General features: G+C 40.3%; 1 pseudogene across 1 annotated transcript; it reads right to left on the bottom strand.

Annotated features, from left to right (window-relative positions):
* Positions 1-36,816: 36,816 nt before the first annotated feature.
* Positions 36,817-37,858, bottom strand: LOC128592232 (Y-box-binding protein 2-like; annotated as a pseudogene). Its single transcript, XR_008381808.1, has one exon. The product of XR_008381808.1 is annotated as a Y-box-binding protein 2-like (transcript).
* Between the last annotated feature and the right edge of the window lie 34,231 nt (positions 37,859-72,089).

Below are 72,089 nucleotides of genomic sequence, written 5' to 3'. Positions count from 1 at the left end.
CAGATTTCTCCCAGCCCAAGATAAGCTGTCGTTAGTGTGTTGATGTCTTCTGTTCTTCCTGTTCTAGATTATCATGCACATTTGTGCCATCATATTATAGCTTCCTCAGGAGAGAACGGGATGCATGCGGGATATGTTGCTTGATAATTATTTTTTTTACTTGTGTGACAATATGCTGGGGCCTTCTCTCCAACTGTAGGGTGTTATTGATTGAGGCTAAGTGGAATGTTGATACTAGAAATGTTACTGCCAGGCTTTTTCTATTTTATTTTATATTTTTTACATTTTTTTTTTTTTTGGCCAGGGCTGGGTTTGAACCCACCACCTCCAGCATATGGGTCCAGCGCCCTACTCCTTTGAATCACAGGTGCCACCTTTTAATTACTGGTCAGATAAATTTCCCTCCTCCCTCTTTCCCACTCGATTATCCATCCATACACAGTTGCTAGCTTAAGCAGCAGCTTTGGCTGCTGTAACAAAATACTGTAAACTGGGTGGTTTAAGCCACAGACATTTATTTCTCTCAGTTCTGAAGACTGGGAAGTCCAAGATCAAGGCGTTGGCAGAGTTGATTCCTGGTGAGGGGAGAAGGCCACCTTCTCAGTAAGTCCTCATGTGGCAAGAGAGTGCACGGCTGGTCTGTCCTCCTCTTGTAAGGACACTAATCCCACCATGGGGTCCATACATTGGTGATCTCATCTAAATCTAATTACCTCCCAAAGTTTCCACTTCCAAAAATCATGACATTGGAAGTTAAGGCTTTAACATGTGAATGGGGTGGGGGTGGGGGGGTCCATGACAGTTGCTAAATGTTCTTGGTGTGGGCCCTGGATGAGGTTCTGAGGATATGGATCAGACCTACTTCTCTTCATGGGGACGACAAAGGCATTCATCAAATAGCAGCACAGAAATGGTGTTAAAATAACTATTGCAATAAGCACTACGCCAAAGAAATAACATGGTTCCACGGGGACAAGAGCAGGGGATTAAGTTTATTCAGGGAAGTCATGAAAGCTGTCAATGAGGGAGGAAGTGACACATGAGCTGGAAGTGAAAGGTGAGCATGAAATAACCAAGTAAAGAGAGAGGAAAGGGGATGACAGGGAGAAGGAATAGTAGGTACAGAGGCTTGAGGGCAAAAAGGAATGTGCCAGAGCTGAGAACTAAATAAAGTCCAGTATTATGGGAGAAGTCAGAGCCAGGAGGTCTCAAGGAATTACTAGCTCAAAAGATATAGTATTTCTAGCCCTTATTTTCAGTAAAATTGTCCTAAAGAAATATGTTGTACATTTAATGATATCACATTTCAAACACTCATGGAGTGTTAAACCATTCTAATCAGCATATTTAAACATTGGATAATGGATATGATTTTGAGAAGGTTAATTAAATGTGAACGAGGCTGTGAAAAACATGTAAGCGTGTAAGAAATATCACTTTGTACTTGTAACTTCTTTGGATGGCCCATTCCCAAGATCTCATCTGGGCAGGGCTTAAAGGAGACACCTACATCACCAGCTCAGTAACTGGAGCTGTTGACTGTCACAGGACATTTTTGGCAGTGACTAATCCTGGGCCCAGTCTTCTCTCAGTTAGCAAAAATGTGATATGTACAGAACGAAAAAATACAGACTAAAGGCAACAATGCTATTGCATGCCCAGATATTCTTGGACAACGTTCAGAATTAGAGCCTATTTTCATGAAAACTTTTGTTATATTTTGACATGGCTATTTGTTTACACTACTAGTGAGGCTTCTAAGGAAAATGCCTTTCACCATTTATATGTAATATTTGGCAATCACTTTGCTTTGCCACAGGGCTGCTATTAGCCTGTATAGCAGTGATTTTCAACCAGTGTGTGCTCTGGCACCCTGGTGTGCTGTGAAAGGATCTTACATGTGCCACAAAAAATTTTAAAGGTCATTAATGAAATTATTTTTGAAAGAAGTTCGAAGCACAGTTAAGTATATTCTTTTTACTCTCTTTTTTTTTTTTAATGAACATAAATGTGCTGTGGAAGTTTAACTATAGGTTCAAGTGTGCCATGAAATAAAAAAGGTTGAGAAATATTGCTATACAGTCTGGTCCCTTTGTGTACATTAAAAAATGACATCCCCTGTGGCAGGTGCTTGACTTGGTGACCTTTTATGTTGTCTGAGTGAATTAGGAAGAAGTGAGCTTCCCCATGCCCTGTTGGAGGAGCGGCACACCAAGGGATATGGCTCGGCCAGGGGTCTGCAGGCTGTACTTGAGCTTCACTTTGGGTACCTTTTATCCCCGGGGCTTTGTGCCAGGCACATCATTGACAAGGAGACCTTGCCTTGTGCTCATTCGGGTGCAAGGTGTGACGATTAGGTTGCTTACCACATCTTTATTTTGATGATCCTTCACAGGAAAAGTGAACATTTTTAAAAAGTAAGGTTTGAAAACCACCTCTACTTTTCCAAGCTTTCCCAATATTGGATTCAGTTGTGCAACCTGGTCTTCTCTTTCATACTGATGACAATTAGACCAGGTGGCACAACTGTTGTCTTATTTCCATAAGAAAGCATAGCAAATGTAGTTATGATTGGGGCAGAGTTCCCTTTAGAGTCTGTGCTCTTGCCTCACTTCTGACAGCGCTCATCTGCACTGTGCTAGAAGTTTTACTCTTCTTGACAGATGCTCTGCTGCCTTTTTTTTTTTTTTGTCTTTATCTCAAGTCTAGAAGGAGATCTTTATGTATGCTTTTGGAAAGACAAAAATGGTAGCAATCAAAAGTGAAAAGGATTAGTTTTTAAAATTTTAATTGCTGAAGAACTTGGGGGGAAACAAACAACATGGTTAACTAGCAAGGCCCTCCCCTCAAATAACCAAGCCAGGGACAGTTGTCAACAGCAATAGAAGAAAACACTGTCCTCCATTGAAGCACTTTTCTTTTCTCTTTAAATTGTCCTTCTCAAGTTATATAGTCAGTGCACCAAATATTGGTCCAATTTAAGCCAACCATTACATAGAGCCAAATTTATAAGAAATGTCCAAGAAAATACAGTTAGCTGGTTCTTCCCAATTAAAATATATGGAGATGTCTCAAAAAATTTCAGATATATACACAATTCAGTGGAGACATTCCACCCATGGGTTCCTCTTGAGCTGATGCTACTTGAAGCTTTCTTTAGTTTTTCACATTTATATCGTTCCTTTCTTTACAACATTGTCTTTCCCACTTAGAGGAAACATGATCTTTTTCTCTCAAATCCATTTTCAATATAAATAAAATGAGAATTCCTTCTCACAATGTGTCAAATTTTGTTGGGAATAAAAATAAAGAGAGAAAGAAAGAAAAATAAATATAGCAATAATTATTCAAGGCAGGATGAGGGACAATGTAGGAAGAAAATGGAAGAGAAGCAGAAGGCCGGTGCGGGCTGGCACCCCAGGGCAACTCAGCAGTCTCCCCTAAGAATTAGGGGTCATCAGCAATTTCTCTTCATGAACACCAAATTGTCTATCTTGTTCTGGAAATTGTGAGTATGCTGCAAAACAAGCCACCTGAAATCACAATAGCACACAGCAGCAAGCACTTATTTTCTGCTTACCAGATTGTGCAGTGGCAGGCACAGCTTGGCTTCTGGTGGTGGGCCTGCAGGTCAGCTGAGTGGCCCTGTGTCAGGTTGTTGGTCAAAGGCAGATCTGCTCCAAGGGCCAGGGTGAAGGGGCAGCAGTTACCTGAGGCATATTCTTCTCACAGAGGAGGTCAGAAGCTCCTGAAGGGGCAAGTAGAAACACGTGATTCTTCTTAAGGCCAGTGCTCAGGCCGGCTCCATGTCTCCCTACCCCAATTGGCCTCTCTGCCTTAATTGGCCAAATTGAACCTCTTGGACAGACCTGGGATCACAGGGTGAGGGGAAAATGCTTTTCCTTTGGAGTGGGTAGAGGATCATAGAATTTGGTACGACTTGATTTCAAGTAATAACTGTATGTCTGTTTTTTTAAATTTATAAAAGAAAGCTTTGGACCACATAGGTGCAGAGAAATTTATCCCGCCAAAAGATCAAGTCAGGAAACAATGTTTATTAACTATTCATTTATTTATTTGTATTCATTCATTCTTTTTAATTGATAAATAAAAATGGCATGTATTTATGATGTATGGCATGATGTTTCGATGTTTTTATACATTGTGGAATTACTAAATCAAGCTAATTAACATAATCCATTACCTCACGTAATTATTTTTGGTGGTGATATTTGAACTCTACTCTCTAAGCAATTTTTTTTTTTTTTAAACAGAGTCTCACTCTACTGCCCTGGGTAGAGTGCCATGGCATCATAGTTCACAGTAACCTCAAATCCCTTGGGCTCAAGCAATCCTCTTGCCTTAGCCTCCCAAGTATCTGGGACCACAAGAGCCCACCAAAATGTCTGGCTAGATTTTTATTTTTAGTAGAGATGAGGTCTTGCTCTTACTCAGGCTGGTGTGGAACTTCTGAACCCAGGCAATCCACTCGCCTCAACCTCCCAGAGAGCTAGGATTACAGGTGTGAGTCACTGCACCTGGCCTAGCCTTCTCTTCACAATTTCCAAGTATATAATACATTGTTATTAACCATGGTCACCATGTTATACAATAAATCTCCTGAATGTATTAATCCTGTCTACCTGAAATTTTGTATCTCTTGACCAACATCTCCCCAATCACCTCCACACTCCGACCCCCTGGTAACCACCACTCTCTTTATGCTTCTAGGAGTTCAATTTTTTCAGATTCTGCTTATGAGTGAGGTCATGCAGTATTTGTCTTTCTGCACCTGGATTGTTTTATTTAACATAACGTCTTCCAGGTTCATCTATGTTGTCACAAATGACAGGATTTCCTTTTTATGGCTGAATAATATTCCATTATGTCTACGCAGTATATTGCACTTTCTTTATTCATCTACTGCTGGACACTTATCTCAGCTACTGTGAGTAACATGGGAGTGAAGGCGTCTGGCACAGTGATTTCATTTCCTTTGGATATATACCCAGAGGTTGGATTGCTGGGCCACATGGTATTAGAGTTCTATTAACTACCCTTTTGAAAAGCCAAAATTAGGTAAACTTAATGACTTCCATAAAAATGATGATATAGGTTGAGTATATTATTAAATATCATAATGTCAATGAGAAAATTGTCATTGCTTTATAGCGTTTTGAATGTTTCTAGTCAAGCCTCTTTGACACGTGCTCCTGCTGAGACAAATGAGTGGAGCTCTCCAGGCTGCATGGAGCAGCCTCCTGCTTTCACCCCGGGGGTTTGTTATTGGGCTAAACAAGGGGTCAACAAGGCTATGGCCTGTGGGCCAAATCTGCCCCACTGTCTGTTTTTGTACCACCTGCTAGCTAAGGATGTTTTAAACATTGTTGAGTGGTTGTAAAAAAACAAAAGAATCTATTCTGTGACACATGAAAATGCTATGAAATTCAAATTTCAGTGACATAGAAAAAGCTCAGCTGGAACATAGCCACACTCATCCAGTTTTGTATTGTCTCTGAGTGCCTTTGTGCTACAGCTGCAGCCTGGAGTGGTTGCGACAGAGACTGTATGGCTTGCAAAGCTGAAAAGATTTACTCTGCCTTCACTGGCCCATGCCAGGAAGCCTTTGCCAACTCTTGGGCTAAATGATTCACCTAGATACAAAATGCCATAGTTCTCTAGGGTTCTTAAAAGGTTTGATGCTGACCACCTTTGTACCACAAGACAGAGATGTGAACACAGTATTTGATACATCTATTCACCTTCTTGAGTCTGAGAAAAACAGGGGACCTGGATGAAGTGGTCAGTCCCTGATTTTCCCTTAACATTCCCCAAAGTCTACAACTTGAATCTACCATTTTCTGTAATGAAAACAGAAATACCTCTTTTCTGTTGCCTAGGTAAAACTTCACACCTAGATGAAATTTGAATACTTGATTTCCAACTATTGAAACCAGCCATTCCTGGTTTCCATGACTCCATATCATCTCCATACTCTATTTCATATTGAATTTTGAGTAAAGCCAAAAATAGCTCTCTGAGCCTCTTCACTGACATTGATTTACTTTTCATGGGTGGTTTATGCCAACAATTTATTTTCCACCTATTGTTTTTCACACTTTTTTTTTAAACCTTTGTAAACTTAGAATTTGGTTTAATTTTTTGTTTTATAGAAACACAATGTCATCCCACAAGGGTAGATAACACTTGCTACAAACACACGTGTGGAGAACTGTAAAACTTAATGAAATTCACAACCAAACGTTATAATAAAATGGCCTCAGGACAGAAACAATCTAATCAGCCTCCAGTGAGTCACAGATGATCGGCTGGAATCGTACACAGGTGGCTGAGGGCACAAGGCCATTGGCGTCTTGCCTCACAACACACAGGGGACGTGCATTTTATGACCCAACTCTGCTTGCCCTGTCCTGCTTTATTGTTCGCATATTTCTGTCCAAACCTGCCCTGGCAACATAGCTGCATAGAAATTACAGTCTGAAAATCACACTCATTAGGAAAAGTTAGAAAATATTTTACTGCCAGAAAAAGGACCAATTTTTTGCAACGCAGCGACCAGATGAAGTAGGACTCCAGGTTTGGGGTCCCTGGCTGAGTTTTGAGGTTTTAAAAAGGAACACAAAGGAATAAGGACCCTCTCCCCGCTCCTTGCTTGTCTTGAATTCTTTTTGTAATTCTGTGGAAGAATAGAAAGCATTTTCTGTAACTTGTACTATATGCTTTATTGAGTTGAACAGAGTCATTGAGAATTTGGCAGGACTTTAAGTTAATGAAATAAGCATATCTGAGAAGCTTTGAGAACTAGTAATAGAGAACTTTCCAATCTTTCATACTCAAATTAAATTGTGGTAAGCTCACTAAAATTAACCAGGGGACCACGCACGGTACTGGATTATGAACTGATGAAGAGCTGGAGTACATTCCAAGAAAGATAATGCAGACCTTCTTATGGCATTGACTGACACTACAAGAGGGGAATGTATGGGCTCCTCAGGTATGTGAAAATATGGAAGACAGAAAAATCCACCTAATTTGAAATAAATGCATATGTTTTATTTCATTACATTGAGAACAGATAAAGTACTTAGGTGTTTTGAATTACACCAACTGTTTCAACATGACTACCAACAACTGCTTCCAAAGGTATCTACAGTCCTTTTAATGATGAGCTTTAGACGGGAGAGTGGCCAGGACAGATTCTGGAACCAGCACACCAGGGATTGACTCCTGGTCTTCAGTGTATAAACTCTGTCACCTGGGAGCAACTTAGTTAATATCTCTGATCCTCTATGTCCTTTGTAGAAAGAAGGAGATAATAACAATACTTACCCATAGGGTTACTGTGCAGGTGCAATGCATGGGTCAATCCATGTGGAGAGCTTGCACGGTGCCTAGCACATAGTAAGTATTTAATTAATGTGGGCTGTTATGAATATAATTATTTGGTTAAATGTTTATAGGTTTACCCAGAACTCTGCAATCATAAAGTTATCCTAGAAGAAGAAAGAGGTATGAAAACTAACATTTATTAAGTACCATGGAATAGGTCATGGCTGGTTGGTATTTGTTATCTTATTTAATTCTTATAGTCTTATGATGGTACATACTATCTCCGCAGATAACAGAACAAATTCCAAAACAAATTCCACAACTTAGAAAGTGTCCATCATCTATAAGTTGGTATTGCTAGTGTCAGCCACCTACAAATCTATGCTTGGGTTAAAGAGCTGGGGGGATGTGGGCTTAGTTCCACTAATATCTCTTATTAACTCTGCAGTCTGAGGCAATGTGACTTCTTTAAACTTCATTTTCTTTCTGTAAAAAGTGCACAATGATAGAAAGTAGATCACAGATATGGAAGAAATAGTAGATGAAGTGTTAATGGACATGAATGTTAGTGATCAGTAACTTTAGCCATAAGATCTGCATGTTCCTGTAGCCCTGTGTGGCTCCCATCACTGCACTTGCTGACCCGCCCATCACCACTATGAGAGTGCGAGCTGTGTGGTGTCTGGTTACTCCAGCTCTGTTGCTCCAGAGGACTGTGTGTCCCCTGCTCTAATACAAAGATTTAACTACACATCAGGTACTCAAGCAATACAATAAAAGTTTGTTGAGTGGCTAAATAAATCCATTTTTATATCTAGGTCATCGAATCTTGTGTTTTCATTGAAAGAAGGCATGAGAACTAAAATTTGTGGAATATTAATAATCCCCTCCTTAATCTTAAGGTAACTTAGCTCCCCCGCCCCCAATTATTCTGTTTCTTTCCTTAATTTGCCTTGAAGAACTGATACATATCTTATGGACAACTCGAATAGGCCTGTTCACCCTCTTTTGCTTGGTAAAAAAACAAAAAAGAGAGTGAGCTGTGGAAGCAGGAGTTGACCATGGTCAGCCTGGTGCTTTACAGACTCTGCCTGGGGTCACAGCCCCATCACCATCCCTTTGCTACCACCTTTAGCTCTTCCTCTGCGGAGCAAACTGTGTCAAGACCTTATAACCAACATCTTAGTTAATCTTTTCTAACATTGATAAATGAGAATTCTCATTTCTATTTTCCCAGTGGGAAAGGAAGGATATTCAGAGACTTTCCCAAGGTCACATGGCGGAACTATGTCAGAGAGAGAGCTGGAACACCACTCAGTCTGACCTCAGAGCCACACCCTCGCTCTATCCACTTTTATTTTTTCCCCATTCTACAAAGTATTGAGTACCTACCGTTCAATGAGTCAATATGTTTAAAAGAGTTTAGAACAGTGTCAGGTACAGAATAAGTGCTATGTGTGTTTTAACAAATAAATACTTAAATTCTTGGCTTGACTGGAATACAGCAGTGAAGAAAGCACACCACAATCCTCTTGGGAAACTTACATGGATAAGAGGGAACGGATGAAAAACAATGAACATAGTACGTAAATAGCAGAGTACCTGTGATGGAGAAAATGGAGCAGGACATGGGAGAGCCATGATGAAAGTTTGCGGGTGGGTGGGTGGGTGGCAGTATTTACTGTGGTCAGGGTGGAACATGTTGAGAGAATGAAATCTGAGTGAATAGCATGTGGCTGTCGCAGGAAAGGGAGCTTCTGGGAGGGGAACAGCTACAGCAAAGGCCTGAGGGGGACTGAGGAACAGCAAGCGGACCATCGTCCCTGAACCAGAGTGGGCCGGGCCAGGGCGGTGGACAGTGAAGTCAGAGAGGGGACACTGTGGGGCACCCTCGTCTAGGCTGCTTTATTTAGATCCCATGTCTTGATCCCTATGGTCCAGCCCATTATTTATACTTCCTTCTTGGGGACATTTTACAAGTTTTCAGTGACGCCTTCCAGTGTGACCTTAGAAGAGTTAACTGATGATGCTTGGGAATCAGCTGGCTGGCAGGGTCTGTGCTTGCGCCATGGACACTAGATCCCACAAAAGGCAAGGGTGACTTGGGAAGATGCACACCTATAATTTCTATCAGCCTTGCGCAGATAAAGAAGTGAGAAGTGATTTGAAAAAAAAATGAACACGCAACCGAGGAAAGGGCTCTTTGGGAAAATAAAAGGCTGAACAACAGCAAAACCTGATCTAACTCATATTAAATATATATATTTAATTTAATTTAATTTAATACAATTAAATCACTATGTAGTAACTGCCTGTTATGTGCAAGTCACAGTGGGGAATACAAGAGAATTTTATTACATGGAGTGAAATTTCAGGCATCTAGAAGTATTGAAAAGAGCAGCAATATTTGGATTCTAGAATAGGGGCTGGCAAATGTTTTTTGTGTAGGGCCAGGTAGTAAAATTTAAGGCTCTGTGGGCCATTCAATGTGAGTTGTAATTTCTCAGCTCTGCTGTTGTACTGTGAGAGCAGCCACAGAAACTAGGGAAACAGATGGGCATGGCTGTGATCCAATAAAACTTTATTTACAAAGACAGACAGCTGTCTAGAGTAGGCCCTGGGAAATTAATGTGGTGACTCTTGAGCTAGAGACTTGTATTACCACCAGTACTGCAGAAGTCATCACCTGGACCTAGGCAGGTGCTTCTCTTTTCAAACCCTAACACAGAGGTATAGCAGAATAGCTTTATAGCATAAATAGTATCTCCCTGTTTTATAGATGAAGAAATAGTGGAGGCCTCTGCTCCGAGAGGGTAAGTAAATTACTTAGATCACAGCGATTAAGTTAGAGAACTGAGAAGCAAATCATGGAACAAGATGCCATCGCCAAGTTCTCTTTATCACAGCACTCTGTCTCTCCCCTAAGAGCCAGCACAGATAATCAGATGTTTAGCACTTTGCTCAAGGCAGGAAAAACCAAATGGAATTAAACTGAGATATCAGTCACTGTGTCTCTTGCAATGTTCATTTCAGTTCTGGAGAAAGAAAAGTAAAAGGCACATTTCCACTCTGCCTTCACTGGCATGTGTGTGAAATTCCCCCGAGATTTCCGAGCTCTTTGGCTCACAGGTTCTGCTTTTCTCTTGGAAACAGTCTGTGCCTTTACGACTGGCACAGGAGAGCTCTCAGGCTATGGGAGAATAAATTCACTCTCCCTTGGTTCCATGCAATGGATTGGTAAATTCGAGAATGAAGTGAGCAGAACAAGACACAGAATACTCCCTGAGTCATGTGAAAACCGGAAACTTGTACAAAGTGACAATGCCACCACTAGGCCGCCATCCTCTCTCCATTTCCCTCGTCCTCTTCTCACACATATCAGCCTTCTTTCCGTCTACAAACAGAAATGCCAAGCTCAGTCCTCACTCATGTATTTTGCACTTGTTGCCCCGAGATTTTCACATGCTTGGCGTCTGTAGTCATTCAGGCCTTAGTTCAGTCCTCAGACCTTTGGAGGAACTTCCCAGAGCTCCTAGTCTAAAGTTCCCAACTCTAGGCCTCTCTCTATCGATTAATTCTGTTCATTTTTTCATTGCACCTGACACTGCCATATCTTATTCATTTATTCATTTGTTTGTTTCTCTTCTGTTTCCTCTGATGAAGTCATAAAATCTATGGGAGTAAAGACTTTGTCTTTTTACCTCTGCCTATCATGCCTAGAACAGTGCCCAGCACAGAAAAGGCATTCAGAAAATGTTTGTTGAATGAATACATGATGGACAGCAGCTGCAAATCCCATACGAGCGTACTGAGTGCTTATTACCTGGCCGGCATTGTGCCAAGCCTTTTTAAGTATTCCTTCACTTAATCCTCTTAACAACTCCAATTCTCCCAGGAATACTTATTATCCCCACCTTGCAGATGATACAATGGAGGCTTGGAAAGGTTAGTCCCAAAGATGGATGGCCACACAACTGGTATGTGGCAGAATCACCATTATCATCCAAGTCCATTGGACTTTGAAGATATGGTCGTAAGATATGGGGAAACTGGAAGATGGATCTACACATTTATTACATTATATTATGAAAATGGCCTAAGGGGCAAAGAGACGGGTCAGGAAAGATAATAGAACTACTCCAGGTGCACTTTCTCAGAGGGCCTATTACATGGCCGAGAGATTGCCATCTGCGTTCCCTGCAAAGCAGTGTTTAAACAGGAGAGCAGGGCAGGCTGTCTGAGCATTTTCACGAAAGGTCCGAAAGTGCCCAAAGACATAGCTTGTTCTGGCCTTGCAGGGGAATGGCGCTTTGGTCGTCTGCATTTGTGGCAGTTGCAAGGTAGGCTATTAAAGAAGCAGCTTAAGGGAGGACCGGAGATCCTGATGGGAGACTTGGTGTCGCTCAGGCTGGTGTGCCGACATTCTGCCTTGGGTGTGATCATCACCTCTGCCCATTTCATGGGCTGTATGAAGAAGTGACACTCCATAAAGTCTTCTCTAATTCCTCCACTTCCATTTGGGCATTTGGCACATTTGCTTTGAGGTTCTGGCTTTGATGTTGGGCATTGTTGAGCTGGCTCTGGGAGTGAGGGTGTGTGAGCTTCAGCAAGCCGGAGGTAGTCTTTGTATTTGAACTGGCACAGTGATTGATTAACTCTTTCTGCAATGTATCTGGTGAGAAATGGGCAACAGCAAGGCAAAGCAGACTCCAGATGGGCATGGGATGTAGGCCTTCCCTCCTGGGATGTTGATTTCAGGAGTTGTAATACCCTTTAGCAGATTGAGTTTGACATGTGGCCGTACATACTAACATGCAAACCCTAGGAAGGCTAGTTGCCTGGAGTGCTGTTTGCCAGTTTGAGAGTGGGGATGTCATTCTCCAAGCAAATTTTAATCTCAGACTGGCCCAGGTTCCCACATGGCAAACAAACCAATCCAAACAGAGAAAACAAAAATAAACTCTAAAATAGGAATATTTACACCTTATTTGGTCTTCATTTTTCATTTTGTATTTTGTAGACTCCACTTTCAATCCCAAGCCTTGAATACAGGAAAAAGAAGAAAGGAAGGAGGGAAGGAAGAAAGGAGGGAGGGAAGGAGGGAGGGAGGGAAGGAAGGAAGGAAGGAAATTTTAAATAGCCGACTTTCTGAAGAAGTTCAGGAAATATAACCTTGTTGCTCCTACATTCATGTGTAAAGAAACATTTTAATTTCTGAAATGTTTATTATTTTAAGGGCACAGATACTTTTTCTTCTTTTCCATTTATTGTATTATTTCAAACAAACTTATTCTGGAGTAAAGGAAAAAATAATTCATCTTGATGCTCTTGCTTAAGTGGGAAAAAAAGAGGGGTGCTTACAAAAAAGTTTTTAATCAGATTTATTTTCTTTTCTATCTTTCTGTTTTTGCCACTTAACAAACATGCTGCTAGTCCTTTCAAGGAAGAGAAAAGCATCCGTGAAACTCAATTCGGTTCTCTCTGCGGCTCGACCCATGGGCCCAGCGTTGACAGTTACTGTTTCTGAAAGTGGGAGACTTGGTTACCCACCATCCTGACACCCCCGTGTAACTTAAGGACTGATTGCAGCAGCTGGGCCAAGCTTCTCACACCAATCCAAACACACGTGCATGTACACCCGCACGCACACAGACAGAGTGGTCCAGTGTTGACTTGGGCATATGTTAAAAAAACAAGCGCCATTCAGCCAGAGCACGTTCACACAGGACTATCAGATACGTGAATTTTAGCCAGCTCATCATTTCTGCTGATGAATGTATGAATGTTATGGATAAATTTTTATGTCTATCAGGCCTGGGAAGACTGGCTTTGATGATGTTGAAATGGGACCTTGAAAATGTGGATCTGTGCTGTTATTCTTCCATCTTTGGCACATAGCAGACATCACTAATCAGTTACGGCACTCACTCCCAGGGAGTCCTTGAGGCCTGAGAATCTTGTCACAATTAGGTTCCAGGTAGTCAGTCAGTCCATTAGTGGGGGTTGTTGTTGCTATGAAAATCTAATGGGGCTGCTTCCAGGTGACCCCAGTTAGGATTTTTGATAGTTTTCCATTAAAGTGCTCCTCCTGGTATTTGGGCCCTTGTGTCATTTCCTGTCCCTGAGTGTGGGCTAGACCTGATGATGTGTTTCTAGTGAATAAAATTTTGTAAAAGTGATAACAGGATGTTACTTCTGAGATCAGCTACAGAAGACTGTGACTTTGATCTTGCTGGCCCTTGTTCTTGTCCTCTCCCTCTGAGGAAACCAGCTTCTGTGGTGTGAGCTGCCCCGTGGAGAGGCCCACATGGCAAAGAACTGAGGGAAGCTCCAGTCAATAGCTTGTAAGGAACTAAGAATGTTGGTTGGTCTGAAAGACGGTGGGCAACTGAATTCTCCAAACAGCTATGTGAGCTGGCTCACAAGTGGGTCCTTTCCCAGCTGTGCTTCTCAAGGTGGTGGTGGCCATGGGCTGATACCTCTCTAGCAGCCTTGTTAGAGACCTTGAGCTATGTCTGATTCACAGCCACTATGAATAAATGCTGTTGTTTTATGTCACTAACTACTGGGATAATTTGTTACGCAGCAGTAGATAGCTAACACAGCAAGATATTAGCAGACTCCATGAAAGGAGATCTTTGAAAGGAAATTCAGTCTTTGAAAGGAAATTTAAATTCCTCTGGGATGGAAAACATTTAATAGCAAACCACAGCACAGGGCTGGGGTATTTGGATTTGAGATTTTTATTCATTCTAAATAGAGCATTTATTGAACATGTAAGTCTAAGGAAGGCCCCCTGTGAGATGTTGAAGATGTAAAGAGGTAAGCCCCCATCTCTAGGCACAGTTAGGTGATAGAAGCCAAAAGGTAGAAAAACAAGGTGAAATTAATGTAGTGGGTATTGATTGTTTTTGTTTTCTCAGCAACTGTTTTCATCTTTTTTTAGTTTCAACAGGGTGACTTGTCCTGGGGTAACCATGCTAAACTCTTCTCAGCCCATTAGATCTGGGTGGAAATGAACCCATCTTAGATCAGGTCTGATACTGAGGTGGCTAAATTGGTAGAACATAAGCTGAGGGACACAGATGACCATCTGCACTCCTGGTTGGGGAAAATCAATTTGACTAAGTCTAACGGAGAAAAAGAGAAATCTCTACCTGCTTCTGAACCGGGGTTTTCAGTTCTGTTTGCCGCTGACTCTCTCCTTTCACAGTCCCCCTATTTTGTTTAACCTATACCTATTCGGGTTTCTGTAACTTACAACCCAAATAAGCCAGAATACTACAATATGAAAGATGTAAAAATGTCAAGGTTTTAAAGAGCTAGCACCCTGTAAAGCTGGACTGGAGATGAATTAGCAAAGGAAGAGGGACACGTGGAAGGTCCTGGGCTGTTAAGCCCTCTGAAGACAACTCAGGTATAAACAGGGACATCTCTGCTGGTAAGAACTCTGTGGGCAACTCTTGGTCCACCGGGGCTCAGGTGAGGAAATGGGTGAGGATATTCATTCATTCAGGACATATTTATGTCTTTAAGTACCTACTATGTGCCAAGCACTGTTTGGGGGGTATAATGATGTAATGATGAACAACCAAGTGTCTGTGCTCATTGAGCCTGTGAGGGTCTGGTAGGGGGTGATAGATGATAAGGACACCTTGGAGTATGGTCAGGCAGGTGACAAGGGCCACCAGAAACAAAACAGGCAAGGCCTAAGGAGCAGTGATGGAGGCTAAGGAATATTGGCATCATTTTAGACATACTGGCCAGGAAAGACCTCAATGATCAAGTGAAAATATGAGCAGAAACACGAATGAAATGTGGGATGAACTATGCAGATATGTGGGGAATGTGCTCTGGCAGAGGGAAGGGGAAGTACAAAGGCCTTTGACTGGCATGGAAGACTCTGCATGCACGGGGAGCACAAAAGGGCCAGTGGGTTGAGGAGAGGCGAGAAAGGAGGACTGTGAAAGGCGGTGAAGTCAGGGGTGCAGGGGGAAGTCTGATTGCGTAAGGGCCTCATAGGCCATTAGGGATGTAAGCTTTGACCCTGGGAGTGATAAGCATTTGGGTTGGAACCATGACCAACCTGTTGGGATCTCTCTGGCTGCTCTCTTGAGGACAGAATGTCAGAGGACAGGGTGCAAATGGAAGATCAAGTTAGAGACCTTTGCGACAGTTCTGGCAAGAATGGATATAGCAATGGGGGTTGGATCCTGGATACATTTTCAAGGTAGCACCAAGGTAGCACCATTTGCTGACATGTTGGATGCAGCACGTGAGCGAAACTGGTGTCAAGAAGGAGCCAAAGGAAAGTTGGAGCCTTCGTACAAGATGAGGAAGACTGGGGAGAAGGGCGCGTGATTTAGCTTGTTAGGCCCAGTCACTCCAGGGACCCACTGGAGGGGGCAGGTGGGTGGACAAGTGAGGCCAGAGCTGAAGAGAGAAATCTGGGTTAGAGATGCACGTTTAAGAGACATCAGAGACAGTCTTAACACTGAGGCTGGGTGACGCTAAGAAATGAGCAGAAACAGAGGGCAGAAAAGGCTCAATGAATGCAACGTAGTCCATCATTTAGAGGCAGAAGAAGAAGAAATTGCTAGAAAAGAAACGGAGACAGAAAGTTAAAGCCACAGTGCTTTGTCACCAGGACAAAACAAAAGTACTAATCTTTGTGTTTCTATTTTTCTCTAGTTTACCTAATGCTACTTCCATTTTATTTGATAACAATGCTTTTTCATGAGATCGTAGGAAAGTCGATGCACAAAGAATCAGTATGGTGGAGTTTTCTTGCTCAGAAGAAGATGTAGAGTGTCTATCACAGGGAATTGTGAATGTGGCTGAAGAGTGGGCACTGGGGAAACTGAGGCAAGTTTCAAGGAGCGGGAGAATCTTCAGGATTAGTATCACAAGAGGAGGCCAAACCATAAAGGCAGGCAAACCTAAAATAAGCAAGGACCAAACATTGAGTCAGGGTAACCTGTGAGCAGTAAGGAAGTCACCTAAAAGTCTGGCAGGTCCAAATCCAGCATCTAATAAATACCCAGGGCTGGAAAAGGAATGTCAACAAACGTGATGACCCAGTAATATCTGTTAATTAGTGAAATGACTTTTGATAGAGGAGGCTCACCAATTATAACAGCAGAACAAGTCTGGGCGTTTGTACATGAAGGGAAGAGTGACAAGTCATAGAAATGTACCCACCAAAACTGACATCCCAGAAGTCAAGCAAGACATGCTGTAGTCATTCATGCCTTTCTGCTCTGGACAGGAGCAGCACCTGAGGCCTAACAAACACCAGTAGCTTCCCCTTAGCCTTCTTCATACCTTCTTCAGGGCCTTCCAGTGTGCCTCTGTGCAGAGAACACAGGCTGTGGGCCCAGCAGAAACTTTTTAGTACCTTGAACACCTGCTACTCTACACGTTGTAGCCTCTTGGTCCCCATGAAACCAGCAAATTTTAAAGGATGACTCTATCACTGGCTCCCCTAGAACGCCAATTTCCTTACCTATAAATAAGAACAACACCCACTGTGAATATTAATAATAACAGCAACAACTGTTGCCAGGGTGCTTTCCACGTGTCGAGCACTGGGCTAATGCCTCATTTCCATATTACAGTAACTTGGAGGGCAGGGTCATTATCTCACTTTCCAGGTGTAGAAATTAAGACATCTTAATAAAACATGCAGATGAAATAACAAACCAGTGAGTTTGGTAGTCATCTTGAAGAAACAGGTGAGAGACGTCTTCTAGAGAGAAACACATTTAACCCTCCTTGTCTCATTCCCTAGTTCAGGAACCCTGTTGGACACTGCCATGGGTTGCCATGGATGCCAGCTTACTGGAATCACATGCAAAATGAACAAAATCAGTGCTTACAGCTACCCACCTCCCAACTTTTTTTTTTTTTTTTTTTTTGTAGAGACAGAGTCTCACTTTATGGCCCTCGGTAGAGTGCCATGGCATCACACAGCTCACAGCAACCTCCAACTCCTGGGCCTAAGCGATTCTCTTGCCTCAGCCTCCCGAGTAGCTGGGACTACAGGTGCCCGCCACAACACCCAGCTATTTTTTGGTTGCAGTTCAGCCGGGGCCGGGTTTGAACCCGCCACCCTTGGTATATGGGGGCGGCGCCTTACCGACTGAGCCACAGGCGCCACACCCTCCCAACTTTTAATTGTAACCTTCTTTTGGAGTGTATGCTTTTATAAGAGGTGAAGGTGGGGAGCTAAGAGTCATTAAACAATGTGCCCAAGTTCCTACAGCTAGTGATTAGGGAGAGCTTTGTGACTCTGTATGACAGCCTTGGAGGTGCACAGGCTGAGGGGTAAGTGCATGCTGGGTGAAGTGGGGCTCACCCCCTTCCTGTTTCCTTTCCTTTTTAGTCTCTTAAGCACATGTGAAACTTTGTCCTCATTCCCTTCCCCCAAAAAGTTTGTAAAAGTTTGGCCCAGGCTGTGCTTGATACAAAATGCGTTTGAATGAGGGGCTGCTTGGTTGTGGGGATCGTAGTCAGTGTTAAGAAAAATTCATGACAGAGGTGATTTGGAACACACCCCATGAACATGTCTCCTGGTCTGCCACATTGGAGTAGAATCTGCTGTTAAAGAAATGTCCTAATGATTTAGATAAGTCTGCGGAATTAGGAAAGTTTTGAGATACACAAAAATAAAGAAACGTAAAATCCCTGCAGACAGAAACAAATGAAGCCCTCCCAGGAAGACTGATAAACAGAGCAAGGTGAAAATTGCATGGGCCAATCAGAAAGGACGCTGTCTATATATTTCTCGGAAGTGAAATAATGGTCCATAACACAGTCTGTTTCAAAACTTTTGTAGTGAACCATGTACTCTTTCTGGGCTCAGGGTCTGTGATCAATAGCTTGAGTCCTCCAGAGAAGAAAAGGGAGAAGCTCACATTTATTCCACATCTATAGGGCTAGGTGGCCAATGGGCTAGACACTTCCCTAGTGTTATTTTAGTACCTTCCTAGAACAGTTCAGCAGGGGAGGTGTAACCCTCCCTACGTTACAGATGAAGAAACTGAGTAAGACTCAGATAACCAACCTACACAGGTTGGCCCAGTAGTGAGAGATGAGGCCAGTTGGACCCAGGCTGTGCTTGACTGCAAAGCCCATGTTCCTTCTTACATTCCTGGGCACAGAGTATTTTTTGTCTGTGTTCAAAATCAGTACAAAACCAGATGCATCTTTTCTTGCCAGATTTCCTTTATCCTCCCCAATCCCACCAAAACTGTTCTGGGGAGAATTCGAGTAATGAAAACCAATATTTCTTCCCGCCCACCCCCCTTTCTATTGCCTCTCTTCTTAAGTCTCTTAAGCACATTTGAAATTTTGTCCTCGTTCCCTTCCCCCAAAGTGAAAGTTGCTGTCTTTTTGTTAAGGCAGAACTGCAGGGTTACATTCTTGGGAAAGTCATGTGCTTTTTATTATTATGTTGTTTATTCATGCACTTGAAACACATTTATATTGTTAGGTTATTCATGGAATAAAACATTCGAATGAAAAAACAAACCAGAGAGTTTGGTAGTCAACTTGAGGAAACAAAGAGAAGCCTCCTAGAGAGAAACACATTTAACTCTTCTTGTCTCTTTCCCTGATTCATGGACCCCACTCTCTCCATGTGAAAGTCATCACAGCTGAGACTTGGTGTTTGTTGTGGCCAATATAAAGGAAAGTAGATGCCCAGAGCTTACTGAAATCACATAGAAAATGAACAAAATCGGTGCCTACAGCTACCCCCAACCCCAGCTTTCTTGCAAACTTCTTGTTGGGAATGTAATGCTGTTATCAGAGGTGAGAGTGGGGAACCAATATCTATTGAGCACTGTGATCAAACACTCAACAGCCTTGCTTCTCAACCACGGTCCTGAGACCAGCAGCATTGGCACAATCTCAGAGCCCACCCCAAACCTACTGAATTAGAATCTGCAGGCTCACCAGATTCCCAGAAAAATTCTCATGTATATTAAAGTTGAGAAGCAATGTTCTGCTAGGCATTTAACACCCCTCGGGAACAGGTATTCATGCCATGGTTACTTAAATGAGAAAACCAAAGCTCAGGGTGGTGAAGCAATTTGGGTAAGTTCTCAGCTAGTTAGTGTCAAGGTTGCTATTTGAACCCTGTTGCGTCTGACTTCAAACCTTGTCTATTTTCCACTCTCTTGTACCGCCTTTCTTTTTCCCCGAAGCTTGTTGCAGTGTGCAGCTGTAAGCACAATAGAGGAAACATGAGATCTAAATTTCCAAAAGGGGGATCTCACCAAAGCAAGATTTGGAGTCCCTAGTGATGGCTGAATGAGGGAAGCACCGGGCAAGTAGAATGAGGACAGTCTCACAGGTGGGGAGCGAGACAGGCATGGAAGGACCTGGACTGCTCTCCATGTGTACTCAGACTGTCGTGTGCCCTGGAAATACATCTGTGCATGCTGGAAGGAAGGCCAGGCCCTTTCCTTCCTCTCCTGTCTTCCACATAAATGGCAGAAAAACCAGCATTTTCTTTCTCTTCTGAATCCTCTCAATTAAAACTTATAAAGAGTAATCTTGAAGGCTCATTTCTGCCCACAGTTGGGCATTGTTTGGTCTACAGGCTGTTGGCCCAGAAAATGATTCAAAATTCCCCTAGAATACGTATTACTCACTAGCATACTTTAAAATGTTTCATTACTGTAAAACATACATACAGAATAACTAAGTTTGTACTTTCTGTATGTATATTTTACTGTAATGAAACATTTTAATGAATTTTCACAAAAAGAACACACCTGTGTATTTAGCACCCATATCAAGAAGCAGAGTATTACTAGTATCCCAAAGTTCTGCTTGTACTTACTACATAAGAGTGACTAATATTCTAGCTTTTAATTGCATTGATTAAATTACTTGCCGACATTCAAAACTGGAAAGTTTAATATAAAAATCTGAGATTTCTGGCTTTTCTTGGAAAAAAAAAAACTGAAGCATTTAGCAATGTTGCTCATGTTCTCAACTGGATATTAGGAGAGACATGCCCTTTCTAATTTGCCACAGTCCCCACCACTCCCTTTCATCCCCCAACACTTAGGCCCACTGGCAACTATCTTTAATGAATATAGTTGCAGTTAACAATAGAAGTAAGAATTCAAATTAACACTTAAGTGAAACCTTTCTCCTATTCACTTACTTCCCTCATTTACATTATATGCCAAGCCCCTATGGACATTTGAAAGGCTGAAATCCCTGCTCTGTGCCTGAGCATTCTTCATATCAACACCAAGCTCAGAGGGTAACTCTGATAAAACGCATGATGTTTCTCTACATTCCAACACTTCCATCATGAGACGTGCAGGTTTTTTCTGCACTAACCAATCCCCCAAGTCTTCACAGACACCATCTGGGGATCATCCTGTAATTCAGTTCCATTTTGACACTATCTACTTAGAGGGAGCTTCAGATTCCAAAGGCTCAGGACTCAGTCTCCAAGGACTGCTTCAACTTCAGACACAAGTTCTAAGCCCCAGGTTGTCACTTATGCTTCTGACCTAATAGTTATAAGTTGGAGGCTCCTAAGACGCCCTCCTTAGATTTGGTCATTTGGTAGAATGGCTCAAAAAATTCTGGGAAAACCTTCTGTTTACTGTCTTATTATAAAGGATACAACTCAGAAATAGCCAGCTGGAAGAGATGAAAAGATAAGGAGGGGGGAATGGTGTGGAGCTTCCTAGGGCTGTCTGGGCACAACACCTTCCTAGACCCCGTCCGTGAACTCAGCAACCTGGAAGCTCACCAAATCTCACTGATCTAGAATTTTTATGGAGCTTGATCTCCGGCTTTATCCTATCCAGAGATCAGAGGGGTTGGAGGGCTGACAGCTGGAACCCTGTAATCGCCTGGTCTTGGTGAGCAGCCCTATCCAGTCTCTCTAGGGACCCTCCCCCCCAATACATTATTAGCTTAAGATTGGGTGTGAAGGAAAGGGCTTGTTATAACCAACAAAAGCTATTCTATAGGAAATCCCAATGGTGTTAAGAGCTCTGCACCAGGAGTTGGGGACGAAGATCAAATTATCTTTCTTATTTTTTCACAGTACAGTATTTCAGATATGTTTTGAGAATAGAAATTATGAGACTCTTTTCTCACCCTCACAATTTAGCTTTTGGGGTGCTAAGTGGTTATAGATACATCTATATGCAAAGGGAAGCAGATGCAACTTCTTAACAGACTTCTTCCTTTTCCTCAGAGTCTAAGTCTATTTTGTGCTGCTATGCAGAATTCCTAAGGCTGGGTAGTTTACAGTGAACATAAATTTATTTCATAAAGTTCTGGAGGATTAGAAGTCCAAGAACAAGGGGCTGGCATGTGGAGATGGCATTCTTGCTGTATCATTGCATCACCCTGTTATCCTGCAGCAGAAGGGAAGACAGAGAGAGAGGTAAAGTCAACCTTCATAAGGAACCCACTCTTGCCGTAACAGACCTAACTCCTGTGACAACAGCATTTATCCATCTGTGAGGGCAGATCCTTCATGGTCTACTCACCTCAGACTCAAACCACACCACTCATTTTGGCATAATTAGGGTGTTTTATTGTAGGGTGTTTGAGAGTGGTACAAGTAAACCCAGGATTGTGGACAGAGTCTAGTCAGGTACACAACACGATCACGCCCACATCTAAATTCTGGGGGATGCTCCTTTGAGGTGCTGAAACAGTTATCTCTCCTTGTTTAATTTGGCCTCAGTTTCTAAATTGGAGAGAAAATATTTTCATGGAATAGATGGTGGTCTGGAGAACTCTGAAAGCAAGGAAAGGAAACCAGGGGTTGGGTAGGAACATTCCATATGAAGAGAGAATAAAAGCAGGAATGATGGTATTTTGATCATTTCCAAAGTGGAAGGCTGGGTCCAAGGATGCTGAAGGCAAAGCTAAAAGGAAGGTAATTCTTTTCTCAAGGCTCTCCCTCCTCTGTCAAGGGCAACCCCACCACAATGAAGAAAACCATTTTGATTTCAAAAAAAGGAAGCAATCCATTTCCTGATGGATAACACAGATATGAAATGATCCCCAGAAGTGATAAAGGTTGAAACGAAGCTTAAGTTTGTTATTAATGATTTTAAAGTCACATGAGGAAGGTACAGGTTAAATTTTGTCATCCTTAAAGTTGATAGCAATGAAGACAGATTTTTCCCTCCCTTTCAAGTTTCCAGGTACTGAGAAATCAAATCTGGGGCTAGATAACCTCAACAAATGGTGCTAGGAAAATTGGATATCCACAGGCAAAAGAATGAAATTGGACACTTTTCTCACACTATGTACAAAGATCACCTTGAAATGGATAAAAGCTTAAATGAAAGACCTGAAACTGTAGGACTCCTAGAAGGAAACATAGGGAAAAGCTTCTTGACATTAGTCTTGGCTATGATTTCTTGGCTATGACACCAAAAACACAGGCAATAAAAGCAAAATAGATAAATGGGATGAAATCAAACTAAAAAGCATTAGTACAGTAAAGTAAACATTAACAGACAAAGTGGAGAAAATATTTGCAAAGTATGTATCTAATCAGGGATTACTACCCCAAATATATAAGGGGTGGGGCGTGGTGACTCACACCTGTAATCCTAGCACTCTGGGAGGCCAAGGCAGGGTGGTTTGCTTGAGCTCAGGAATTCAAGACCAGCCTGAGCAACACTGAGACCCTGTCTCTACTAAAAATATAAACATTAGCTGGGCATTGTGGCAGCCACCTATCATCCCAGCTACCTGGGAGGCTGAGGCAAGAGGATTTTTTGAGCCCAGGAGTTTGAAGTTTCAGTGAGCTTCAAACTACAGGATTCTACCTAAGGCGATAGAGTGAGACTATGTCTCAAAAAAAAAGCTCAGCACCTGTAGCTCAGTGGTTAGAGTGCCAGCCACATACACCGGGGCTAGCGGATTTGAACCAGGCCTGAGCCTGTTAAATAACAATGACAACTACAATAAGAACAAACACACACACACACACAAAAGCCGGGACCTGTAGTCTCAGCTACTTGGGAGGCTGAGGCAAGAGAATTGCTTAAGCCCAAGAGTTTGAGGTTGCTGTGAGCTGTGATGCGACTGCACTCTACTGAGAGTGACATAGTGAGACTCTATCTCAAAAAAAAACAAAATCTCTATATATGGAACTCCTTTAACTCAATAGCAGAAAACATTTAATAAATGAGCAAAAGACTTAAAAAGGTATTTGTCAAAAAAAGACATACAAGTGGCCAAGAAGAATATGAAAAGATGTTCAAGACCACTCATCAACAGGAAAATGCATAATGAGGTATAACCTTATATCTGTTAGGATGGCTATTGTAAAAAAAATAATAACAAGTAGTATTAGCGAGGACGTGGAGAAGTTTGTTGGTGAGAATGCAAAATGGAGCAGCTACTATGGAAAACAGTATGGAAGTTCCCCCAAAAATTAAAAATAAAAATACCATATGGCCCAGCACTCCCACTTACATGTGTTTATCCCAAAGTGTTTAAATCGGTATGTTCACTACAGCACTATTCACAATAGCCAAGACAAAGACACAATCCAAATGTCCATCTACAGTTGAATGGATAAAAAAAATGTAGGGTGTGTATACATATATACACACACACAATGGGATTTAATATGGCCCGAGAAAAGAAGGAAATCCTGTCATACACAATATGAAGAGAATTGGGGACGTGATGCTAAGTTTAAAAAGTCAGTCATAGAAAGATAACTACTGCACAGTATCATTCAGACGATGGTTTAGACGAGGTATCTACAAGAGTTAAGCACACAGAAGCAAAGAGGAGAATGGTGGGTTGCCAGTGGCTGGGGGAGGTGTAGCAGGGTGTTTGCTGTTCACAGGTATAAAATTTCAGTTCTGCATGATGATTACATTCCAGAGATCTGATATGCAATATCATGCCTATAGTTAAAAGTATTGTATTATTGTTTAAGTATTTGTTAAATAGGTAGATCTCGTTAAATGTTCTTACCAAAATCAAAACAAAATTGGAGGCTGGATACACCATTTGTTCTTAAGGCAAGTGAAAATGAATCCCTCCCTTCCAGCTCTGCAGTGACAGCATAATGACAAAAGCCCCGCTTAATGCCAGTTGAACATTTCCTGTGTGTTGTCAGCTCTGTGCAGGCACCCAGCTGACCTAAGCTCACATAATTCCAAAATGACCCTGTGGGGTTGGCATTATGAGATTTCTCCTTTTTACAGATGGGGGAATTAAGATTAAAAGGAGTCAAGCAATGTACCCAAGTTGCCAAGCTAGCATTTCCAAAGCAAGTTGTCTAATGCCCAAACCCCAGATATTATAAACCATATTATAAACCACACCCTATTGCCTCATCGCCATTAAAGCAACAGTTGGATTGACCCCTGGTGCCAGCTCCCCTCCTCCAGCTCTCTAATTGGGACGATAAAGAGATAGAGATTGAGTATCAAGAGGGCAAGTATTTAGCCTGGCTTGGGTTCTCCTCTGTCAAATGGCATCACGAGGAAAGTATGAGGTGTTGTCACACAAATAATTGGCCACCCGGGAGGGAGCAGGAGGACTCTTTTGCTTGTGTCAGAGTCCTGGATGGACTCTTCTGGATTCTCTTGGTAACTCTTTACCAGGAAGTCTCTTGGTACGTTTTGTATTTCAGAAAGATTGCTGCTAAAATTATCTGGGTTAGGAATTTGACAGAATTTTGGCCCCCCGAGCATTTGGTATGGAAATAAACAGCAGAGCTGATTATCTCTATTCAAGCTTAAATAAAACCGTATGAAGAGCTCAGCCAGATTCTTCCCCTGCCATCCCTACCTCACCTCTTACGAAAGACCAGCAATTTTGGAACACCTATTACAAGAGGGCTTTTTCTCCCCTCCCTCTCCCCCACGCCCCAGGCCCTTGTAATCCCAGCTGTGTCTGCGAGCCAGCATATGCCTCTCAACTCCTTCCCTAGTGTCTCGAGGCTAGAGAAACCCCAAACACATTTCCACCAAGCCTCCTTCAGAAACTTTAAAAGTGTGTACGTTTTCAGAAATGTAATCTAGATGATTAGGATTCATTTGTGCTTTGCTCATCAAAGTTCTATTTTGCAAGAACCATTTGGTGTCAAGTACGTTTTTTTAGTCCTCTTCACCTCCCCCCTCTTCCCAAGTCTTTTATCTTAGAACCAGGAAGTCACTTTTGCCAGCTGACTATGAACTAACTGTAACCACAAAAAGTTGGAGATGGCTTCAAAGCTCTGGACTCATGAGGCTTGAATATGTTTTAACCTTAGCAGAAAGCAGTCCTTACTCATTTGGGGGGAATGCGTCCATGGAGGCTGCTGGGGGCAGCTGTGTTATTGGGGACACGGCTGGCAGTGTGTCCTCACAGTCTGGGGTATCCGTGAGGAGAGGAGCCTGGTTCTGGGAGGTACCGCACGGGGCTGGCAGAGGAGTTAGTTTCATTTTCCATTCAGATGCAGCTGTGGAAAGAGTCTCTGCTCTCTCTCCCCCTGAGTTCAGACATAAAAGGGTCACTGTTTGTTCTCTTACTGTAGGAAAAGCAGAGCTAACCCATACTGAGAGTTTACTATAAATACTCAAAAGCTAGTTTGTGATTTTTCTCTTCTTAGCTTCATCTCTTTCCTTTGCAACTTTCTTTACTCTTCAACCTTTATTCTTTCACAACACAAAACAGTTGGAATTCCCTGAACATACCTTGTTATTTTTGTCTTCCTTGATACTTTCATACACCGTGTACTTTTCCATTCCCGTAAGTCTTCCTGAAAACACCTTTCTACTCCTCAGACTATTTCTTATGTAAAGACTTCCATTAAAATGATATCTATCTATGTCTATATTTATATCTATAGCTAACCTATGTCTATATTTTCTTTGACACTGTTAGAAAGAGTTTATCATTTCTCTGTTTATTTCACCTCTCTGTGCTATGTATTGATGTCTGATAGCACTTTTCAAACAGACCGTAAATTTCTAAGAGTCTGTATAGCCTTCCAGACCAGTGCTGTTCAATAGAACTGTCTGTAGTGATGGAAAGGTTTGGCATTTTCTAGGTGATGGCTGCTAGTCACATGTGGGTGCTATCAAGCACTTGAAACATGATCTGAGGAGCTGAATTTTGTATTTTATTTAATTTTATTAAATTCAAATAGCCACACACATCTAGTGAATACTGTATGGGACAGCACAGCTCAAGACTATGCCCTTCTTGTGGCACTTATCCCCTGTGCTGGGCACAATGTCCGGCACATAGTATGGGTCCCATAAATATTTACTGAATCCAACTATTTTATATACTTATGAAAATAATCTTGCTGGGCAGATATGTGTATTACCATCTCCAGGAACTTCATCGTTATATACGAAATCAAACGAAATGGAATGAAACAACAGAATGTGGCTCAGTGAAGTGAGGCGATGGAGTTAGGATGTGAACCACAATCTGTTTAAGATAAATCCTCCAAACTTTCTGTTCCCACTGGCAGTGCTGTGGTACCTGTCAGTAAACGTGCCTGTAAGTGACTGCACATGCAAGCCAGGAGGATGCAACATTTTATAGAATGGCTAATTGTCTCCGTACAGTTAGGCTAGCAAAGATTTGCTTGTATAAATGCCAATAGAAAAAAAATAAAAAGAGCAAAGTTGGCAAGCTGCTTATATGTCTTTAGTATTGTGAACATATTTAAAGGATATATTGGCTAAAGGGATCTCTTTTAAAAGAGAAGTGCATCATAAAAGAAAAGCTACAATAGCCAACAAATTGAGGCAGCTGGTGTGCAATTTGCGATTGTTAACTTTCAAAAGTCGACAGCCTCAGTTTTGGACAGATGAAGAGTAAAATGGTGGAGGTAATGCTGCCATCTCCTGGTGATCATTCACAGTTAACCAGTATTTCAGAATGTTAAAAAACAATTCCAGAAACAGTGGGTAATCATAGTTATTTACCATTACTTCACTTTACACATTAAAACTAGCTCCAAAATTATTCTAAAATTAAAGAAGAAAAAGCACTACCATGCTTCAACATTTCCTTTTTGTTATTGTTAAATCATAGCTGTGTACATTAGTGCAATCAAGGGGTACAATTTGCTGGTTTAATATACAATCTGAAATATTCTCATCAAACTGTTCAACGTAGCCTTCATGGCATTTTCTTAGTTATTGTATGTAGACATTTGTATTCTGCCTTTACTAAGTATTGCCTGTACACATTCTAAGATGCACCAAAGGTGTGGTCCCACCCATTACCCTCCCTCCACCTTAACCTCCCCACTCCCTTCACCTTCCTTGGCCCTTTCCTCATAGTCTTGTGCTATAGTTGGGTTATAGCCTTCATGTGAAAGCTATAATTTAGCTTCATAGTAGGGCTGAGTACATTGTATACTTTTTCTTCCATTCCTGAGATACTTTGCTAAGAAGAATATGTTCCAGCTGCATCCATGTAAACATGAAAGAGGTAAAGTCTCCATCTTTCTTTAAGGCTGCATAATATTCCATGGTATACATGTACCACAATTTGCTAGTCCATTCGTGGGTCGATGGGCACTTGGGCTTCTTCCATGACTTAGCAATTATGAATTGGGCTGCAATAAACATTCTGGTACAGATGTCTTTGTTATATTGTGATTTTTGGTCTTCTGGGTATAAACCTAGTAAAGGAATTATAGGATTGAATGGCAGATCTATTTTTAGGTCTCTAAGTATTCTCCAAACATCCTTCCAGAAGGAATGTATTAGTGGGCATTCCCACCAGCATTGTAGAAGTGTGCCCTTTCCTCCACATCCACGCCAACATCTCTGGTTTTGGGATTTTGTTATGTGGGCTACTCTTACTGGGGTTAGGTGATATCTCAAAGTAGTTTTGATTTGCATTTTTCTGATAATTAAGGATAATGAGCTTTTTTTAATGTGTTTGTAAATCGTGTGTCTGTCTTCTTTTTTTTTTTTTTTTGCCAAATCTTTCATTTTCTTTTTTTTTTTTAATTTTTTTTATTAAATCATAACTGTATACAATGATATGATTATGGGGCATCATATAATCACTTCATAAACCATTTGACACATTTTTATCACAGTGGTTAACATAGCCTTTCCGGCGTTATCTCAGTTACTGTGCCAAAACATTTACATTCTACATTTACCAAGTTTCGCAAATACCCCTGTAATATGCACCACAGGTGTGATCCCACCGATTCCCCTCCCTCTACCCGCCCCCCCCTTTCCCACTTCCCCCTGTTGTTAAGTTGTAGCTGGGTTATAGCTTTCATGTGAGAGTCCCAAATTAGTTTCATAGTAGGGCTGTGTACATTGGGTATTTTTTCTTCCATTCTTGGGATACTTTACTAAGAAGAATATGTTCCAGCTCCATCCATGTAAACATGAAAGAGGTAAAGTCTCCATCTTTCTTTAAGGCTGCATAGTATTCCATGGTATACATATACCACAATTTATTAATCCATTCGTGGATCGATGGGCACTTCGGCTTTTTCCATGACTTAGCAATTATGAATTGGGCTGCAATAAACATTCTGGTACAAATATCTTTGTTATGTTGTGATTTTTGGTCTTCTGGGTATATGCCCAGCAGAGGAATTACAGGATTGAATGGCAGATCTATTTTTAGATCTCTGAGTGTTCTCCATATATCTTTCCAAAAGGAATGTATTAATTTGCATTCCCACCAGCAGTGCAGAAGTGTTCCCTTTTCTCCGCATCCACGCCAACATCTCTGGTCTAGAGATTTTGTGATATAGGCTAGTCTCATTGGAGTTAGATGATATCTCAAAGTAGTTTTGATTTGCATTTCTCTGATGATTAAAGATGATGAGCATTTTTTCATATGTCTGAAGGCCGTGCGCCTGTCTTCTTCAGAGAAGTTTCTCTTCAAATCCCTTGCCCAGCCTGCGATGGGATCCCTTGTTTTTTTCTTGCTGATGCGTTTGAGTTCTCTGTGGATTCTGGTTATTAAACCTTTGTCAGAGTTATACCCTGCAAATATCTTCTCCCATTCTGAGGGCTGTCTGCTTGCTCTGCTTACTGTGTTCTTAGCTGTGCAGAAGCTTTTTAGTTTGATCAAGTCCCAGTAGTGTATTTTTGAAGCTGCTTCAATTGCCCGGGGGGTTCTCCTCATGAAATACTCACCCAGACCAATTTCTTCAAGGGTTTTCCCTGCATTCTCCTCTAGTATTTTTATAGTTTCATGTCTTAAGTTTAAATCTTTAATCCAATGAGAGTCTATCTTAGTTAATCGTGAAAGGTGTGGGTCCAATTTCAGTCTTCTGCAGGTTGCCAGCCAGTTCACCCAGCACCATTTGTTAAATAGGGAATCTTTTCCCCACTGAATGTTTTTAATTGGCTTGTCAAAAATCAAATAGCGGTAAGTAGCTGGATTCATCTCTTGGTTCTCTATTCTATTCCAGATATCTACTTCTCTGTTTTTGTGCCAATACCATGCTGTTTTGATCACTATCGATTTGTAGTAAAGTCTGAGGTCTGGTAGTGTGATTCCTCCTGTTTTGTTTTTATTTCTGAGTAATGTCTTGGCTATTCGAGGTTTTTTCTGATTCCATATAAAACGAAGTAATGTTTTTTCAAGATCTTTAAAATATGACAGTGGAGCTTTAATAGGGAGTGCGTTGAAAGTATATATTGCTTTGGGTAGTATGGACATTTTGATAATGTTGATTCTTCCTAGCCATGAGCATGGTATGTTTTTCCATTTGTTAACATTTTCAGCTATTTCTTTTCTTAGAGTTTCATAGTTCTCTTTATAGAGATCTTTCACGTCTTTTGTTAGGTAAATTCCCAAATATTTCATCTTCTTTGGCACTACTGTGAATGGGATAGAGTCCTTAACTGCTTTTTCAGTTTGACTGTTGTTGGTGTATATAAAGGCTACCGATTTATGAATGTTGATTTTGTAACCTGAGACGCTGCTGTATTCCTTGATCACTTCTAGGAGTTTTGTAGTAGAGTCCCTAGTGTTTTCCAGATACACAATCATATCATCTGCGAAGAGCGAGAGTTTGATCTCTTCTGACCCTATATGGATACCCTTGATCGCCTTTTCTTCCCTAATTGCGGTGGCTAAAACTTCCATTACAATGTTGAAAAGCAATGGAGACAATGGGCAGCCTTGTCTGGTTCCTGATCTGAGTGGAAATGATTCCAATTTAACTCCATTCAATATGATATTGGCTGTGGGTTTGCTGTAGATAGCCTCTATCAGTTTAAGAAAAGTCCCTTCTAGACCAATTTTCTTGAGTGTTCTGATCATGAAGGGATGCTGGATATTATCAAAAGCTTTTTCTGCATCAATTGAGAGAATCATATGGTCTTTGTTTTTTAATTTGTTTATGTGCTGAATTACATTTATAGATTTACGTATATTGAACCAGCCTTGAGACCCTGGGATAAAACCAACTTGGTCATGATGTATAATTTGTTTGATGTGTTGCTGGATTCTGTTTGTTAGGATCTTGTTGAATATTTTTGCATCTATATTCATTAGTGATATTGGTCTATAATTTTCTTTTCTTGTTGGGTCTTTTCCTGGTTTGGGGATCAGGGTGATATTTGCTTCATAGAACGTGTTGGGTAGTCTTCCTTCTTTTTCTACATTTTGGAACAGGTTGAGTAATATAGGTACTAATTCCTCTTTAAAGGTTTGGTAGAATTCTGACGTGAAACCATCTGGTCCCGGGCTTTTCTTTTTAGGGAGGTTTTGTATAGTTGATGCTATTTCTGAACTTGATATGGGTCTGTTCAACATTTCTACTTGATTCTGGTTAAGTCTTGGAAGGTGGCGTGCTTCCAAGTATCGGTCTATTTCCTTCAGATTTTCATATTTCTGAGAATAAAGTTTCTTGTAATATTCATTAAGGATTTTTTTGATTTCTGATGAGTCTGTGGTTATTTCGTCTTTGTTGTTTCTGATTGATGATATTAGAGATTTTACTCTTTTTTTCCTGATTAGGTTGGCCAGAGGTTTATCTATTTTATTGACCTTTTCAAAAAACCAGCTTTTTGATTTATTGATCTGTTGTATTATTCTTTTGTTTTCAATTTCATTTAATTCTGCTCTAATTTTGGTTATTTCTTTTCTTCTACTGGGTTTGGGGTTGGAATGTTCTTCCTTTTCCAGTTGCGTGAGATGTCCCATTAAGTTGTTAACTTCCTCTCTTTCCGTTCTCTTGAGGAAGGCTTGCAGTGCTATAAATTTCCCTCTTAGAACTGCCTTTGCAGTGTCCCAGAGGTTCTGATAGCTTGTGTCTTCATTGTCGTTTTGTTCCAAAAAATTGGTGATTTCTTTCTTAATCTCATCTCTGACCCAGCTATCATTCAGCATAAGGTTATTTAACTTCCATGTTTTTGTATGGGTATGCAGATTCCTGTTGTTACTCAATTCAAGTTTTATTCCATGATGGTCCGAGAAGATGCATGGAATAATTTCTATTCCTTTAAATTTACTGAGGTTAGACTTGTGACCTAAAATGTGATCAATTTTGGAGTAAGTTCCGTGGGCTGATGAGAAGTATGTGTATTCAGTTTTGTTGGGATGAAATGTTCTGTAGATGTCTGCTAAAGCTAAATATTGGATGGTTAGGTTTAAATCTAAGATTTCTTTGCTCAGCTTCTTTCTGGAGGATCGATCCAACACTGCCAAGGGAGTGTTGAAATCTCCAACGATTATGGAGCTGGAGGAAATCAAGTTACTCATGTCTGTTAGAGTTTCTCTTATAAATTGAGGTGCATTCTGGTTGGGTGCATAGATATTAATAATTGAGATCTCGTCATATTGAGTATTACCCTTAACAAATATGAAGTGACCATTCTTGTCCTTCCTTACTTTTGATGGTTTAAAGCCTACCGTATCTGCAAATAAAATTGCAACACCTGCTTTTTTCTGATTACCATTTGCCTGAAATATGGATGACCATCCTTTCACCCTGAGTCTGTATTTGTCTTTTAAGTTGAGATGTGACTCTTGTATGCAACAAATATCTGGCTTAAGTTTTTGTATCCAGTCAGCTAACCTATGCCTCTTTAGAGGACAGTTTAAGCCATTCACATTGATGGAGAGTATTGATAAGTCTGGTGGAATTTTGGGTATCGAGTTTTTCAAAGGTCCAGTGGACATTTTTAATCCTTTCGCCAGTGTGGAAGTTGGAGTTTGATCCGAAGTTTCTGATTGAGTTTACTTTTGTGGTATAGGATTGGGTTGGTCATTGTGGAGGATAGGTCTGAGAACATCCTGAAGAGCTGGTTTACTTATGGCAAATTTTTTCAACATATGAATGTCATTGAAGTATTTAATTTCTCCATCATAGATGAAACTCAGTTTAGCTGGATACAAGATCCTGGGTTGAAAGTTTTTTTGCTTTAGGAGATTAAAAGTTGATGACCAGCCTCTTCTTGCTTGAAAAGTTTCAGCAGAGAGATCTGCAGTTATTCTAATATTCTTACCTTTGTACGTTATAGTTTTCTTTCGCCGGGCTGCTTTGAGAATCTTCTCTTTCATGTTAACTTTAGTGAAGCTAATTATGATATGTCTGGGAGATGGCTTATTGGGGTTGAATCGTGCTGGGGTTCTGAAGCTGTCTGCTATCTGAATTTCAGATTCTCTAGGCATGTCTGGAAAATTTTCTTTCATAATTTCATGTAGAAGGGCCTCTGTGCCCTTGGCTGCCACTTCATCAGTCTCCGAAATTCCTATAACTCTTACGTTATTTTTTTTTCGAATTATCTGAGAGCTCTCTGAGTGAGTGATCCGTTTTTGCTCTCCATTTCTCTTCCTCTTTGAGAGCTTGGGAGCGTTCGAAGACTTTATCTTCAATGTCAGAAATCCTTTCTTCTGCTTGCTCCATTCTGTTACTGAGGGATTCTACTGTATTTTTCATATCTTTGAGGGCTGTAAGTTCTTGTTTCAGTGTGTCTAAGTCTTTGGTGGTTTTGTCTTTAAATTCGTTAAATTCTTGAGACAGTTTTTGAATTTCTCCTCGAATTCCTAATTCCATTTTATTAATCTTGTCTGCAAACCAAATTCTGAATTCGACTTCTGACATCTCAGCCAGTTGTTTATGAATGGGATCTTCAATCACATCTGCCGTATCTTTTCTTGGGGGGGTTGATCTATTCTGGTTATTCATGTTACCAGAGTTTTTCCGCTGATTCCGCCCCATGGTTTACTCCCTTTGGTTTTTCCCCTGGGGTTTTATCGAGGGCCCGTACAGTGTTGTGGCCTGAGAAACTGGGGCCCTGTCTGGTGTGGTGGAGCAAAGTGGTTCTGTCTTGTTTTCAGCTGGTTTCTGTTCGATCCTATTGCAACTTCTACTCTGGCTTGAAGTCTCAGCTGTGTGGAAAAATCAGCAATTAAGTCACCCCGCCTGCCCACCTCTGGCCCCAGTTGGAAAAGGAGAATCAAACCTTCCTACAATCGCACACCCAGGGCACCACCTGAAAAGTCCTCAGTCTATTAGCCCAGTTCAAAAGGTCCGAATCAACTGTCTCAATCGGCACTTGTCTCGGGTGGAAGGGTTCAAGAGGTCTCTGGGAACTGGATCACAGGGGCCTGGTGACTCCTCTGAGACAGCTCACCCCAATGCAGCGTGGAGTCAGGAGGAGCCACCCTGCAAACAGAGCAGTCTGGGAAGGTTGACGTCTCCTTCCCCACTTTGCCCCTCCGTCGGACCCAGTCACTGGTATCTCTGCAGATGGCTAACCCAGTTGCCTGCAGTGAACAGACACTCCAGGGGTTTGCACCTGCCTGAATCGTGAGGAAGTCTGCCAGGCCCCCGCAGACTGCCGCTATCTAGCAGGAGGAGATGGGGCCTGACATCTTTGAGTGTTTGATGCAGGTGATGGGAAGGAGGTGTTCACTCAGGCTTAGCCCCGTCCCTGATGGATGCTGCTAACAGAACAGAACAGAACAGACAACTTTGTGAGGTTCTGTCTCTGTTCCTGTCGTCGCCTACAGGAGACGGGCTGTTTTGAGTTCAAACGTCTTTGCTGCTGGAGAATTGCGTCTGAACACCTCTCTGGGTCGGCCCCGCCCTGGAGGCTTCCGGGTTTGTGAGCCGTGTCACCGGTGGCCTCCTCTGGTTGCCCAGGGAGACAGGGGGTGTGGCCTCAGAATATCTAGAAGTGAGCGTTCTGCCGTTAAAGAAAAAACGGCTGTTGATCTACCTCCAGGGAACTGCTGCTCTGGTGTGGGCACTCAGGCGACCCTTTTCTCCTCTGTCCCGCGCCCCAGAGTCAGCATTGAGCGGCCGCAGTTTGTGCTGGGTCCACACCCCTTAAGAGATCCCCCAAGAATCAGAACTCTTGGGGGATGGGCCCCCAGACCCGGATTGGGAGTGGGGCGGGGGGAAGCTAGAGTTTCATTCAGTTTCACGCAATACTACGGTCCGGGGAGGGCTCCTGCACTGCACCGCAGGGAAGTGCCGCCAAGGCTTGATTTCCCCTCAGCAGAGTGCCCTCTCCTCGCTCACGTGTCCCAGAGTCAGCGCTGACCTGACGCAGCTCAGGCACTGTGCACTCCCCTCGAGAAATCACCCAAGGAGCCGAACTCCTGGGGGATAGGCCCTCAGACCCCGAGTGAGAGTAGGGGCTCTCAGCTCTCAGCGGGGAGGCCAGAGTCTGATTCAGCCTTGGGCCCCGTATGCCCAGGGAGGGTTGCTGCACTGCACCGCAGGGAAGTGCCGCCAAGGCTTGATTTCCCCTCAGCAGAGTGCCCTCTCCTCGCTCAAGTATCCCAGAGTCAGCGCTGACCTGACGCAGCTCAGGCACTGTGCACTCCCCTCGAGAAATCACCCAAGGAGCCGAACTCCTGGGGGATAGGCCCTCAGACCCCGAGTGAGAGTAGGGGCTCTCAGCTCTCAGCGGGGAGGCCAGAGTCTGATTCAGTCTTGGGCCCCGTATGCCCGGGGAGGGTTGGTGCACTGCACCGCAGGGAAGTGCTGCGAGGCGTGACTCCCCCTCAGCCCGGTGCCCTCTCCTCACTCGCGCGCCTCAGAGTCAATGCTGACCAGTCGCAACTCGGGGACTGTCCACTCCCCTTGAGAAATCACCCAAGGATCCGAAGTCCTGGGGGACAGGCCTCCAGACCTCAGTGGGCGGGAGGGGAGCGCCGGGGATTCAGGGTTGCTGGCAAAGGATTCCCAAAGTTTTATTCAGCCCTATGTCCGGCAGGAGAACGCCACGGCACCCCAGTAGGGGAGGTAGGTCCAGTTTTTAGAAGGTCTCTCCCGTGGAGTGTAGTGGGAGGGGCTTTAATTTCTGCCCGCTGGTTCAATTGTGGGGCTCCAGAGCCGGTCTCATGGGGGAGGGGGACTCCCGTCCGCTTGGTGGTGGATTTTGTACCTTTTGTTTGCGTCCTTGTGATCACAACTTGCCTCAGCGGTGTTGATGTGCGTTCTTCAGCCTTCTCTCTTGGTGAGGCTCAAGTCCACCAGGATACTTACTAAATTCCTGTCCCTTAACTCTCCTTCTGGACGGGAGCCTTTGTTGAAAGCTGGCTTCAGTCCGCCATCTTGTCTCCCCTCCGTGTGTCTGTCTTCTTTAGAGAAGTTTCTCTTCAAGTCCCTTGCCCACCCTGAGATGGGATCACGTGTTCTTTTCTTGCTAATACGTTTGAGTTCTCTGTGGATTCTGGTTATTAGACCTTTATTGGAGGTATAACCTGCAAATATTTTCTCCCATTCTGAGGGCTGTCTGCTTGCTTTACTTACTATGTTCTTGGCTGTGCAGAAGCTTTTTAGTTTGATCAGGTCCCAGTAGTGTATTTTTGATACTGCTTCAATTGCCTGGGAATCCCCCTCATAAAATATTCACCCAGGCTGATTCCTTCAAGAGTTTTCCCTGCACTTTCTTCAAGTATTTTTATAGTTTCATGTCTTAAGTTTAAATCTTTGATCCAGTGAGAGTCTATCTTAGTTAATGGTGAAAGATGTGGGTCCAGTTTCAATCTTCTACAGGTTGCCAGCCAGTTCACCCAGCACCCTTTGTTAAATAGGGAATCTTTTCCCCACTGAATGTTTTAAATTGGCTTGTCAAAGATCAAATAACAGTAAGTAGCTGGATTCATCTGTTGGTTCTCTATTCTGTTCCAGACATCTACTTCTCTGTTTTTGTGCCAATATCATGCTGTTTTGATCACTATCGCTTTATAGTACAGTCTCAGGTCTGGTAGCGTGATTCCTCCTGCTGTGTTTTTATTGCTGAGTAATGTTTTGGCTATTCGAGGTTTTTTCTGATTCCATATAAAACGAAGTATTATTTTTTCAAGATCTTTAAAGTATGACAATGGAGCTTTAATAGGAATTGCATTAAAATTATGTATTGCTTTGGGTAGTATGGACATTTTAACAATGTTGATTCTTCACAGCCATGAGCATGGTATGTTTTTCCATTTGTTAACATCTTCGGCTATTTCTTTTCTTTTCTTTCTTTTTTTTTTTTTTGCCTGTTTTTTGTTTTTATTGGAGGCTCAGGTGGCACATGACAGTTCATAAAATGGCTTCAGAGGTAGGGGGTTGAAGGGAAACAAAAAATAAACTGGGTGGGAAAGAAAAACAACCAGGAGGAGGTATAAGCTGGCTGGTTCCTTCTCAGCCTGATCTAGGGGAGGGAGTTGGTGCCTGTGAACAATAAGGATGATGTCCTTCCTTCAACCCTTGATAGGGAAGTGGAAAAAAAAATAAAAAGCAAAAGGCTGTTGCTGTGGCCCTCCTGAGTCTCAAGGAAAAGGGGGAAAGCCGGTGTTTTGATGTCATGAATTATAGGAAAGGGGGGTGCTTGGTAGGGTACAGGTTGGTTGGAAAAACTGGCAGATACCAGATGGTAGTTCTGGGTGTCCTTTGAGGTGAAATCACTCCAGTATGGTGGGGGGAGGGTCCCCACTATTGATGGGGGCTGAGGTCTCTGGTACTGTGGGCTGCTGGGGGCCAAGAGGCTGCTGCCGTTGCCACTGGAAGTAAGGACGGTTTCGTGGGCACTGGGGCTTAGGCTGGGAACCATCAGTAGGGCCTTGACTGCGCTTGGTCTCACCATCCCCACCTTCTGTGGTTGGCTGTTGGGATGGCCTGGGGTGGAAAGGCCTTTGGTACCTGGGCTGAATCTGGGTGGAGGAACCCGGTCATCTCCTTGCTGTTGGTCCACCTCCAGTGGGACTGTCTCTTTGGGTTCTAACCCATCAGTGCCCTCTACAGGCTGTTGTTGATTGGGGGGCCGAGGGCCTCCCACAAACTGCCATTGGTAGAAGAAGGGTGGTGGGCGCCATCTTCTGGACCACTGCCCAGAGTCTTCAGCCTGCTCCCCTTCACTCCCAGGTTCTGTCCCCTCTGAGGGAGCCTCTGCCACCATGGGTGGTGGGGCAGCTGGGCGAGGCTGGGGGATGAATCTGTGGAACCTACGTCAGTTTGGGCATAGCGGCTGCCCTTCACTGGCACCCTCCCAGGACCAGTTACATTGGCAGCTTCTGCACCCTTCTCTCATTCCATGGCATGCTATTTCTTTTCTTAAAGTTTCATAGTTCTCTTTGTAGAGATCTTTCACATCCTTTGTTAGGTATACTCCCAAATATTTCATCTTCTTTGGCACTACTGTGAAAGGAATAGAGTCCTTGACTGTTTTTTCAGCTTGGTTATTGTTGGTATATATAAAGGCTACAGATTTATGGGTGTTGATTTTGTAGCCTGAGACATTGCTGTATTCCTTGATCACTTCTAAAAGTTTTGTAGTAGAATCCCTAGTGTTTTCCAGATATATGATCGTATCATCTGCGAAGAGTGAAAGTTTGATCTCTTCTGACCCTATGTGCATACCCTTGATCGCCTTTTCTTCCCTAATTGCAATGGCTAAAACTTCCATCACAATGTTAAAGAGCAGTGGAGACAATGGGCAACCTTGCCTGGTTCCTGATCTAAGTGGAAATGATTTCAATTTAATTTCATTCAATACGATATTGGCTGTGGGTTTGCTGTAGATGGCCTCTATTAGTTTAAGAAATGTCCCTTCTATACCAATTTTCTTAAGTGTTGTGATCATGAAGTGATGCTGGATAGTATCAAAAGCTTTTTCTGCATCAATTGAAAGAATCATATGGTCCTTATTTTTTAGTTTGTTTATATGCTGAATTATACTTATAGATTTACGTATATTGAACCAGCCTTGAGACCCTGGGATAAATCTCATTTGGTCATGGTGTATAATTTTTTTGATGTGTTGTTGGATTCTGTTTGTTAGGATCTTATTGAGTATTTCAGCATCAATATTCATTAGTGATATTGGTCTATAATTTTCTTTTCTTGTTGGGTCTTTCCCTGGTTTGGGGATCATGGTGATGTTTGCTTTGTAGAATGTGTTGGGTAATATTCCTTCTTTTTCTATATTTTGGAAGAGGTTTAGTAATATAGGTACTAGTTATGCTTTAAAGGTTTGTTAGAATTCTGAAGTAAAACCATCTGGTCCTGGGCTTTTCTTTTTAGGGAGATTTTGTATAGTTGATGCTATTTCAGAACTTGATATAGTCCTGTTCAACATTTCCACTTCATTCAGGCTAAGTCTTGGTAGGTGGCATACTTCTAGGTAGTGGTCGATTTCTTTCAGATTTTCATATTTCTGAGAGTAGAGTTTCTTGTAGTATTCGTTAAGGATTTTTTGAATTTCTGAGGGGTCTGTTGTTATTTCATTGTTACCATTTCTGATTGATGAAATTAGAGATTTTACTCTTTTTTTCCTGATTAGGTTGGCCAAATGTTTATCTATTTTATTAATCTTTTCAAAAAACCAACTTTTGTATTTATTGATCTGTTGTATAATTCTTTTATTTTTAATTTCATTTAGTTCTGCTCTGATTTTGGTTATTTCTTTTCTTCTACTGGGTTTGGGGTTGTAGTGTTCTTCCTTCTCCAGTTGCTTGAGATGTCCCATTAAGTTATTAACTTCCTCTCTTTCCGTTTTCTTGAGGAAGGCTTGCAGTGCTATAAATTTTCCTCTTAGGACTGCCTTTGCAGTATCCCAGAGGTTCTGGTAATTCATGTCTTAATTGTTGTTTTGTTCCAAAAATTTGGTGATTTCCTTCTTAATCTCATCTATAACCCATCTATCCTTCAGCATAAGGTAGTTTAGCTTCCATGTTTTTGTATGGGTATGCAGGTTCCTGTTGTTATTGAGTTCAACTTTTATTCCATGATGGTCTGAGAAGATGCAAGGAATAATTTCTATTTTTTAAAATTTGCTGAGGTTAGATTTGTGGCCTAGAATGTGGTCGATTTTGGAGTATGTTCCATGGGCTGATGAGAAGAATGTGTATTCAGTTTTGTCGGGATGAAATGTACTGTAGTTGTCTGTTACGTCCAGATGTTGAATGGTTAAGTTTAAATCTAAAATTTCTTTGCTTAGCTTCTTTTTGGAGGATCTATCCAGCACTGCTAAAGGGGTGTTAAAATCTCCAACTACTATGCAACTGGAGGAAATCAAGTTACTCAAGTCTGTTAGAGTTTCTCTTATAAACTGAGGTGCCTTCAGGTTGGGTGCATAAATATTAATAATTGAACAATCATCATATTGAGTATTACCTTTAACAAATATGAAGTGTCCGTCCTTATCCTTCCTCATTTCAGTTGGTTTAAAGCCTATTGCATCTGCAAATAGGATTGCAATGCCTGCTGTTTCCTCCTTTCTATTTGCCTGGAGTATAGATGACCATGCCTTCACCTTGAGTCTATATTTGTCTTTTAACGTAAGATGCAATTCTTGTTTGCAGCTGATATCTGGCTTGAGTTTTTGTATCCGGTCAGCCAAGCTGTGCCTCTTTAGAGGACAATTTAAACCATTCACATTATTTGAGAATATTGATAAGCCTTTCAAGAGTCCGGTGGACATTTTTAATCCTTTTGCAACTGTGGAAGTTGGAATTTAATCAAAAGTTTCTGTGTGCGTTTACTTTTGTTGTGGAGGATTACGCTGGTCTTTATGGAGGATAGGTCTGAGAATACCCTGGAGAGCTGGTTTAGTTATGGCAAATTTCTTCAACATATGAATGTCATTGAAGTATTTAATTTTTCTGTCATAAATAAAACTCATTTTAGCTGGGTACAGTATCCTGGGTTGAAAGTTATTTTGTTTTAGGAAATTAAAAGTCGATGACCATCCTCTTCTAGCTTGAAAGGTTTCAGCAGAGAGATCTGCAGGTATTCTAATATTCTTGCCCTTGTAGGTGATGGTTTTGTTTCATCTGACTGCTTTCAGAATTTTTTCCTTCATATTAACTTTAGTGAAATTGATTATGATGTGTCTGGGGGATGTCTTATTTGGGGTGAGTCATGCTGGAGTTCTGAAACTGCCTGCTATTTGAATTTCAGAATGTCTTGGCATGTCTGGAATGTTTTCCTTCATAATCTCATGGAGAAGAGACTCTGTGCCTTGTGAAACCACTTCATCACTTTCCGGGATCCCTATAAGACAAATATTATTTTTCTTTGAATTATCCCAGAGCTCTCTGAGAGAGTGATCTGTTTTTGCCCTCCACTTCTCTTCCACTTTGAGAGTTTTGGGAGTGTTCAAAAGCTTTGTCTTCAATGTCAGAAATCCTTTCTTCTGCTTGCTCCATTCTGTTACTGAGGGATTCTACTGTGTTTCTGAGATCTTTGAGGGCTGCAACTTCTTGTCTCAATGTGTCAAAATCTTTGGTCATTTGGTCTTTGAATTCGTTGAATTCTTGAAATATCTTTTGGGTTATTGCTTGGAATTCTAATTCGATCTTATTTACTATTCAGATTCTGAATTCGATTTCTGACATCTCAGCTATTTGTTTGTGCATGGGATCTTGTGGTGTGTCTGCCCCATTGATCCTTGGGGGCGTTGATCTACTCTGATTATTCATATTGCCAGAGTTTTTTGTTGATTTCATCTCATGATTGTTTTTCACCATTTCCTCTGGCTGTTCTCAGAGTTGGGGAGGTGTCTCTCCAAGATTAGACCCCAGTGGGATCACTCTATTGTTGCTGGATCTTTGTAGGGAGTGACCCTGCATAGTTCCTCTGGGGCTGCCTGTGCCGGGGAGTTCTGGTTGGGGAAGCAGCTCCAGAGTGTCTGGATGAGATTTATATGAGGAGGACAGAGCAGGCACTAGGCATCCCACTGATCTGCTGTAGGTCAGCTCCACGCATCCCCAGTTGCCAGAGTCAGGGCACCTGTCCAGCATTTCCTTTTTTTTTTAAACAAATAAACTTAACCACCTGGAATGTTTTTAGTTCCTTTTCCTCATTTAGTGGGATTGTCTGCCAAAACAATCTGATAACATTTTTAGTTGGCTTTTCTCCGATTCCCATTCTATCTCTGACAAATAATTGGGTTAGGCTGTGTTCTAATGGAACTACATATAATCATGCATGGACTCCGTTCAGGTCCTGTGGAGTTCCTTCCTCTCTGTATTCAATCTATTTCTAGATCTATGTTGAAGGCTGCACCTGAGGACATGCAGTTGGCACAAACTCTGGGATTTTGACTGCCCAGACATCTCTAATTGGAAAAAAAAACTTAAATAAAGCTGTGGTCACAACCAGCTAGGACTGATGAACCAAAACTGTCTGCCAGGGATGAGAAGTTGTATTGTCATCTACTATCTAGTTCAGCCATAAGTGCTCAAAAGCAAGATGAGATGTGGGATTTTGATGTTCTGTTTGTTGGGCTTTCTACACAAGGCACTAGAAGAGTTTATCTAGTGATTTCATAGTGAGAATCACATTGTGATGTTTAGTCAGGGGTGGGGAAACCATGGCCTGCTAAATTCTTAAGTGTGGCCTTTAGACTGAATACTAATTTTATAGGACAAATCCTTTTATTAAAACTTTAGGCTGTTGGTTGTAAGGAAAGCAATATGAGGCTTCAGAAGTAGTTGCAGAAGAGAAAGAAGCACTTGTATTGTTTTTGGTTCATAGATCATATGATGTACAGATATGAGCTTCAAAGGCATTTTAGTGACAGTGGGAAGCCCATCCTGCCAATATCAAGCCCCTTCTCCCTGCTGCTCCCCTTCCTTTAGGATCCAGCTGCCTCACTGGGGCATTGTTCAACCTTCAAGCACCTAATCAGTCTTTGAAATAAGCAGCTCCCTGAACATACCCTACTAGAGATGAATTACATTGACACGTACTCAGACATTGATTCAACTATTCATTCAACAGATATTATTGAATACGTCCCATCTGATACGTTGCTAGGAACACAAAACAGAATGAGAAGTGGCCCCTGACAATAAAGGATCCTTTGCTTCCTCTTATACATACTGTTTATCTTTGAAGAACTTTTCTCTGTGCCAGGTTATATGGTGAACACTTTATAACTCTACAGTTACTCATTTGCTTAACAATATTTGCTCAGGGTTTGGTCTGTGCTAGGCATTGTGCTGAGCACAAAGATGAAGTGGTAGGTACCGAGCTATAGATGGTCTCTGGTGTTGTAGATACTATGGTCTATTGGGGAAGGCAGGAAAATAAGCAAGCAGCTATAATATGGGGTATTTTAACTTTTGAAATTCATTTTGGTCACTCAGCATTTGCCTCACTTTTTGTACTGGGAAATCCCTTTCCTTATCAATCTGAGAGTGATCAAAGACCTTCTCCAACTGTAAAAACTAATAAGCTGGGTATTTTCTCCTAGCATCTCTTGCAGCTATATCATCGGCATGTGGCACAGGTTTTTCTAAGCAGACATCTTGCTAGACTTTGAGCAGGACCCTGGTACCTCAAGGAGGGGACCAGGCACTTTATTTTTCTGATGGGGGCTAGGATGGAGGACTGCATTTTTCTTATCAAAATCTCTTAAAAACATAGTTTTAGGTATTTTTTCATGTGCTTTCTTCAGCTTTCCTAGGGATGCTGGAGCCCTTTGTTATTATTTTAACAACCCCTTGTCTTTTTGGCTCAGTTTGAACGACTTTCTGTTGTGCAAACTAGGTATCCTGATGGTGTGTACTGTGACATGGAAAAAAGCTGGGTATGGTCCATCAGTGTGTAGTAACCACTCACTTCCTAAACCAAGTCACATCTACATTTGCATCTTAAAGACTAGTAGGAATTATCTGGGGTACCCAGAGTATTCTATGTTCTTCATCTCAGGGGTAATTAAATGGATATTGTCTTTATATTAAGACATTTTTTCTTACACTTAATACCCTTCTGTATTCCCCAGAAGTAACCACCATGCTGGTTTTGACCTTTGTATAAAAGGAATAATATGGTACTATTTTTACGTGTCTAGCTTCTTTAGCTCAACACGAAGTTTGTAAGATTCATGTATTTCATATCTGCCTTGTTTGTTTGCATTGCTATATAGTATTAATTATAAAGATTTATTTACCTCTATTATAGTTTAATGGACTGTGATTAATTTCAGTTTATGGCAATTACAAATCATGTTGCTAAGGACATTATCACACATTATTTTTTTCTGCATGTGTGATTAAATTTGATAGACATACACCTAAGAGTAGAATTGCTAGGTCATAGAACATATGTCATTCAACCTAAGTAGATAATATCAGATCATTTTCAAAAATTATTTTACCAATTTAAGTTTACACCTACAACTTAAGAAGTTTTTAGTTTCTCTACATCCTCTGCAACATTTGGTACAGTGAATCTATTTAACATTAGCCATTCTGGTGGGTACAGTGCTGCTCCCTTGTGATTTTAATTTGCATTCGCACATTTATTGGCCATTTCTGTGGACTATTTATCAGATGACCTCTAATTGGTATCTATTTTAGGGTTCAGTGCTTTAAGGATGAATGCATATGTTTTCCAAAGATAGTGTGTTCTTTATCCAACTCCCCAAGTTCATGTTTTTTTATTACTTCTTTCATATGTATACTCTCTAGATTTGTGGGGTTCTGTTCTTTTTCATAAAATGGCTCTCTTGGGGTAAACTTTCTATATGTAGAGTCGGTTCAATAAATGTAGAAATAGTGCAAGAAAAGCCCCTGAAGGCCTTTGCCTGGGTTGCTAATGGTCCCTTAGATATCACTGGGTGAACATTGGCCTAAACAATATTTGTATTTTCCCACACATTTACTGGGCAAAAGTCTCAATGGACATGTTACTGTGAATTTACGACACTCTTTGAGGGGTTTGGGTTAGTTCTGTAATAAAAATTCTGGCATATGGAGACTTATGTCTGGTTCCCACACATTTAAGGCTAGAAAGCGCATAGCTACATTTTCTTAAGGTCAGCTAACTGATTTCTCTAAAGATAAAAGGCACCTTCTGATTGAAGGCTTGCTCTGAAAATATTCTTGGCAAAGGATTTCCAAGTTCCATTCTCCTGAGATGATCAAATTGAGTTATGTTTTGTCTGTTGTTTTGACAAACTCACTTTGGCAGGGACATGGGTACATTGCCAGCCTTTCTGCTGTAATTTTAAGATTTTGTAATCGGAGGTAAGGAGACAATTTCAATCAGTGAAAACGTTTAGTCAGAATAAAAACTAAGGTACAAATAAACATTAACAACCAATCATAGAAACTATAGCCTTGCTTTGGGGTTTTGCCAAAAGTTGCTTAGGCTTATAGGTTTTCAAGTCAGGTTAAGTCCATACCGCTGTTATTTTTATCCTCAAATTGTAAGAGGCTGATAAGATTCTAGCCCATTGCACCAATGTCATAATGACCACAGTACCCTGAAGATACAAACTATCCACAACCCTTTGAGCAAAACCCTTTGTATTAGCCAAGGTTTTGGTTGTAAGCAACAGACAGTGACTACAGTTATCTTAAGGAAAGGGAGATTTTTCTAGAGAATATGAAGAGCTTATTATAGACTCAGAGGGAAGCTAGGGGACCAGACTTGAAAAATGGGCCAGAATCAAGAGAGCTGCAGAAGGCTGAGCATGAAGGACCACCACGGTGGTCACATGGCAGGAAGGCCAGCCTGTAGCTATGCTGGACCCATCTGAGTCCTTTTTCCCGGGGAAGTGCATCTTGTGCAGTGACACGTGGTGATGGGTCCTTGTTGGACTTGATTCATCTCGTGGCAGCACTTGGATGAATAAATTCTCTTTGATTTCTACTGTCCCCAGGCTGGAGTTCTCCTGATTTCTACCCTTTCCTGTGCATGTTGATATTGCTTCTATGGACTTAGTGATTCACCTAGTATTCTTTCAATGAATGCTTTTTATCACTGTTAGCCAGAGTTTTCTCTTACTTACAACCTCCAAACTCTAGAGAGTTGCTAATTATGGTAGATGAGTTCTGCCATAGGAAGGATGAGGGAGAAAATATCTTTTTGTTTTAAGTAAAGACTCATGCAGTTCGAAAAACAGATTCTGAAATTGGCCTAATTCATGTATCCATCATGTGATTCACCCCCCCCCCCTCGAATCATATGATAGATGAGCAGACTACTTTAGGCATGGTCCTTCTTCAAAAGATATTACATTAATGGTTTTGAAACTAGGGTCTCACAGCTCTCTGGATTTGTAGGAATTACATAAGAGATTACTGAAAGATGATGAAGATAGAGTTTCCTCTTGCCACTAACTTATCAGAGCCGCTCTGCTATGATTTATTTTATATTCTGAAATTATATTTAACATTTATTCTTAAACTTGGGCTTGACATTGCAAAATCATTACACTAAGCCATCATACCATTAACTCATACCATCATACTCATTTTAACTCATTATTTTATTTAGAGGAAAGAAACCAATACTAGATTCTTACTGAATTGCAGGTACTGGAACACACCTCACTGATGGAATTCCGTTTTACCCTTACAATCACTAAAGTCACCTGCAGGCCAATTAGTCCTTCACCACATTTATTTGTTTTATCACATTTATTAATAGATTTTTTTCTCTTCTTCCTCGTAAATTTTGCCATAGTTCATCTATTTTATTAGCTTCTCAAACATCTGGACTTAGGTTGGGTTGATCCTCATTACTGTTTTTCTTTTTTTTTTTTTTTTTGAAATTTTCTTAAATTTGTTCTTATCTTTACAATTTCCTTTCTGCTGCTTGCTTGAATTGACTATTATTCTTTTTTCAGTTTTTCGAGCTGAACACTTAGCTCATTGGCTTTCAATTTTCCTCCTGTTTGATGTATGTTTTTAATGTGATACATTCCTCTCCAAGTAGAGCTTTTGGTCTGTGTATATGGTACATATGAGTGGTTTCTTGCTCAGTTATTTCTAAATATTTTTCATTTGCTTCCTTATTTTTACTAGCAGCAGAGTGTTTTGAAATTTCCAAATGTATGTATTTGGAAGGACAACTGTGTGCTTTTGTTTAGTTCTAATTTTATCATACTCTTGGCAGAGAACTTAGTCTATATGATCTATTAAGCTCTTTGATATTTGTTGAGACTGCTTTGTTAATTCGTGTACACTACTGAATTTGGAAAAGTCTGTGTTGTAAGTTATACTGCTTTGATTTAGAGTTTTCTGTATCATTATGTTTTATGTATGTCTCTTGTAAAGTATGAAGCTCATTTGGTTTTTCTGAATGAAATTCTGAGAACCTCTACATTTTAACTGGCAGCTTTTATTCATTTACATTGGTATGATTACTAATATATTCAGATTTATTTCTATGACCTTCCTTTGACCTTTCTCTTTATCTTGAGTTTTTATTGTTTTTTTTTTGTTTGTTTTGTTTTTGTTGTTGTTTTTTTTTTTTGATTGTTTTATTTCCTGGCTTCTGTTAGACTGGTTGAGAGTTGTATAGATTTATGGCAGCAGAAGGATTTGTGCCCTGTTCTCCATTGTGCTGGTATGAGAGGTCCCCTAACTTGAGCATGTGCCAGTCCACAGGGCAGGGGTGGGGGAGTGGCTCTTCCCAAGTGCCACTCATATTTCTTTGTACAACCTTCTCAAACTGCCACAGGAAAGTTATTTTGTTTAGTTGTTTCTTTGTTGGTTTGCCCATTCATTCTTTCATTTATTCACCTACTATTGACTAAGGGCCTGATATACACCAGGTTCTGTACTAAGTGCTGCATGATTAATATTCAATAAAATAGATGAGGTTTCTGTCCTCACACAGCTTATAGTCTAGGAGGGGAGTTAGTGTGTACATATGTGCATAATTTGAAAATTTTATTATGGGCTATAAAGCAAATAATTTGGGAGCAGCTAGAGAAAACAATGGAATAGGGCTTACTTCAATATGTTGCCTTGGCTTTTGAAAAAGATAAATAAAAAATTAAAGTACATGGCTGAATATGGTGGTACATGACTGTAGTTTCAGCAACCCAAGAAGCTAGGCTGGGAGGTTCGTTTAAGCCCAGGAATTCAAGGCCAGCCTGGGTAACATAGAAAGATCTTGTTTCCAAAATAAATAAATACATAAATAAAAATAAATTAAGAAAAAGCATATGCAGGGTAGGGGATATCAGTAGAGTCTGATAATTGTCCCCTGATGTACATTATTCCCTTCTGCCTTAGCAATATAATTCCAAATTTTATCTAGGCCTAGAGACCATTCAGAATAAACATTTGTACTTGACAGCCTTCCTTAAAGCTGGATGTGACCATATGACTAGACTCTGGTCAATGGAATGTAAATGGAAGTGGTGTGTGCGACATCTGGAAGGTATCCTTAAGGGAAAGATGGTGCCTTGTTTTTTCTTCTCCTTCCAGTGCCTACAAGGAGGCTATGACAACTGACAGAGATATCTTGGATTATGATGTGAACTTGAGATCATGGCCATGAATAATAGAGCATCCAGACAGTAGAATTCTGAGTAACTGGAAAAGTTACTCAGCAGCCCAGTTGGGTTGCAGCCCAGTCCTGTATTACTTACCTAGAATTTTCCATGGAAAAGAAATACATGTCTATATTTTTCAACTACTGATACCTTGGGTTTTGGTAAACATACAGCCATGGGCATTCTAGGCCCATGGAAAATAATTTCTTAGGGCAGTGACTCCCTTGAACTTCAGTACTCAAAAAAAAAAAATAAATAAAATAAAGAAAATAAAAGAAAAGACAGAAAGAAAAGAAAAGAAAAAATCACCTGGATTGCTGGCTAAGACACAAAGACATAAGCTTTTGGATCACACCACCAGAAATTCTGTTTAGTAGGTTAGGACTAGGACTTGAGAATTTGCATTTCCTATCACCTCCCTGATGACACAGAAGGTTGTTGGACCACACATTGAAAAACACTGGCTTAGGAGTCTGGGGCAGAAAAGTTGGGTACATTCAAGGAATAGAAGTAAGGCTAGTTTTAGAGAACAGTGGGTGCTGTGGGATCAGAGTGGCAAGGTAGACAGGGGCCAGATTTTGACAGGCTTAGTAGGTCAGAAAAAGATATATTTTTCTAATCATGGTGGGAAACGATTGAAGAATGTTGAGTAGAGGAGTAATGAGATCTGATTTAAGCTTTATAAGGTCACCCTCTACTACCCAGAGACTGGAACACAGAGGACTAGGATGATCTATTAGCAGTCAAGGTAAGAGACCCTGGAGGCTTGGTTCAGAATTGCGGCAATGCAAATGGATTAGAGATATATTTTGAAAATAGAAATAACAAGCACCTTGCTGATGGCTTCTATGTGTGGAATAAAGAATGAGAAGAAACCAAGCATGATCTTCAGGTTTTTTTAAGCAAATGGGTGGAACCTTCGCAAGATATGCTGAGAGACTCCTGAATCGCCAACCACAAGCCAGAATTAGGGATGGGAGTCCAGCACTCCCATTTGTGGCAAATGGCACTTTCCAAAGATGCCAATCGTTTGGATTACCCTTCCAGCCTAAGCTATTCACTGCAATTGCCCAACAGGCCTCTGGGGTGGGCCAGCCCCACCCACTTGACATGTCTTCCTAAGCACTTGTGCCTCAGATGTGGTTCAGAATTATTCTGTCTATTTTCCAGTGATAACCTCCAGTGCATGTGTGTGTGTGTGTGTATCTTCCTTTTGGCAGAGTGAACTATGATTTCTTAGTCACAAGGCACAATGAGCTCTCAGAATCCTACAGTTCTAGAGGTATTTGGCTGTCTTTCTTGGCCAATGTGTACAAATGGCTTGTTTTCCAGAACATTTCAATTATAATTTGCCTCACTATGGAATGACTTTTATAAGAAGATGCATTAAGCTTTCTTTGGCTTTAACTCCTATAATTTCTTCTTGCTTCTAGAATAACGTCCTAAATCCTTAACAAGGCCCAGTAGGATCTGACCCTACCTCGTCCTCCAGCCTCATCTTGGCTACCCTTCTGCACTCTCTTTCCACTTTAGCTATACTGAATTGCCCTCAGTGTACCCCCCTCAGCTTGCTTTCTCCTGCCTTGAGGTCTTTGCACAAGCTATTCACTATTTTTAGAAAGCCTTTCCCCTTGGTATCCTAGCCAACTCCCACATACTTAGGATTAAACTTGAATAAGTAGTATTTATTCATGAATACTTTTCTGTGTATCCCTCTTCACTTCTCGACCTTTTGGCTAAGATCAAGTGTATCTGTCTCCCTCAGTCCCTTTCCTAGATGTGGGTAGACTTCCGTATTAAATGCTCCTGAGGATTCTCAAACAATTATTTTGCTAATTTATCTTAATTTAATTACCTATAGTTTCTAGTTTATTATTTGTCTTCTCTAGGGGACTGTAAATACTATGAGACAGGAATTGTGCCTGCTCAGTTCCCCTGTGTACATCCCTAGTGTTTATTCGGCTTCCTGGTATACAGAAGGTGCTCAGTAAGTACTGCTTGATTTCAACAATTGGGATACATTCATTCTTTCATCCTAGGAGAAACCATGATAGGCTTTTAACAGCTTAGATTACTTGAAAATTCAAATTCACACACTCATCATATTTATAGGCTTATGTATTTGGTAGGCAATGTAACACAGCTTCTTAAATTTCCATTATGCTATTTTTAGTTATTTAGTTATTTCCAATAACTTCAAAGTTAGTTTGGACTTTTAAACAACTCTATCTGCCCACAAAATATTCCTCTGCTTTATTCTTTAATCAATTTCAATACAGGTTCTGTTATGTTCAAAATTTCTTTCTCTCATTCCTATTTTTCCTTTCTTCACTGTGAGTACTTATGGACCTTATTTTGAATTTTTGTCTGCAGTCAAAACACCATTGACTCCAAAATACTGTCCCCTACTTCAAAAGAACAATAAGGAGCATTCTAAAAGATACCCACCCATTCTGTGGCTATTTTTCAGCTCCCTAGATGAAAGTTAACTGCCTCTATCTTCAGATTGTAAAATTCCTTTAGCTGGGAGGTTTTCTGCTTTGTGCACTTTTATGACATTTTGTAAGCATTAATGACATGCTGCAGCATTTTGTAGAGTACCATAACAGAGAATTATATATTAGAGAAAAATTAAGGCCATCAAACCTATAATCAGGCCTTAGGAGAACTGCTGAATGTCTTAAGTGTGTTTTAGATTTCTATAAAATTTGGCTTGACATTTATATGAGATTCCAAATTGTTTTTATTTCTCTCATCTTGATGATCACCCCAACTCATGTACTCTGGTTTTCCATTTTGCAGGAGAAATAAAAAAAAATTACAGATGAAGTCCAAACTGGTAATGCCAAGAGCAGACTTTGCTTTCTGGGTCTGTTTAATAAAGCAAAGAGAGAAATACCTTTAATTACCAAATCTTCCAAAATCCTTGACACAATTAAAATGTAATTATCAACTAATATCTCATACTTATGACAAAGAGAGAACTAAAAGAAATTAATATAGTAAATGGCTAGTGACAAGTCCTCCAATTGGCCCTTTATTGGTAGTTTTTACTCATGCTCACAACATTCCTGAAGAAAAGGGATTATTTCCATGCAGAGGGTAAGAAAATAGGGTCAGAAATCTGCTAACTTGTTTTAGGTCTTATAGTTAGAAAACTCAGAGGCTGAGATTAAACCTAGAGCTGAATGGTTCATTCTTTGTCTTCTGACTAAGACCTGAATGACTCGGACCAGGTGTCTGCCCTCATGGATTTTAAATTCCAGTGTGGGGTGAAGAGGTAAACACGTGGACAAGATGGCTCCACAGAGCTGGATGCAGGGAAATTGGCCAAAGTCAAGATGATTGAGGGGTAGGGTGGGAGGGTGATTTCATATTCGTTTAAACAATCATTTAAATCTTTTTTATTGTGGAAATTTCAAATGCACAAAGTAGCAAAAACAGAAAAACAAATCCCCATGTAACCTCAGTCTTCTCCGCGAATGTCAACCCATGGCCAATCTAATTTCTTTTATATCCCCCAGTTCTGTCTGATTTATTTCATTTACAAGTATTTCAATGAATATTTCCAAAAGATAAACTTTTTTTTTCTTTTTCTAGACAATCACACCACCATGATTTCATCTAAAAATGAGTAATTAATTTACGGTATTAATTTAGGTTTGGGGTTTGAGGAAAAACCTATTGGAAGGGGTATGTTTTGACAAGACTGGAGGGACAAAAGGTGCCAGCCATGAGAATATATAAGGACTGTACTAAATTGTGCTTGTTTTTAAACCAATTTATTAGTTTATTAGCTATAGGGAAAAATAACCAGATTTCTCAAAATCAATTTTGGTTACTCCCTGTACAATAGTAAGAAGAAAATTGATTTTTCTAAGGAATAGAAAATCTATGTTTTTGATCCAAGATGTGTTGAAGTTTTTCCTTCTTCTGATCACAGATGAATGTAGCTGATGATGGGGGAGGGGACTTGCTCCAAAGGTGCAACATAAGGCCACAAATAGAAAGCTCAATCAATGCCAGGACAAAGCCAGCTCTGACCCCTGTGAATCTTCTTTGCAGAATTGTTGCTGAGGGTCTGCAGCTGGCTGGACTGGACGTTCTTGCTGCCTGGCTTTTTCATTATTTCTCTTTTGAAAATACACTTAACCGATCTGGAACCCGGAGACCAAAGATACTCTTAGAAACCGTTGGATTACCTCATCCCACTCCGAGGAGTATCCTGTGCTTACTTGTTCCTTCCTGGATGAAGCTCAGCTGAACACAGGAGCCGCACTAATGTTCCTCGCCGACATTTCAGTCCAACGGCTCCAGGCAGGCATGTCGCCAAGCCCTCCTCTGCCCATTTGAAATTCAAATCCCTTGAATAAGCCTCAGTGCCACCTTTGTCCAGAAACCTCAAAAACCCCAGTTCGTGTAGATCTGCCTTGAAATTATAAAGGGACATATGACTGCGTAGGAAGATAAATTGTGTTGAAATAACATCCAGAGTGGGTGTTAAATAAATTCAGGAAAACCAAGACATTCACTGTTAAGCCGAGACTCTGTCCTCAACTCACCTCCCAGGCAAGAAGTGGGTGAAGAGCCACATGCCAGGAGTCCACACTCCTTCACTTGCTACCCACTCATTTTCTATGGCAATTTGTACTTAAAAATAATCTAATTTACCAACTTTTTGTAGCCTTTGAGCTCCTGTTCCAGCATCTGGAGAGGTGTTCTCAGAATCTTAGCTTAGGAAATTTTTAGTTAAGATGAGAGAAACTTGGGTCTACTTTCTAGTTCAGCAACGTATTTGCTGTGTGAACTTGGCAAATCACTCAATCATTCCGCACTTTATTTTCCACATCTGCAAAAAGGGAATATTCAGATTTGGATCATCAGGTTATTATGAGGACGAAATAAGAGGTATGGGAAGATGCTTTGAGGGGTAAAATGTAAGCTTTAAAAAATAGGAATGCTCCTAAGAGCGATGTAACTGTGCTTTGGGACTGAGAAGGGATTTGTCGGAAGCCTGTGGACCAATTGGATTTAAAAGAAATTCAGTAGACATCTACTCTGTGTTTACCATGCTTTCCCTGGCACCAAGGAATTTTCAGGGGTGGGGAGACAAGAAACACACAAAGAAAATGACCGGACAGCGCTCACCAAACAGTGTATCCCTGAGCAAGGTTAATGTTTCCAAGCTGAGTTTCCCTATTAATTAAATGGGAACAGTAATCAGATCTACTTCATGGAATTCTTGTGATGGTTCAAAGAGATAGGATGGGTAAAGCATTTAGCACAGTGTCTGACATACAGAAAACTCCTTAAATTTTATCCGCTTCTAAAAAGACAATTTACATTTTTCTTCCTCCATAAAGGCAATAAAGTCCTGATATTCTTTTCTCTCTATTACCTTTATGAAAAGTGTTTTGTTTGTTTATTTGTTTGTTTCCTGTCTGTCATAGGAGCTAGAAAGATTTCGCAGCAGTTTGGGGAGGGAATGGAATGAGATCCCATGGTAGTTAGGAGCCCTATTAAGATGTGATTTTAATGTTTTCTGAGCTGAAGGCAGGGGAAATCTGAGAAAGGTGAAATATGAAGGAGTAAGAACTCAGAGGAGGCAAAAGGGACCAAGATCAAGAACACAGGACTTGGTGACATGCCTCCACCCCACGTGCTGTCATCTCCTTCCCCTGGACGAAGGCAGACAGCACCTTTCCACACAGCAGCCTTTCCCACAGAGCAAGCCCTGTGCGGGTCCTTGCCATTGGTTTACACACTAACAACCAGGTGTTCCCTTTAGAGATGTAGGAATTAGTCTCCCTTGGGTAGAGCATGGCTTTTTTTCAGCAATAGGAGCTAAGGAATAGAAGGGTGGGGGTGAATATAGTGAATAATTTCAGGATGGAAATGACCTGATCATTTCAACTGCCTATTGAGTATAGGAATCTAGCTTCTGACTTGAGCACACAAGACAGTAATGGGGCAGTGGGAGTGAAAGAAAAGAGAGGAGACTGAGACCAGTCTCCACAGAATAATGATGGCTAGTATTTATTGAGCAATTATTATACGTATTAGGCGGTATGCCCTCTGCTAGGAGCTTTGTGTACCTTTTTTCATTCAGTCCTCCCCATAACCCCATATAGTTAGTCGCAATAGTATCTCCATCTTACAGATGAGGAAACTGAGTTTCGGTAGCCTCGCATTAAGTAGGAGTACATTTGAAGTAGGCAGCATGATGCGGGAGCCCAAGGACTATGCTAAACAGAGAATTTAAAATATATTCAGGAAAGAAGTAGATAAAACCTAATAAATTGGAGAGTATGATGGTTTTCATTCAAACCCAGGGCTTACTTCATTAAATAATTCTTAAAAATATATTCTTGTGGCTATCAAAACTGAGAAAAATTGGGACCACTTCTTTGGCACAAATTTGGGACAAGAAGTTTTACAGATATCCTTGTTTGATTAAAAAAACAAAAACAGAATTCTGTTTGTGTCTGACAGAGAATTAATTGGAAATGCTATAATGAAAAGTTTTCTATTTCAATACTAATATCCTCTTTAAAGTTACCTGCTGATTGTTGGCACACAGAACAATAGAATCAATGTGTGTGTGTGTGTGTGTGTATGTATGCGTGTGTGTGTGTGTGTGTGTGCCTTCCTGCTAGTATCGTGTTGTTCAGGCATTGTGCTAAACACAGCTGGAAATTACACAAAGAATCATCTAGCCAGAAAGCAGCTAAGTGATTGCTTAGAATGGTTTGGTTGTCATATTATATTTCTTTGATTCATTCTTATTTTTGCTTTCAAGTTTCATTCCATTTAGTGGACTGAAAGGGGAGCTTATTTATTCCTCATAAGATAGGAGGACTTTATAATCACATGTTATTTTTTAACATACAAATGTCTCAGATTTCCAAAAGAAACACACTACCAATGTAATATCACTCTACACCCACATATAAAGAAGACTATTTACTGATAGATTGTGCCTTTCAAAACCGTTCCTTTTCCCATTTAATAGTACATAGCATTCAGGCAATCACATGTTTATTTATTATATAATACTTGCCTTTTAGGATTTTCTTTTTTTTGCTTCATGTTCCTTATCAGTGGCAATTATAATCAATTACTTGTGGAAAAGATGGAAGTCCTACTTCATGATATGATGACACATAGTTGATACAGTCTTTCTGTTTAGAATTGAACACAGCCCTGGTCTTAGCTTTCTTTAAGTGCCAAGAAAAGGCTCCAGGGCTAGAACTTAGATGAATAAAGCATATTTTTTTCTTAGCCTCCTTTCCTAAATACTTTAACTTTTAGAAATAATACTGGTTAGCCAATGAAAACACTTCTTTGATAAAGGCTAAGAATTTAAGATAAAAAACAGCTGGGCAGGTTTTTTTTTTTTTCAAATATAAAAGGAAACAACTTTGAACTATATAGACAATGTCCCTTAAACCCAAACAGATGTGGTTTAATCTTGTTTTTGATCCTCTTGTAGATTTTTACGAAAATGCCTGCATATGCATAGAAATGATGACTTTCAGATGTTTGAACATAATTTGTCTCTGTTAGAATATCACCTTGGTACATAGATCATGTACACCAAATACCCCGAGCCTTTGAACAGGGACAGCAGGGTACCAGGGAGAATTTATGACGGTCTTTTGGTTTGGTCCAACAGGTCTTTAAGAAACCAAAGGGGAGGAAGAAAGCAATGGTGTCCACGTAATGTCATTTTCAAAACAAAAAAGTCACATGTGTTCTCCATGACTTTAGTAAATCATGGTGATGGTTTCAGATCCTCATACTTACAAATGCTTTTAAGATGAATAATATCACATGAACAGACTGAAAAGTCTGAAAACAACACACAGGGTTGATTTTGCACCCTTCTGTGTCTCTGTTGATGAGCACCCACATATCATAAGATACCCTCATGTATTAGAGCTTTCCCATCTCAATGCCAGGAGGAAAAAATACCACTGGAAGAAAACTATTTTAAAACAAGAAATGTCATCAGTCAGACTGTGAAGTTGCCTACTAAGATACACTCAAATCCAATTTCAACTTCAAAGGTTATTAGAGTTTTTGCCTCAGGCATTAGCCGAAAGGTTGAAGAAAGAGTTGTGCAGATAGAAATTTTATACAGATTTTTCCTTTTCTCCTCCCCCCACTAGAATGAATATAGTGGCGGACAGAAGAGGAAGAGTGTATGAAACATGTGGAGAGACTTAAGATAACTAATGGGTATCAAAAGGAAGGAGAACTCTGGGGGCAGAGGGTGCTAGTAACTAACACTCAGACCATCAGATGACCTTGGGAAAGTCCGTGGACAGCACTGTTCCAATTTAGCTGTTTCTTCAAGGCTCCTCCTCTTTAGTTTCTATAATTTTCTCCTTGTTTGTAGCCCTTGAGAAAATTCAAAAGGCCACATCTGGAGTAGGAGGAAATGAGATACTTATATTTGTTGGCAAAATTTTGCAAAAAAGAAGTGTGTGTGTGTGTGTGTGTGTGTGGCATTAAGGGGGGAGTGAACAGGAGGGAAGGTGAGGTGGATGAGGGCAGCTGTGGTGGGTCTGTGCTTGAGTCATTGGGAAACTAGCCCAATGGCTCCAATCAAAACACAAAAGAAGGATCCAATTTATAAGTGGTCAAACATTTTCTAGAGCTCTGCTGGCTCTCTAGCAACAGACTATTGTTCTGTGTAATGTCTCACCCCATCAAAACCCTCCCCAGGGCATCAGCATAATGTGAGGTCATTCCTTGCCACAATCTAATCTACAACAATAATCTGGCATTATAGACGGATGCCTATTATTTCAAAAATGCAGCTCTGTTTATACTGCTGGAGTCTCTACGTCCTCTTCACTACCCATTTGCACTGTCCGGATGTGTTTCCTGATCTCTGTGTGAGGAAATTGCCTCGACTCAACATGACTCAAAAAAAAAAATATGAGAGTCCAATGCATGGTGTTGTCATGATTCCTGTGCCGGGGGCTTCATGAATGATGCCTCCCACCAAGAATGATAGTAGCCGCCAAAGGACAGAGGAGGTGGGCACTGGCCTGACCACAGAGCAGTGAGTCAGAGTTTCAGGAGGTGCGTGGAAATCTTAGGAAGTAAGACGAGATTGAATGCCTTCATCAGGGATGCTTGGGTCCTGCTCACAGAGGGCGAGGAACTAGAGGCCTTACAGCCACCTTTCGCGAATGACCTTAGGTGTGAAAAATGGGGAAAGGAGCCTAAAAGTGTTGCATGTGTCTCGCTAGAAGGCAGCTGAGAAAGATGGATAAAAGGCTTAGGATTCGGGACCACAGAACTGGGTGCTAGGACTGGAACTTGTTAACTATGTGAGTTAGACAAATCATTTCCACTTTCTTTTACAGACTTTGTGTGAGATGAAAAGGTTCGATGCCTCTTATGGGTCCTTCCGACTGGGAAATGGTCTGACAGTCTTCTGACTCTGCTTACAATTCTACAAATGCATACGGTTAGTAGACTATTTTATCTGTACACATGGCAGCAAGAGAAGGAGTAGGGGAGTGGAAAGGGAGACAGAGACGAAGACCATGAAAGAACAAACACAAATGAAGCAGTGCTGGTCGTTTTGGCACATGTTCAAGTCTATGAAGTGACTTAGGAGAGACAGGAATCTTCCTCCTCCACATTTGGCCTCGGACCCCACAGTCTGAGCAACTCATCCTGCTGAGAAACATCCTGGTATTTAAACAGACTCACATGAAACATTACAATGTTTTTTAAATTTTTATTAATAAAAATAAATGTTTATTTTTCCTATAACACCAGTTCCTGACATAAGCCAAATACTCCAATAAATAGTCAACCAAGGTGTCGCCCATCGGCCGTGATGCTGGAGGAAAACCTTGGGCCATGCTCAATAAAAGAGACATGTTTGTCTCCAAAGTGATGTCTGTCTAAAGAATCTCCCAGGGCAATGGAAACTTTATGTTTTATTACCTCATGTCCCTATTGTAGAAATGTGGAAATGCTGCACTCACTGGATACGTCTTTTGGTGTGGAGGGAATCTGCTGAATTTAGGGAGCATATTAAAGAGACCCACCAAGCCGCTATGATGTGGGTAAGATCAGTAAGTCAGTTCTCATCTTAGAGTCTCTGTGCAGAAGGCGATGACCATAATACAGATAACGAATTTATGCTGAGGGCCTTCTCTGTGTGAAGTACCAGGTAGAACATTTTACACATATTCTTTTCTTTTTCACAACAATCTCATGATTTATTCAATAACTGGATTATTTCATTGCCCACTTACTGTATGCCAGGTATCCTCCTGGGTTCCAGGGAGATAGCAGCAAATACAAACTATACAAAGTTTCTGCTGTCATGAAGTTAAATTCTGATAGGGGAGAGAGATGACAAATATATATGATGTCGGGTGGTAATAAGCCCTACAGAGGAAGGCACGAGGCGATGCCAGAAGGAAAGGGGGGTTGCCTTTTGAGTAGGGCGGTGAGAAAGGCCTCCGGGGAGGTGGAAGAAGGAGGAGAGTGAGCCCTGTGCCACAGCAGAGAAAGAGCAGGGTCATCCCTTCTACAGATGGGGAAACCGGCCTCCCAGTCCCTTATTTAATAACAGGTGATGATCTCATTGTTCCAACACAACCTCTGTTTCATATTATGAAAATGGTACTGGTCACAAGTTGCCTGTAACTATAAGAGGCCAGCCGGTCTCATTGAAACATAAAAACGGCAGGCATCTCTGAACTCACCATTGCTTAATCTATGTATAGCCCTATCTGGCTGATTTCTTCCCACTCTACTGAATGAATGGAATGTCAAGTTGCACGGGGATGATATGAAAAAGCTGTAAGTTTTCCTGGTTGTTTTTACTCTTTCTCTTACTTACCCTTGAACCTCAGGCCAGGAAAACAGCCAATGGAAGAGGGTTCCCAGCAGTGTTCCTGGAAGGCCAGGGTATGCCTCAAAGAGGCTGTAGGGTCTTCTGTGTCAGACGACAGGGAGGGTCAGTGGTTGGAACGCCAGGCTGCTGACCCTTGCTTTAGCCAGAGCAGCCGTAACTCTGTCTTACAGGTTGAGGCTCTGAGATTTCTGGGACCAGCACAAAAGTTGATAATACTGTGAATGCTATGGCTCCTTGTGAACAGTAAATAAATACGTTTTCTGAGCCATCTTAAAAATTTGTATTTAATTGCAGAATTTCTTAAAAAGTTTCTGGTACAATAAAAAGCATAGGTATTAACTTTCAAGCTTTGAAAAATAAATGTTTTGTGTAAGTGTCCTACTGGATAAAAACATCAGCTGGTCCCAAGAACTTTTAGCCACCTCTGATCAAAGATTTGGGAAAGCCTTGAGGGGAGATCACTACGTGACTACACTTTTCTCTCTCTTTTTTCTTGAGAGATGTAATGAACCCACATACTTTATCCATTTATGTACACATGTGTACATGGCCTAGAGGTTTATTAATTTTTTTGACAAGTCTTTTTCTTTAACACAAAGATTGAGTGAGGAGGTGTTCCTCCTTCCATTGTAAAAATGTCTAATTTTCATACCAATAAAATTAGAAGTCTTTTTTTTTTTTTTTTTTGGCCGGGGCTAGGTTTGAACCTGCCACCTCTGGCATATGGGACCGGTGCCCTACTCCTTAAGCCACAGGCGCCGCCCAGAAGTCTTACCCATTAGGTGAATAAATTAAAGGAAGAACTAGTAAGAAAGGTTGAAAGCTAGAACTTGGTGTCTGATCCATGTTTAATAGGAAAACTATTTCCTCATAATTACATTGTGTGTTGCTGTTTGGTGTCATCAGCTGTGCATCTGTGGTGATTGTGGGGTGTGCGGGTGTGTGTGTATTGCGGGGGGTCTCTGAGAAGCAAGACCTTTCTGTCTCCCAGGTTTTTCCTAGAGGCCTGTTAGAGCAGGAACAGTAATTATTCTCCCCCGTACATTTACTCTTTGCTCCTGAATGAGCCCCTCACTGCCTTTTGGAAGGTCATGTGGCTGCCAGTTAAAAATAGTAGAAATGCTTTCCAGTAGCTAAGAGGCCTTGTGACTAAGCTGTGAGGGGTTGCTGTGGCCAATGGAGCAAGAGCCATCCCCTTAAATGCAATTAGTTTTCCCTTTCTTTCTTTCTGTTTTTTTAAATAGTCTCACTCTGTTGCCCTGAGTAGAGTGCTCGGACATCATTGTAGCTCACAGCTACCTCAAGCTCTTGGGCTCAAGTGATCCTCTTGCCTCAGCTTCCCCAGTAGCTGGGACTACAAGCGCCTGCCACAGCACCCAGCTATTTTTAGAAACAGGGTCTCACTCTTGTTCAGGCTGGTCTCAAACTCCCAAGCTCAACAATCCACCTGCCTTGGTCTCCCAGAGTGCTAGGATTACAACCATCAGCCACCATACCAAGACTCCACTTTCTTTCTTTCCCCCTTCCCGTGAGCTGGAACTTGGATGTGCGACGTGAACCACCCTTGCCCAGGTGAGGGAGAAATGCTCTAGAGGGTGACAGAGGAAGAAGGAAACTATTAATGGAAGTTTGGATGATTTCATGGAGAGGAGCTACCTACAATCTGCCTACCTCTGGAATATTTCAGGAAAGAGAAATAAACTTCCACTCTGTTCAAGCTATTGTGTTTTTGTTGTTGCTATTGTGGTGTTTCTTTAGCAGTTTATCTTATATACCCTGATGAATAACATATTGGATAGGAGAAAGAATTAAAAGCTGACTTGAACCCAGAATACTGAATTTTGAAATCGCATCCTCAACTGGCCGCCCATTATTCATGTTGTTGAACAAGAGTGAAGGTGCACATATGTAAATGAAGATTTGGCCTCAATCTCTAGTCCTCCGGAGCAGAACATATAATGTAAACAGTCTCTGACAGAGGCTTGGTAGGGAAATGCAAAGCTTACTGGGTAGAACTCAGCACAGTGGAGAATGTGTGATCCACTCAAAGGAATGTAATTCAGGACCATGAATTCAGTGTTTCTTGTTATTTTTATCTATTTTTAAAAAATGGAAACCAGCTTTTTAAAAAGTGAAATTCATAGATTTTTTAATTAATTGGATAATTTTTTAAGGAAAAAATATTATATACACCGTGGTGGTTAATTTTGTGTGTCAACATATCTGACATATCTGGGCCACGGGAGCCCAAATATCTCTTGCAGAGTGTTTCTGAAAGAGATTCACATCTGAATTGGTGAACTGCGTAAGGGACACTGCCCTCCCCAGTGTGGGTGGGCATCATCTATTTCCTCTGAGATCTTGAATAGAATAAAAAGGTGGAAGAAGGTCACTTTCAATCTGCCTAACTCTTGAGTTGGCACGTTGATCTCCTCCTGTCTTGGTGTTCCTGGTTCTCAGGGCTTGAGTTTGGATCAGAATCCAGAAAGACAGAATCCCCAACATCATAATCCCAAATGTTAAAATCCCAAAAGATCAAGAGCCCTAAACATCAAAATCATAAAAGTCTAAATCTTGAAAGATAAAAATTCCTAATGTCTAAAATCCTCAAAACCACAATCCCCAGATGTTAAAATTATGAACATTGAAATCCTAAAAGCTGAATTCTGGGGGAAGGGATTAGTGTGTTTTTGGTAGTATACGGGATGGTGATATCATGTTAGTGTCATCATGGTAGGCTGAACTATTACCTTGTTATTTTATTTGAAATTGGCAGAAGATTCAGATTAAGTGGGTTGGCCACTCTATACAGCAATGATGAGAATTTCAGTTTGAAAATGCATCATTTGCCTGTATTGGGCTTCCTTTTAGCTGATGACATTGCAGGAGTTTAATGAATTAAAGCTGCATTTGCCTGAAGAAGTCAGCAAAGTTACTGACCAGTTCAAAAATAATTAGGTGCACAGTAGGATAAGAAGACATGTACACAATAGTGTTACTGTTTCATCACCAGTATTGTTTTTGCCAAATCTGCGGTCTGTACATGAGTGTAGACAGAATGAATCTCCACATGCTCATAACAACACAGAACAGTGGTTCTCAACCTTCCTAATGCCGTGGCCCTTTAATACAGTTCCTGTGGGTCATGACCTACAGGTTGAGAACCGCTGACCATAGAAGCATGGCACAGATGTTGAAAAAATTTAATAGGGGATATTCATGTTGGTGTATATCATGTAATAAAAAAAATTCAAAAAGAGCACTCTACATAGAAAATGAATGTGAATGTATTTTCAGAGAAAAAGTAGCTATTTGCTGTGACAAAGACTTCAAAATATAGTCAATGATTGTGAAAGTTGGCCAGCGCTTACAGACTAAATCCACAGAATTGCCCATAATCTATCCCTGACATGTGCATCTTCACATGTCAAATTTTATTTTTAAGCTTTTTTTGTTATTGTTTTCCTTTTATTCCTCTTTCTTTCTTTTTTTAATTTTATTTTTTTCCCCACTACCGTAAATTGTCGGCATTATTTTTTACAATTTTCTAATGCTATGTATTTTATCTTTGTACCATTTCCAGTACTGGAGGTACACATAGTATATGGACTTTCAAAGAGCTCTAATTTATTTTATGCACTTTTTCCACAAAAGTGCATCATTGAATTTCTCTGTAATCATTTTGCATGTATATGAAAATGTTGAAACTTCCTCAATAAATAATGAGATGTCCTTTATGTACATCTGCATTTGTGAAAGATAAAATCTCTTAAGGTCTTGGCCCCTTGAGTGACTGCAGATGCTGTGGTAGCCCATTGCAGCTTTTGATTCATCTTGTCAAAAGACTTAGATGGTTTGTCACAATATTATAGGTTACTGCAGTTATAAGCTGGGTGCACACAATTACTAACCATAGTGACGTCCATTTTATATTCACTTTTTGTACCTATTTCTTTATAAATGCAGTTTGTCTGCTCATAATTCTTATAACTATCATTAGTGACTGTCAGAATACTTGAAAGTTTATGTTTCCGAAGATATGTGACATCATTGCCATTTCATTGTGTAAAGTGGCCTATGAAGTGATCTGTCATTATTTTATGTTTTTCAAATAAATCTCCTTTTAAAAATGTGAATAAGTGGATTTTTATCTAAAAATATTTAAAAAATAGAAGATTTTAAATATTTTTTCCAGAATTATATTTCTGGGATTTTGACCTTTTGGGATTTTAACATTCAGAATTATGGTACTCAGAATTACATCTCTCAGGGTTCTTATCAACTCCATTTTTACATGTTTGAACTCAAACTGGAACATACTACTGGCTTTCCTGGATCTCTAACTTTCAGATGACAGATTATGGGACATCTTAGCCTCCATAATTATGTGATTGCGTGAGCCAATACTTGATAATAATCTCTTCATTACTGTATCTATCTACCTACCTACCTATCTACCTATGTCCTATTGATTCTGTTTCTCTGGAGACCCCTGATTAATATATGCACCAAAGAAAATATTTCTTCAGGATTAGGCACCAAGGCCTAGGAGAAATGTCTTGTTGCTTGGGCCAAAACTTAGTCTGAGATCTATTTGCAAAGCTATGTGCTTTGGTGGCCTGTTTTGAGTTACTCTGTGAAGTGCCACACTGAAACTCTGAATATCTAACCTGATGACTCTGTTGGTAAAATAACTCTGTTCCAAGATAAATATATGTAGGCAGCAAAAAGAAGCAATTCTGAGAAAGAGAGAGGGGGAGAGAGAGAGCCTAATGTCTTGAGCAGACAGTATGGGTCATTTGATCAAAATACCCTTTTTTGCCAAGCCAAATGGTTCTGATCCTTTTTCTTTGCCTCTATAATCCATTAAGTTTTTCTAGTTTTAAGTAAAAAGAGTCTTGCTAAAACAAAAAATTAATAACTTATTGTAATGTCAGAAAGAAATTGGAACTTGGGAAGAACATAAACAAGTAAAATTCCTGGAGACTGCTTTGTCAACAAAAAAACTTCACATCAAGTACCTGACTCTGTCTTTACCATCTTAGCTGGAGTTCCATACCTACGACTAATGGCTGCTAAATGACTCTGAATAATGCACAAATGAGGAATCAGGTAACCATATCATGGTACATATAGACTAGGATTAAGTGAGGAGACTCACAACCTGTGGTGACATTGCTCCATGAGCGTGTTTGCCTTTTGATTGTCACAGCTGGTTTAGCCTGCTTGACAGGGGAGTGGGTCCACTCCATAGTCCACTCCTGCCTGCTGGACTATGAATTCCAGACTGCCCTTCTCACAGGAGCAGGTTCTTTGACATGGTTGGGTCACCTCAGCCCCTCTCTGGTGTGACTTTACCCAACAACCTGAGAGCAGATCCTCAACTCCAACTCCTCATCTTTGTGGAGTCTGAACACAGGCTTGCCCAACTCAGTTCTACCCAACTTCACTCCCCCAACACACATCTGCCTCAGTGGTGGCAGAGTATATGAAGGAGTTCCCTAGGAGCTCCAGGGCTCTTCCTAGTGCCTGAGATGTCCCATTGCTTGTCCTGATTGACTAGAGCTGGACATAGGTCTCCCAAATACCACCCCAACTGGCTCTCTCCTTTAAGTGCCATGTACTGGAAGAGAGATCAACTTGTAGAGCCCATTACAGTACTCACTGATTCAATTGCACAGGGGTTGGCTGACTCTTACCTGCAAGCACCACTTACTGGTCTGGAGATTGAAATGGAGATTCCAATATAATTCATACTGGTATTATAGACATCCTCAAGGTTGTGGAAAGAGATAAGATTTCAGAGACCTCCATCTTTCCTTCTTGACAGGAGCCTGGAATCTGCCCACATGCATACTATACCATTGTTACAGCCTACATATAACTAGCAAGTGAGAAAACCACTTCACCAAGGCTGTCTGTAACCAAGGTATTCACTTAGAACCTAGGCTCCTAAAAGTACCCACAGCAAACCCAAAGATCCATACCCAGCATACACTACAGTCGCAGCCTTAAGAGGGGAAAAATTCCATCTAAACAAAAGTAAAGTCCAAAACAAGAACTGAGAGCAGCTCGGATAACAAGGGATCAGCACATGAACTCTGACAGTATAAAACAAATGGGTGTAATGACACCATCAAAAGATCACACTAACTCTCTAGTAAGAGATTCTAACCAAGAATAAATTTTTGAAATATCAGATAATGAACTCAAAATATGGATTACAAGTAAGCTCAATGAGATCCAAGAGAATATTGAAAACCAACATGAAGAAACAAAAAGAAAAATTCAGGATATGATTGAAAAATTTACCAAAGAGATAGATTTAAAAATTAAAATAACAGAACTTCTGGAAATGAAGAACTCGCTTAGGGATTTACAAAATACGGTGGAAAGTTTTGAAAAAAGACAATATCAAGCAGAAGAATTTCAGAGCTTGTTATTAAGGGTTAGAATTGACCCAGTCAGTCAGGAATAAAGAAAAAAAAAAAAAGAATGGGTGGCGGGTTCTAAACCCAGCCCCGGCCAAACTGCAACAACAAAAAAAAATAGCCGGGCGTTGTGGCGGGCGCCTGTAGTCCCAGCTGCTCGGGAGGCTGAGGCAAGAGAATTGCGTAAGCCCAGGAGTTAAGAGGTTGCTGTGAGCGTGTGACGCCACGGCACTCTACCGAGGGCAGTACAGTGAGACTCTGTCTCTACCAAAAAAAAAAAAAAAAAAAAGAATTAAAGAAAATGAGCAAAATCTTAGAGAAATATAGGATTCTATAAAATGCCCAAACATAAGAATTATAGGTATTTCTGAAGGAAAAGAAAAAGGGCATAAAAGATAGAAAACCAATTGAAGGGAATAATGGAGGAAAATTTCTCTATTTTTTCTAGAGAATTAGATATCCAGATCATGGATCTCCTAATCCAGGAGATCATCAAACTCCTAAAATATTAATTGCAAATAGGACATTACCAAGACAAAAAGTCATCAGACTAGCCAAAGTCAAACTGAAGGAGAAAATCCTACAAACTGCAAGATAAAAGCATGAAGTAATTTATAAGGAAAACTCACTAGACTAACAGCAGACTTGCTAGAAGAAATCTTACAAGCTAGAAGATATTATTCTTAAACTGAGGAACTGTCAGCCAAGAATTTTGTATCCTGCACAACTAAGCTTCATAAATGAAGGAGAAATAAAGTCTTTCTCAGACAAGCAGACACTAAGAGAATTTGTTATCACTAGACCTTCCATAAAAGAAATGCTCAAAAGTTTTCTAAATACTGAGAAGAATGGTTGATATCCACCAGTGTAGAAACACTCGAAAGTAAAATTGCATAGCTCTTATAAAATTTAACACAAGGGAGAATACAAAGAATTCAGTAACACTCAACTGGATGGCTGGAGTAGCATCTCATATATCATATCAATATTAAATAGAATGTAAATGTTCTAATTGTTGCACTTAAAACATATAGATTGCCCAATGGATTAAAAAACAGAACCCAAATATTTGCTATCTTCAACAAACATACTTAACTTTTTATTTTTTATTTTTTTTCCTTTAATTTTTTATTTTGGTAAAATACACACAGAATTTACCAACTTAACCATTTTTAAGTGTACAGTTCAGTGACACTATGTATTAATATGCTCATGTTCTGGTATAACCATCATCATCATCATCCATCTCCAAACTCTTTTCATCTTGCGAAACTAAAACTCTATATCTATTAAGCAACAATTCTGCATCCCCCTTCACCCAGCTCTTGGCAATTGCCATTCCATTTTTCCCCTATGATTTTGATGATTTTTATTTTATTTTATTTTTTGCAGTTTTGGTCAGGGCCAGGCTTGAACCCGCCACCCCCAGTATATGGGGCCATCATCCTACTCTTTGAGCCACAGGCACACGCATGGTTTTGACAATTTAGGTACTTAAAATGTGTAGAACCAGGCACTTTTGGTCTTTCTGTGATTGCCCTACTTTGTTTAGCACAATGTCCTCAAGGTTCATCAATGTTGTAGCGTATATCATAATTTCCTTCCTTTTTAGGGATAAATAAATATTTCATTGTATCTCTATACCATGTTTGCTAATCTATTTATGAATTGATGGGCACTTCTGTTGCTTCCATGTTTTAGCTATTGTGAATAATTTACTATGAAAATGGGTGTATAAATATCTCTCTGAGACCCCATGTTCTTTTTCTTTCTTTCTTTCTTTTTTTTTGTTGAGGATTCATTGAGTATACAAAGATCCAGGTTACAATAATTACATTTGTCAAGCTAAGTCCCTCTTATAAATGTGTTCTTCTCCCAAGAGATGCCCATACTTAACTTTTAAAGATTCTCATAGGCTCAAAGTAATGGGGTAGAAAAAATTATTCCATTCAAATGTAAACTGAAAACAGGAGTAGTATATTTTTATAACAGCTAAAACAGGCTGTATATATAAACAGTAACAAAAAGACAATGATGATCATTATATTATGCTAAAGGAATCAATTCAACAAGAAGATACAACAATCTTAAATATATATTCACTTAACACTGGAACTTCCAGATATACAAAACACATATTACTAGACCTAAGAAAAACAATAAACAACAACAAAATAATAATGGAGAAACTTAGCACGCCACTGACAGAACTAGACAGATCACTGAGGCAGAAAATCAACAAAGGAAAACTGTACTTAAATAAGATTCTAGAAGGAATAGACCTTTACAGAACATTCTACCACCAACCTATAGAATGTACATTCTTCTCATCAGCACACAGAATATTTTCCAAGACAGACAACATGTTAGGCCACAAAATAAGTCTCAGCAAATTAAAAAAAAAAAAAATCAAAGTCATACCATGTATTTTCTCAGATCAGTATGGAATAAAACTAGAAATAAACTCCAAGAGGAACTCTCAAAACTAATGGAAGTTAAACAGCCTGCTGTTGAATGATCTTTGGATCAAAAATGAAATCAAGATGGAAATTAAAAAAACTTCTTGAATTGAATGGCAATGATGACACGAGCTACCAGAATATCTGGGACACAGTAAAAACAGTGCTAAGTTTATCATACTAAATGATTATATAAAAAATACAGAAGGATGACAAACTAATAACCTAATGTCACACCTCAAGAATCCTCCATAACTCAAGAAACTAGAAAAACAAGAAGAAACCAAAGTAATAACTAGTGGAAGACAAGAAATAACAAAGATCAGTGCAGAACTAAATGAAATTGACACAAAAATAAACCCAAAGAATCAATGAAATGAAAAATTGGTTCTAGACCACTAGCTAGATAAACAAAGAAAAGAAGAGAGAAGATTCATATAACTCTATCAGAGAAAAAGGAGGCATTACACCTGATACCACAGAAATGCAGATCATGCAAGACTACCATGAACACCTCTATATACATAAACCAGAAAATATAGAGGAAATGGATAAGTTCTTGAAAACACAAAATTTCCCAACATTGAATCAGCAAGAAATAGAAATCCTGAACAAATGAATAAGGAGTAGCAAGATTGAATGAATAATAAAAAAATCTCCCCAGTAAAAAATAATAGCTCAGGACCAGATGGATTCTTAGCCAAATTTTACCTGGCTTACAGAAAAGAATGGGCACCTATCCTACTGAAACTGTTCTATAAGATTGAGAAGGAGGGTATCCCTCCAACTCACTCTATGAAGCCAGTATCAGCCTGATACCAAGGCCAGGAAAGGATACCACAAAAAAAGAAAACTACAGACCAATATGACATTAATGATTTACATAGATGCAAAATTCCTCAAAATGCTAGCAAAGCAAATCTAAAAGCACATCAAAAAGATAATTTACCATGATCAAGTAGGTTTCACCCCAGAATGCAAGGATAGTTCAACATTTGCAAATCAGAAAATCTGGTTTATCACATAAAGAGAATTAAAAGTGAAAATCATATGGTCATCTTAAGAGGCAGAAAAAGCATTTGATAATATATAACCTTCCATTGTGATAAAAACCCTCAGCAAAATAGGCATAGAAGGTACATATCCCAAAATAATAAAAGCCACATATAATGAAGTCACAGCTAACATCATACTGAATAGAGAAAAGTTGAAAGCATTCCTTTTAAGACCCAGAATAAGACAAGGATGCCCACTTTCACCACTTCTATTTAACATAATACTGAAAATTCTAGCCAGAACAATCAGGCAAGAGAAAGAAATAAAAGGCATCCAAATTGAAAAGAGGAAGTCAAATTATCTCTGTTTGCTGATGATATAATCATCTGATACTTAGAAAACCCCTAAGGACTCTTCCAAAAGAGTCTTTATTGATAAATAAAGTCAGTAAAGTCTTATGTTACAAAATTGATATACACAAATCAATAGCATTTCTTTATACTAATAATAGCCAAGCTAAGAATTAAATCAAGAACTTAATTCCATTTACAATAGCTGCCCCCCCCACCCAAAATGTATTTAGAGACATAGTTAACCAAGGTCGTGAAAAATCTCTACAAGGAGAACTACAAAACACTGATGAAAGAAAGCTTGTAGCTGACATGAAGACATGGGAAAATATACCATGCTCATGGATTGGAAAAATCAATATTGTTAAAATGTTCATACTTCCCAAAATGATTTACAGATTCAGTGCAATTGCCATCAAAAGACCAAAGTCATTTTTCACAGAATTAGAAAAAAAGCTATCTTAAATTTCATATGGATTCAAAAAAGAACCTGAGTAGCTAAAGCAATCATTGGTGTGTCTCACATTTTATGGGGTCAAGACATGATTGCAAGAGGGACTTTACCTAACAATTGCAATCAGTGTAACCTGGCTTATTGTACCCTCAATGAATCCCCAACAATAAAAAAAAAAAAAAAGAACAAATCTGGAGGCATCACATCACCTGACTTCTAATTACATTGTATGTACAAGGCAAAAGTAACTAAAACAGTTTGGTACTGATAGAAAAGTAGACACATAGATCAATAGAACAGAGAAGAGAAATTGGAAACAAAACCATATGCGTACAACCAATCTTCAGCAAAGTAGATAAAAGCATACACTGAAGAAAGGATGCCCTATTCCATAAATGGTGCTGGGGAAACTGGATAGCTACATAAAAATAAGAATGAAACTGGATCCCTTACCTCTCACTGGATGAAAAAATTAACTCGAGGTGCAATAAAGATGTAAATGTTATACCTGAAACCATAAAAATTTTGGAAGAAAACCTAGGAAAAACTTTTCCAGACACTGGCCTGGGCAATGAATTTACTAAAACTGCAAAACCAAATTAAAAAAAAAATTAAAATTAAATAAATGCAACTTAAACTGAAAAGCTTCTGCACAACAAAAGAAATAATCAACAAATAGACAACCTATAGAATGGGAGAGAATACTCACAAACTATACATCCAACAAAAGGACTAATATCCAGACTCTATAGGGATTCAAACAAGCAAAAATAAAACAGTAACTCCAATTAAAATGGGCAAAACACATGAGCAGACATTTGTTAAAAAGAAGACAAGTGTCCAACAGACATATGAAAAAATGCTCAACATCACAAAACATCAGGGAAATGCAAGTTTAAATGACAATGAGATACCTACCACCTTTCTCCTGTCAGAGGGCCATTATCTAAAGCCACCCCCCCCACCCCCAAAACAATAAACAACAAACCTTGGTAAAGATGTGATGAAATGTAACACTTATACACTGTTGGTAGGAATGTAAATTAGTACAACCTCTATGGGAAACAGCATGAAAATTCCTCAAATAACTAAATTAGACCTACTATTCTATTTACCAATCCCACTCCTGGGTATTTATCCAAAAGAAAATAAGTCATTACATTAAAAAGACACCTGAAGAAAAAGTACCCGATGTACTCACCCTTATTATGAAACTAATGTAGGACCTCCACATGAAAGCTATAACCCAGTTACAACCTAAGAATAGGGAGAAGGGGGAAAGGGAGGGGAGGGGGGGAGGTGGGGGGAGGTAGGTGGAGGGAGGGGGATTAATGGGATTATACCTGCGGTGCATCTTACAAGGGTATATGTGAATCCTAGTAAATGTGGAATGTAAAGGTCTTAGCAAAATAACTAAGAAAATGCCACGAAAGCTATGTTAACTAGTGTGATGAAAATGTGTCAAACGGTCTATGAACCAAGTGTATGGTGCCCCACGATCATACTAATGTACACAGCTATGATTTAATAAAAAAAAAAAGACACCTGCATACATATGTTTATCACAGTGTAATTCATAATTGTAAAGTCATGGAATTGACCTAAGGGCCCATCAACTGATAAGTGGATCAAGAAAATGCAGTATATATATTCCATAGACTCCTAAAGAATGAAATAATATTTTTGCAGCCACTTAGATGGAAGTGGAGGCCATTATTATAAGTGAAGTATCTTGGGAATGGAAAATAAATACCACATGTTCTCACAAGTGTGACCTAAGTGATGAGTATACATGGTCACACACAGTGGTATATCGGACACTTGAGACTCAGAGGAAGGGAGGGTGGAGAGGGGGTGAAGATGAAAAGTTACCTATCAGGTACAATGTACACCATTCATGTGATGGGTACAATGAAAGTCTTGATTTTACCACAGTACAATTCATCTAAGTAACAAACCCTTGTACGTCTTAAATCTATTGAATTAAAACAACAGAAAGAGTGTGATAGATCTGCTTTTACTTGGGGAAGTGAGGCACCATGGTTATCAGCGACACAGAGCAGGACAGGGAAGTTCCACAAACAAAAAAATCACAGTTTTTCTTCTAAAAGAAGGGGAACATATTGTTTGTTAGATCAAAGCAATAGATATCCATTATTAGAACAGTTTCCCTGAGGCGTTTCTGGAATTCTTTGGGGAAGTTTTCCCTTCAGGCATTTCTTGGGAAAATTATATATTTTTTCTGAATCCTATATCCTGAGAAAAATGAGTTTTAGGAATCAGAAAAATGGGGGGAAAGTATTGTAATTCTCCTATGAGAATAAAAGGTTAACACTCAAGATAGAGACGTTATTATTCTTCAAAGAAATCCAGGGATTTCATGAAGAAAGCAGGTGGCAGGAAAAGCTGACACGCAGAGTTGAAGTTCAAAGCCAGCATT

The sequence above is a fragment of the Nycticebus coucang genome, chromosome 8, assembly GCF_027406575.1.
Source record: "Nycticebus coucang isolate mNycCou1 chromosome 8, mNycCou1.pri, whole genome shotgun sequence".
Classification (NCBI taxonomy): domain Eukaryota; kingdom Metazoa; phylum Chordata; class Mammalia; order Primates; family Lorisidae; genus Nycticebus; species Nycticebus coucang.
The sequence above is the reverse complement of the archived record's forward strand: the minus strand, read 5'-3'. Positions and strand labels throughout refer to the sequence as shown.